At 41.9% G+C, this 72,089-nt stretch overlaps 1 protein-coding gene across 1 annotated transcript; it reads left to right on the forward strand.

Annotated features, from left to right (window-relative positions):
* Nucleotides 1-5,699: 5,699 nt before the first annotated feature.
* Nucleotides 5,700-42,526, forward strand: LOC147902075 (uncharacterized). The gene is made up of 13 exons (XM_087374613.1): nucleotides 5,700-6,168; nucleotides 6,552-6,644; nucleotides 6,746-6,806; nucleotides 11,769-11,837; nucleotides 28,819-29,032; nucleotides 34,253-34,329; nucleotides 38,308-38,357; nucleotides 38,463-38,527; nucleotides 38,667-38,718; nucleotides 41,473-41,543; nucleotides 41,624-41,690; nucleotides 41,787-41,858; nucleotides 41,982-42,526. The coding sequence occupies exons 1-13, from the start codon at nucleotides 5,917-5,919 to the stop codon at nucleotides 42,081-42,083; spliced, it is 1,245 nt and encodes a 414-aa protein (XP_087230739.1). The 5' UTR covers nucleotides 5,700-5,916; the 3' UTR covers nucleotides 42,084-42,526.
* Nucleotides 42,527-72,089: the final 29,563 nt, after the last annotated feature.

Raw genomic sequence — 72,089 nt, forward strand, 5'->3', positions numbered from 1 at the left:
ATTAAATGGTAGAGTGTCTCCCTCCTTTGTTCTCAGGAGATCAATTAGACAAGGATGCCCCTTAGTTCCTCTGCTCTTTGCCATTGTGGTAGAGTGTCTTGGATGGCTCACTTAGAAGGAAGTTGACAGGGGAATGATAGAAGGCATCTGGGTAGAAGGAGGAGAATAAATTGTTTGCCAGTAATTCAAGGACGACACCAACCTCACTCCATGAAACGACAAATAATCAGTTGGTAATGTGATAAAATGTTTGAAGATCTTTTGCAGCACCTTTGGCTCCAAAGTTAACCATGAAAAGACATGTATCTTCGGAACTAGGATTCCTCCCCTCCAGTCTTGACTAGCAAAGGGTGTACAAAAAGGGGAAATATTTAGGCTTCTTAGAATTCCTATGGGTTTCAAATGCGGAAATAAGGATAGATGGGAATGGGTGCTAGATAGAATTAGGGCAAAAGTTCAAAGATGGCAAAGACTCCAATCATCTATTGCTAGAAGAAAGTTGTACTTAACCACTACATCTATCCTTCTCTAATCTAGTTTATCTCCTTCTAGTTCCCATCAAAGAAGGGCTTTGACCAGGTAAACATTCTTTTTCGAACCTTCCTTTGGGGCAGGGATCTAGGTCAAAGGAAGATGGCCAAAGTAAGGTGGCAAGTTATACCCTCCCAAGGGCAATTGGAGGCATAGGCATTGTAGATGTAGAAATTATATGGCTAGATTTATGGCCTAATGGATCTTGAAAGGTTATCTGAACCCAAGATTAGTTTGGGCTACTGATCATAAAATATATCTCCAGGGTAAAAACAACAAGATACAAACATTGGAAAAATATGTCGATAGGAGCAGCCCTCTTTGGGAAAGAACCTTGCATGGCAAAAGGATCAGAACTTTGGAAGGGCATGTGGAAGGCTTGGGAATCTTTGAAACCATTCATAACTTGGAAAGGGTTCACTAGGAAGACGGGAAATTTTTGTAGCCACGACTCCATTTGGTTCTCCTTTGTTAGGAGTGACAGCCCAGGCGCTCTTAGACACTACACTCAAAGGCACTTTAAGGCTCAATAAAAAAGGTCTAAGAAAGTGAGATGACCTTTGGAACCGTGGTCAGGGCCGATGGACAGAAGACAAGATCCTCCAAGAAAGACATAGATCAAACAGGTTCGACCTACTCTTGCTCCAAGAAAGAAAGAACCTATGGAACAGAGACAACCTACCATGGATGGGTGGTAGACTCCAACCCTCCTTATGAGAATTTATATGGGCAAGGCGAAATAATATCTTCCCAATCCCAATCTTCAGGGAATTTGATGTTGTGAAAAGATGTGTCAGGAGGACAATGTCGACAAAAACAAGGAAAGATCTAGTGTTTTGATAGAATGTTAAGCCAACATTAAGGAATTTGAAGTTACTTCTCATATATTAATGAATTTAATGTCAAAATTGCCCCTGAGCCTCATATGCAAGCTGAGATCAAGTGATAACTTCCATGAGCTCTTCCAAAGTGCTGTGTCCACTTGCAAAGCATGAACTTTAATTCCTTGAATGGATTTTGCTAGACAACAAAATAAAGAAAAGCATTTGTAGGACAATTGGGCAGTGAGGAACTACTTACAGAATTGTATAATTTGTATAGAGATACAAAAACAAAGATGAAAAGGCAAAATTTTTGAGATTAACAATCAAGGTTAATCTAGGTCCTTGCAAAATAAAAAATATTTTTTTTTTGAGTCGCTTCAACAAGAAGCATGGACATGCACTGCCATAATAGCCGAGATTCACAAGTACTCTGCAAGCTAACACTAAAAAGAAGGTGTATAGTAGGAGCACAAATTTAAGATCTCAATCAAGACCCATCCACACTGCTCACCCAAATGGATGAGCTCTATCCCCAAGTCCTATGAATGGATGTTGAGGTACGCAACCCTCCACACCACTGCCACCCATTGGAGGGAACAAATCTCAAGACCTCATCACAGAAGTGCCTATGAAGGAACTCAAGGTGACGACCTTGAGCAAGCAAAGGAAAACCAAGGCTCACCAAAAGCCTTACAAGAGGAAGAGTAACCAGGAAACTGAGATGAACAGCTTCAAATAAGAATGTGCAGCCTAGAAAGCATGTGTGAGATGAAAAAGGATCGAGGGTTAGGAATCTCTAGGTAAATTTTGTGCAAAATGACAGGAGTAGTCAATTGAAGCCCCATTTACCTTTCTTATTTTAGTTAAGGAAAGCACAAACAAAGCAAATCTTAATGGAACTACCAAAACAACATATAAACATCTCGTTAAAAAGTAAAATGGCACCAGAACGTGTACTAGCATTGATAACAAGTTTGAGGACATCACGGTATTGCAAGATGATAGGTACAAGACCTTGGCCCACTGTGTTCCACTTTCCAAGTTGTTTAAACATAGGCTTGATTGTCGGATGATCTCTACATAGAAATCACTGCAAATACTTCAAGTTCTCTATTCCACAATGGAAACACAACCTTTGTGAACTACGACGAAGGAGGATACAATCATAAGAAATCAGACACAGATTCCCTAGGAGCCAAATGTTGATGATCAATAGCTGGAGCAATACATCTGCATGATAAAAGCTGTCCAGATGGAAGAACCCCCAACAAAACACGCCATAAAAAGACCTATTGTCGAGAGGGACCTTGGAGTGCCAAATGTATTTTAATCTTTTCCTTCATGATGATTTGAATGGACAATGCAAACCCCAAATTTGATTGGCCCTATCTAATGCCCAAGGTGGAGATTGCATAATTTTATGCAAAGATGACATTGTAATATGAGACAGCTTCAAAGGATGAATGGACGAGTGTGCTGGAAAGAGAGCCAATCCTGAATTCTGTTTTGAAGTTCTAAAGGCCGCTAAAAAGGTTGAAGCATTTGAGTAATTTGTGGGTAAACATATATGTATTCTAGCAGCCAACAAAGTACAAGAGGTATAGCTACCAAAGATAGTTGTAGCAAATCTGCTTGATGATCTATTCACTAAATTGCCAAACAGAATTCAAGAAAAATCTTGTATAAGAAGCAAAAAAACAATTGGAACTCAAAGCACAAGCAAGGGAAAGGCAAGTAGCCACAAGCACTGAATGCAATGGGGAAGCAACCCATCCAAGTCCACGTGATAGTTACCTCTATGATTGAACACGTTGATCCTCTATAATGAAGATGGGCTATTTACCATTCCATGGATCAACCTAAGCATGGCCATGGTGGAGGACCTTAAGCAATATAGCTATACATACAATTAGATGTTTTGGCATGCTATGACTGCCATGTAATGGAGAACTTCCACCACATGGGGTTAATGGAGTTTGTGCTAGGAACTATGAAGGTTGATATGAAAAATCTAAAGGCCAAGTTTAGTGCAAAATTGAGAAAGAACAATGCGAAATATTCAAGAAGCAACAAAGGAGGCAACTTCAAGGGCACAACAAAGAGAAGAGGAGAATTGAGAAATCGAATTGCTAAAAGAAATATTGTCAAAATCCAAACAAGTTAGCTAGAGATGAAAGCATAAAGCAAGGAAACAATGAGGAACTTGGATGAAGCAAGCAAAGAAAACATAGAGTTGAAGGTGAGAGTAGAAATGCTAGGGACTTAAGTAAATCCAAGAATGAATCAATGCTTGTGTCTTCTAGGAGTAAATTCTATGAGGAGCAAGCAAAAATAAAGCCCCAGAATCCTTCAATGAAGTCTCACAATAAATGAATGAGTTGCAAATAGTGATAGAAGATCTACTAGTGCAACTAGCAACGGCATCAGAGCCAATAAGGTCACCCTCTCTTGAAGAAAAATGATGAGAAAGAAGGAATTGAGAGATAAAGCAACAATACCGATCATCTAGCATGACCAAAACACAACCTTAGCTAGGTATCCCTAGCTAAACCACACAAAGTATCCTCTAGAGCCCCCATCATATCTGGAGTAGTTTCATGGAGTATGTCTCCATAGTCTCTAAGACCTAGATAAATTAATGCTAGAAATATAACTTTTGTAATGTTCACCTTGATGAGGCTATAATTAACCTCAATTGCATGTTTGATCATAGAAACTAATAAGATGTATACGATTTGCAATCTCTACAACATAAGGAAAAAATAAAGGGTATTAAGGGAAGCATCAAGGCTAAGAAACTAATGTATGCATTTGCATTCATCGATTGTTCGGTCTTTCATAAAAATTTTGAGGGTTGTGGGTAGGGTGAATCCATCCTACAATGAGCAATTGCTTCTAGTAGGTCATCTAGAAATAGGCACACTTTCTTTGCAAAAGTGTGGGAAACCTAAATGCATGGTAAAATGAATCATAGCATTGAGTGCAATTTGTAGCCAACATATCGCATATGGAATTTTATAATGAAGATACAATATTTTGGCAAAGGTTGATGGAAAATTATTATATGCACATTGATATAGCTAATTGAAGATGTTAAGAGAATTGAAGAGTAGGATATAAAGTATGGACAAGCAATGTCCATCCTCACTGCAAATATTAGATTTCCTCAGTAATCATATAATGAGTTTGAAGACTTCCTGAGGGCGAGTTCACACTTGAGCATGAAGTGAGATGACTGGAAAGTTGTCCAAGGGAAAGGCCGCTAATAAACCCCCCACCCAAGCGAGGGTCACCCTATGGCACAACCAATTACAAGAGACATGCGCTCTGAAACCAACTAACTACAACTGTTTCCATAGGTTTGTCTCTGCCCCATCTGAACGATGCACAGGTTCATAAATGATTTAAAGTGAGGGACCGGGCGGTCTAAGTCCACCAGAGGATCTTTACACACTGAGGCCTCGCCCGCCATACACACTCATGAGAGCCTATGGGAATAAATGAAACCAATGGTGGGCAATGAGGGCTTTACACACCGCTCATCACACACTTCTACTTGCGTCCTACGTCTGCCTTGTGAAGCCCAAAGTTTGCCCATCCACAAATGGGTAGCCATTATTCCAACCAATGGCTTGCTTTCCTGATAAAAGAATCCAATAAATGTGCTATCAAAATTTTTAATGCATGTTAGGGCGAGCATTGTATCTATAAAGGCTCTGCCCATGACAACTCATTTGTCCCATTTTTTGAGTGCCTCAACAATGAGCACTCTTTATGCAGCTTCTAGTCATCCTGACATTCCCATGTGAGGTATATGTTTCTCCCCAAGTAGATATTAAAGGAATAGGTAGAGGCCATGGGAAGAAGCTGCTCACCACTTTGACCTAACATTAGAGTTGTTTGTTTGAGGATAGTAGATAATGATACATTTTACCTCCATGTAACTTGTATGGTTTGAACTCTTTACACACTGAGGCTTCGCCGGCCATACACACTCCTCACAGCCAATGGGACAAAAGAACACCAATGGCGAGTGCCAAAGGCTTCACACATTGCACTTGGCTTGGTTGCCATGTCATGCCCAAAATCTCCTCATGGATGGGCACCCAACTTTGCTTGCCATTCTTCTAGCCAATGGCTTGCTTTCTTGCTAAATGAGTTCAATAAATGGAATGTTCAAATTTTTGGTCTGCCATGGGTAGGCCTTAGTTGTGGAAAAATAAAATCATTGTTATTATTTATGCTCTCTTATGTGTTAATTTGTGGTTAGAGTATTGTTGATTTGAGGTCCCTCCGTTGTATGACTTTTGGACCATTCTCATTTACTTTCAGCACACTTTCATCTCCTTCTTCCTTTTCACCTTGGGGCCTCCAATTTTATGCTCTCTCTCGATATTTCACCCACGCACCCCTACGGAGGCCTAATGAATGATAGATGTACACTCTTCCCATGACGATGGGCACCCTTTAGGACTCAAATTTTGTTTGAAGTATTTTTTTCGTAAACATGGAAATGTAGGATGCATGAAGTACGTAGCATACTGGATGATTGCGTGACGATATGTTGGTGAACAATTGCTCTTGCTCTGTCTCCACGAGCAAAGCTATGGGGACCTGCACCTCAAGAGTTACCAATGTACGCTCTCCCCATGGACTTACACAGCTCACCTTCTCTCCCCTTCGAGTATCCTCTCTCATGCAGCAGCCCTCGAAGAGACCCCAGTCGGAATCCCGATTTGATTTCCTCCAAGGGAACCCTTATCAAGGTGGTTCTGGTTCTGGATCGGAAGCCTCTAAGGGATCGCTTATCAAGGTGGGTTTTCGCTCTCTCCCGTAGTGGGGTTGATTGAGAAACGAAGTTGTTGTGTGTATGACCTTGAAAACTCTTTGCTTCTACAGTGCTGCGCTCTCATTTGTCCATTATTTAGTGGCATGCTACATTAAAGGTCTTGGCAAATTTTGCTTTTTGAATCACATGCTGTCACGGTGGCATTATGATTTGTTGTTGTATATATTTTTGCTTTCTCAATGGCCGAGGTTCGTCTTCGTCGTCATTGCAGATTGTACGGAGACAAGGACAGTGTTTGTAATGCCGTAGTTTTATTTTTTTTAGAGCCTAAACTTTAGGATTTGACATACAGTTGTTCTCGTTGTTTGGAATCTTAAATGGCCAAATGATGCTGGTTTTGGGTTCAGGCCAACTACATGGGTAAGTTAGAAAACGGACAGGTGTTTGACAGCAGTTACAACCGAGGCAAACCAATTACATTTCGTATAAGTGTTGGCGAGGTACGCTTTTGTTGAGACTTTCAGTCCAGTGCTTTTAACATTCGTTTAAAGTACAAGGTGTGAGAGATCAGAGTGACTTTTTGCCGCGTTTGAATGTATAGGTCATCAAGGGATGGGATCAAGGAATTTTGGGTGGAGAAGGTGTTCCACAAATGCTAGCAGGTTAGGTTTGATCTGGCTTAAGCTGTAACATAGTGGACACTCTGCATTTCCTCTTTTTCCAGAATATAGTCAGAATAGAAAGAGAGGCTTCCAAGAGTTATTATGCGGAGTATATTTGCCTCAGCAGCGATTTGTTCATATGACCTAAGTTTGTGACTCGAATGACATTGGATGGGCTTGGATTGGGATACCTTCTGCAACCCCAACCTGAACTGGGTGTGGAAATTATTGATTTTCAAAATCACTTGAAAAAGACTCTGAAATGGTCACATGCTTCGCACTTTTTGGAGCCCTTAAGATGAGCTTAAAAATGCCTCAAAGTTGTAAAACTTAAGTTACAATGTTACGTAAGATGTGCCAGAGAATAAGGGCCAACCCCTCCGTTGTAAGCCCCCAAATGAGGAGAGCATGGCGGTGGACACCTGTAGAGAAATAGGGGAAGGGAGAGCGATGAAGAGGCTGCCACGTGAGCAGCACACAGGCTGCCACATGAACAGCAGATGATTATCCTTCTTAGGTTTATTTATGAGCCACCTTACTGGGCAGATTAGTCCATTGTTAGACTGTTGTGGTGCTGCCAATATATGGGGCTGCAGACAAGCCATGTGGAGGGTATAGGGGCTGTGCAGAAGGGTCCATTGTGTGGACTCCAGAACTGGGAGGTGTTTATATTAAGTCTTGGAGATTTTAGAATACTCTCATGGTAAATTAATCTCATGCATGGTACTTAACTATATAAATATAAATAAATAAATAAATTATATATATATATATATACTTTCATAGTTTTTTGTATATTTAAATTATTAATAAGTTAAGAAAATTTAGTTCTTAAAAATTGGATTTCTTTAAAATAAATATTTATTCTAGGATTTTTGCAATATAGAGTAAGGTACAAATTATGTTTCCTAGTTTTTGCATTATTAGTTAAAAATAATAGTGTGAATAACTATAATGAAGGCAGCCTGTAGGGGTTTAATAGGCCCTTGGAGGGTGGTCTGGTGTGCAAGTCCTCAGACTGGGTCAGCCAGCCAGCAGACTGGTTGGAAGATCCCAGGGTTGGGCTGACAGAGGAAGGGCCAGTCTGCCTTTTTCAAGGGGCTTACTGCCTTAAAGAAGTTCCGCATTGGGGGGGCACAGAGGTATTCAGAAGAGTCCATTGCAGGCTGCTGGGAAGGCCCTCAGAAGTGCAGAGATAGCCTAATCCAGCTTTGGTTCCAGCCCTCACATGTGCGTGTGGGCACTAGAGAAGGTGGAGACAGAGGCAGCAGAAGCAACAGCAGCAACAGACGTTAGCATAGGTGTAGGGCTCATCCAGTCAGCAGAACAAACAGTGAATGAGTGTTGGGCTCCTCTTACTGACGACCTCATTGAGAGGCACGCTTCTGAATGAGTTAGCAGCAATTAGGGGCAACAATTTGTGGCCTCAGTTCCAGTGCTACTGGGCAGTCCATGTAGTGTGGTTTACATTTTCAATCCTTCACTTATCGGCTGCCATATCTTGCTGTTTATTTCAGGTTTGAGTGTGGTTTACATTATCTGTATGTGTGCACATCCCGAGTAGGATCTATAGCTCTCAGGGTGATCTTGTGGCTGTGTGTCTAACATGGTACCAGAAGCTAGGACTTGAGCTAGAAGTATATGTTGTAGATATTACTCTAATATGTTATCAGAGCCAGTTCATGATTCAGAGGTGTAAGAGCCAAGGAAGCCAATTGAGCTCAGGAATGGATCAGAAGGTCAAATCGGAGGTGTGTTTTAGGAAAAGGAAAGTGTATTATCTGTCAGTTTACTTCCCCATTTCTTTTAGGATCCGATGGCTTGAAAGATGCCGTTAGCCAACTCATAAGCTGACCTAGATGATGTGGAAGAATGGAGAAGGATGCTGAGGCATTATCTGTGATCATTACCATGACGTCAGATGCAAGGATTCGCACATTGAATTGGCGAATACTTCAGAAGCGGCTTGGACCATACTGAAAGATTTGTACAAGACAAACAACACTGGCCCCTGGACTTGAGAATCATTTGTTTACAATGAAGATGAAGGAAGGAGATCTGGTCAGGGAGCATTTGATAAAAGTCAAGGTCAGCTATTAGCTGCAGGTCAGAAGATTGATACAAAACAACTAGAGTTGTTAGTGCTGAATGTGCTTCCCAAGAGCTTCAGGGATTTAAATGGTCACGACACTAATAGTGTAGAGCAATCCAAGCCACTCAGTTTTGAGGAGCTGGGCCTGCAAGAGGAAGACAGGGAGAAGAAGTATGGGGACATTGCACAGGACAAGGCCTTTCTTCCATTAAGCCAAGGAAAGGCGAACAAGGGCAACCTAGACAAGGTAAGCCCAAGATTGATAGTGAAAATTCAAAAGAGGCGAGGGACTCTTTAGGGAGTGGGAGCAAGACAAAACAAAAAAAAAAGCTTCTACCGTGACAAGCCTAGATACATAGCAAATGATTGCAGATTGAAGAAGGCTGATCAATAGAAGGAGGAGGACTAGGGAAGGAAGAACCAACAGAGAATTTTGTGAAAGAGGAGTTGTTTTTGGAGGCTGCCCCAAACACCCTAGAGACAATATTTGCAGCAGGGGGTTGATTATCAGAATGTCAGGCATTGAGTGCTGGTGCACCGACTTAGATTCCCGTGTGAAGGACGACGTCTGTCGCGTAGAGACAGAGACATAGACCAAAGACGTGGTCGTCGATACTGAGGGGGAAGATACATGTGTATACAGCAGAATGACCAAGACTGTGCATAGCGCTATAATCACAAGAGGATGGCCCATCACTCCTGGTGTGTCGTGCTTGCTGCAATAGCAGGCAGCAACATGAGGATATTCATCTAGGCTACGTATTCTCAATATTCTTTTATGAGTTCAGCAAGATGGACGGGGTTTTGGTTGTGTAGGGGCACTGATATGCCTTGAGAGGAGTGAGAAGCTACAAGGTCACACAATGGCCTTTGAGATAATTTCAGAGCAGAGGCTTGCGACGCCTTCTGCATGGTGACAGAGAGTTGGCAAACATTGTCAAAGCCTTTGTGTCGGAGACCGCCGGAGAGTACAAAGAGATATGGATGTGGCATTAAAAGACTCAGGATCCGAATTTAAGGATTGTTCACAGAGATTATGATCTGGAGATAGTCAGAGTCCTGGAATGGAGATTTCCACAAAGAGATTTGTCAGATGGTCGCTACCACTTGGAGGCCGCCATCATGGACGAGTTACCGAATATGAAACTTTGGTGGAGTGTGGATGATGCAGAGCGGTTTCCAGATGGCATGGATCGGAGAGCGTGGGGGAGTGACACTTGTGGAGAAATAAAGGGAAGGGAGTGGGATAAAGAGGCTGCCATGTGGGCAGCTCATAGGCTGCCACATGTACATCAGGTGATTACCCTTCCCAGGTTTATTTATGACCCACTCTACAGGACAGATCAGTCCATTGTGGGACTGTTGTAGTGCTGCCCACATATGGGGGCTGCAGACAGCCATGTGGAGGGGCATAGGGGCTGCACAGAAGGGCTCATTGTGTGGGCTCCAGAACTGTGCAAAGATGCAGCAAAGAAGGCAGCTAGGAGGGGGCTTTACTGACCTGGTTGGCCAGTCGACAGACTGGGCCGGCTAGCGAGCAGACTGGTCGGCAGATCAAAGGGTTGGGTTGGTTGAGGAAGGGCCATTTGGCCTGTTTCAAGGGGCTTGCTGCCCTATAAAAGCCCTCCAGTGGGGGGCATACAGATATTCAGAAAGCCCATTGCAGGCTGCAGGCAAGGCCCTCAGAATTGCACCCAAGGCAGTCGAGAGAGCCAGCAGAATTGCAGCAGCAAGGGGCAGTGAATTCAACTCTGTTCCAGCCCTCAAATGTGCATCTGGGGACTAGAGAAGGTGGAGACGCAGCAGAAGCACCACCACCAGCAGCAGACCTTAGCATAGGCTCATCCAGTAAGCAGAACACACAGTTGCAGAAAGGGAGCTGACAGTGACAGAGTTTTGGGCTGAAGACCTCATTGAGAGGCCTGCAGCAGGAGGCGTGAGCAGTTTAGGGCAACAGTTTGTGGCCTCAGTTTCAGCACTCATGGGCAACAACCTGCTAAACCTCACATAGACTTTCCGATTGAATTAGGAAGCCAAGAGAACAGTCCACATAGTGTGGTGTGTGAGTGCACTGTTTGTAATACATTTGGGTCCTCTCTTTGGACATTCTTATTCATTTATTGGTTGCCATATCTTGCTGTCAATTCCAGGTCTGAGTGTGGTTTACATTTATATGTATGTGTGCACATCCTGAGCAGGATCTAGAGCTCTCAGGTGTGATCTCGTGGACAGTTCATTTTCGGCTTCACATGGTACCAGAAGCCAGGACTTGAGCTAGAAGGTTCAAGTCTCTGTGCAAGAATTGCAAGAGCGGGAATTGTATTCCTTAGTTTGATACCTTGTCAGGCACATGGTTTCAATAGCAAAGAATTTTGATACAGCACAAAACTTGAATTCTGGATCTGACTTCACAGTTGGAGAGGGCCTCTTTCAGGAAGTGCCTCTTTCGCAGGAAGTGGTGAGGGACAGTGCCCGTTTAGTTTAGTTCTGGTGGCTGCTCCCTTTGTCTCTAATCCACCTTAATATCACCTCAATTTTGTATAGTGCATTCATACTTCTCAATGGTACAAGGGCATAAGTCATATTGGAATGCCAATAAAATTGACTTCAGTCAGGGATTCTCTTAATTTTGGTTTTTACTTAAAAAAGATTCCTGAATCCTTTCTGTGGAAGACATCTTTCTGCATTCTTCAAATGTTCTGGCATTTTGAATGGATATATGGACATTTTATTGTTTGCTTCGTGTCTGCTTGGAATTTTTCTTACCTTCGTTTATGTGGTTGCTTTCTCGAACTTGGAATCAAAGATATAACCTGAGACCTAATTTATGGCTCTAAGTCTAACTGCAAAATATATGTTTGTTCAAACAGGTGGAAAGCGCACACTCAGGATTCCACCTGCATTTGGCTATGCTGAAAGTGATGCAGTCAGCAGTGGAGGTGTGGTTCCTGGATAGGACTGTTTTGCTAAGTTGTTCTTCCATTCACCTTAAATTATTTGTGAAATGTGTAGTTGGATTTCCGAACTCCTAGAAGGTATGAATTTGGTGTCAAAATCCATGAGAATTTTGCCCAACTATTGCAGAGCATATTCTAGATGCCGTAAGAGCAGATCCACAAGAAGGTGATCCATGTGCTTAGGTCCACAAACATCACTATGAACCAGATAAAGCTTACGTGAAGCACCAACTCTCCCATCCTTGGGAACAGAGCATGGTGCATCTTACCAAGTAAGCATGGTTCACAAACATGTTTGGTAGGCATATGCATTTTGGGAAGATATCTTCCTTATATAACTTCACCAGGGCTCCAAAATTGAGGTGTCCAAACCTCTCATGCCACAAATGAGAATCTGCCATGGTAGAATCAATAGCAAAGGCATGTACATCGGCAAGTGCAGCATCATCATCTGAACATCTGTCATAAGCATCAAGTCTGCAAAGACCACTAGACAATGTGCCAGTCAAAACCAGGGTAGAGGCATGTGTAACATCATACACTGCACGCCTCACAGCAGGCAGCGAGGGCAAGAAGGGTCAGCTCCGAACTTGGACCTCCAATGGTTCATTGCTATCCCACCATGAATAAAAAGCCAAAAGAAGAGAGTGATTTTTCTATTCCGGTGGGATTTCCAGAGCCTCTGCCAAAAAATTCTATGCAAGTCAGCAGAAATCTGAAAGTTCTCCCAATGAGGAGCTCTGGTAGACTTCCAACCCCTAGAGCTGAGCTGGAATTTCCTAGCATTACTGACCATGTAACGAAAGAAGGGGATGCCCTTCTCTCAGTGCCCTTCATCTATCCATTCCCATTCCCCAGGGTCCCACCGCAAAAACTTAATTGGAACACCTCCATAGAGCCACAGCCTCCATGAGCCAAGGGCGAGGAGAAGCGGGTCAGGATCCAAGTACCACTGTGAAAGAGAGCCATGCTCCATGAAGCCCACTATCCTGACTGGCTGAAACGGTACCTCCAACAAGATATCGTCTGTGGATCTGGACAGCCTGCCCCCCGAAGAAACATCAAATACTAAGGCATCCTCATGCGGGTCAAGAAAAGCAATCACCTGTAAAGGAACTCCCAATCTGGAAAATGCCCCCATCCAGGTGGAGCAAGTAATAGGCATGTCATCTGTGTCCACCCAATCCAAGGGCAAGGCTGCATCAATCTGCTGGACTCTCCCTGCACTCCCTCTGAGATTATGCACATAAATTCTCAATATATCTAACCCTAAAATATTTGGGATATATCATTCCACCCATCTGTCTGTCGGTGAACTGATGTGTAAAACTCAAGTCGGCCACTCACTAGCACATTAGAGGGCATCCACAAGGATTGTGAGGCAATACATAGGGGTTATTGTGCCCCTACCCTTAAGCCACTGAGGCTCATTATGTAGCAAGGAGGGCGTGCCTATTCGGTTCTGTACTTGCAGTTCAGTCGTCCATGAGGGTTGCAGCTCTTGGGGGGTTCTACTATTTTGTTACTTTTATTGATGATTTCACCACAGGTACACTTGGATTTTCGCATTGAAATCCAAGTGTGATGTTTCTTCATGCTTCAAGCACTTTATTGCCTTGGTTGAGAATGAGAGTGGGTTGCATATTGCTCACATTAATACAAACAGGGGAGGTGAATACATGTCGAAGGAGTTTGCTGTTTTTTTGGATTCTTGTGGCATTCATCATCGATGCACGGTGCCTTATACTCCTCAACAGAATCCCGTGGCTGAGTGGAAGAATAGATCAACGATGGAAATGAACAGATGCATGTTGAAAGGCAAACATTTGCCTAATAAGTTGTGGTTGGATGCAGTCATGTGTGCAAATTACATCTTGAATAGATGTCCTACAAAGGCATCGTAGACTATTACACCTTATGAGGCTTGGACGGCCCGTAAGCCTCGCATTTCCCATGTGAGGACTTTTGGATGCTTAGCTTATGCTCATGTGCCTTCATAGAGACGCACTAAGTTGGATGATAAATCTGTTAAATGCATTTTTCTTGGGTATAGTTTAGAGAGCAGCGGCTATAAGCTATATCAGCCCCGCATGGGCAAGTGTTTTGTCAGTCGGGATGTTGTGTTTGAGGAATCTTTCACTATGCCTTTGCTGGACTGTCAAAAACAGCTCGGTGTTGATGCCCCAGACATATTTGATAGCTTGATGCCTTTGTTTTCATCCGATGCACGGGATGATGTTCCATCTGCGGTTGTCCCTCCTCCATCTATTGGTCATTTACAGCCCCATGTGCATGCAGAAATTCAGCCTGATATGCCTATCATTGATCAGGATCATTTGCATCGGGCTCTTGACCAGGAAAGAGCAGAAATTCAGGAGCCTAAAAAGGTATCCCGTTGGCTCCTTGACACATGAAAAGACAGCAAACAAGACACTCCTCTGCCAACCCATATGAGAGTAGCTGTCCGGAAAGAGCATGCTAGTTTTGTTGCTTATGCTTTGGTTGCTACAGCATGCAATGAAGAGCCATTATGTCATCAAGATGCCTTTCAGAATGATTGTTGGATGAAGGCCATGCAAGCTGAATTGGATTCTATCCATCAGAATGACACTTGGGAGTTGTGTGATTTGCCTTATGGCAAGAATGCCATTGGAACTAAGTGGCTTTACAAGATCAAACGGAAAGCTGATGGTTCAGTGGACCGTTACAAAGCCCGTCTTGTTGCTAAGGGCTGTGCTCAGCAGCATGGCATCGACTTTGAGGAGACTTTTGCTCCCACTTCCAGGATCACTACCACATTGTTATTGCCTTTGCTGCCCACTTTCATTGGCAGATACATAAGCTTGATATTAAGACAGCTTTCCTTCATGGGCATTTGCAGGAACAGGTCTATGTTTCCCAACCTCCTGGCTTTGAGGTTGAAGGTTCTGAAAGCAAGGTATGTCGCTTGAAAAAGGTCCTCTATGGATTGAAGCAGGCACCTCGGGCTTGGTATTCGAGAATTCATTCTCATTTGCTCACACTTGGCTTTCAGAACAGCCCTACGGAGGCTACCCTTTACAGCCGCAAGTGTGGGACAGATTTGCTGATTTTAGTCCTTTATGTGTGTGAGGTGGGAGTGAGAGAGAAAGAGAGAGCACACCGACACACAAGTATACACAAGAGTGTGGGGATAATGAAGAAGTGTGTACCTCCCCTAGCACACAGTCAACCTTTTATACCAATGGATAAGGTTACAACACTAAGTACACCGTACTTAGTGTACTTAACAATAAAAGTACTAACTATACTGGGGTGGCCATAGTGCCTTTACCCCAACAACCTCCCACTTAAAGGCAATATGCCCTCAAGTAAAAATAAATGTGAGAAATACAGCATATACACAATGGAGTACGAGGCCAAAATGAGGCTCAACCTATACCCATCAATTGTCGGCAATGTGCAAACCGCTCTGCAGGCAAGCCTTTTGTCAACAGATCTGCTGGATTGTCATCCGTGTGAATCTTGACAAGCTGAATCAGCTTATCATCTATTACCTCCCTGGTGAAGTGATACTTCACATCAATGTGCTTTGTCTTTGCATGAAAAACAGGATTGTGTGCCAACTGAATAGCACTCTGACTGTCACAATGCAACAATGGAATATCACCTGTAATGCCCAAATCTCCCACTAGCCGAGATAGCCATAAGGCCTCCTTGCATGCCTCTGTGGCTGCAATATATTCAGCTTCCGTGGTAGACAAGGCTATGCGCTGCTGCATCCTTGACATCCATGACACTGCACCTCCAGTGAATGTATAAACGTAACCGGTAGTAGACTTCCGGTTATCTGGATGACCAGCAAAATCTGAATCCACATAACCATGCACCTTTGCATCCCGCTTGCCAAAGCATATGCACAACTCCTGTGTGCCCTTCAGGTATCTCATGATACCTTTCACTGCATTCCAATGCTTCTTGCCTGGATTTGCCATATATCTGCTAACCACTCCCACTGCAAACGCAATATCAGGTCTGGTAGCAACCATGGCATACATGACACTGCCACAAGCTGAAGCATACGGAATCTTGGCCATTTCAGCCCTACCAGCATCTGACTGTGGGCTATCCATTGCACTGAGTTTCACATATGGAGGCAATGGAGAACTAAGGGTCTTATGAAACCTATGCAATACTTTGCCAATATATTCGGTCTGAGACAAATACAACAAACGCTGTCCCCTGTCTCTCCGTATCCGCATTCCCAGTATGTGATTTGCATCACCAAGGTCCTTCATATCAAAGGCCTCATGCAATCTTTTCTTAAGGTCATCAAGCTCCTTACGAGCTTTACCAGCAATAAGCATGTCATCCACATATAAAATGAGAATGATTAATCTGCCATTTGCAGCCCTTTTGGTATATAAGCAGTGATCGACATCACTTCTCCTGAAACCTTGGGACTTCATGAAGGTATCAAATTTCTTATACCATTCCCTTGGTGCCTGTTTCAGCCCATAAAGGCTCTTCTTAAGCTTGCATACAAGTGACTCCTTGCCCTTGACTGCAAATCCCTCTGGCTGCTGCATGTAGATCTCCTCATGAAGATCACCGTGAAGAAAGGCTGTCTTCACATCCATTTGGCATAACTCCAAATTCTCACATGCAACCAAAGCAAGTACAATCCTGAGTGTGGTCATCTTAACCACTGGAGAAAAGATCTCATCAAAATCGACACCATACTCCTGCTTAAAGCCCTTGGCAACCAACCTGGCTTTATACCTTGGCTTAGCTCCAAGTGTGACTTTCAATCTATACACCCACTTGCATGGCAGTACTTTCATGCCCTTAGGCAACTGCACCAATTCCCAAGTACCATTTTTATGGGGACTGTCCATTTCAGACTTCATAGCTAGTTCCCATAGCCTTTTATTATGCATTTGCACGGCTTCCTTGTAACAGGAAGGTTCTCCACAGTCTGTAAGCATAATAAAATCTGCCCCTCGAACAAATCTGTCTGGCTGCCTCATTTGTCGAGTGGACCTTCGGACCCATTGGTCTTGCTGTCCAGCTTGCTGCTCACCTAAAACAGGTGGCTGTTCCAGTAGATCAGGCTGCAGAATTATGCCTGGGAGATCTTCCAAAGGTGGCATATCCTGTAGGACATCTTCCGCCACTGCGGGCTGTCCATTTGGACCTGCTGCAGCATCATGCATTGGCTGATTACGCTGCTGTTGTGGCTGATTTGCAGCCTGCTTGAATTGTACAGGATGTCCCGAGTCATCAATGTCAACCTCTGAAGCATCAGAAGGCTTATCTGCTGCCTTAAACATACATGACTCATCAAATAAGACATCATTGCTGCGTATCAGCTTCTTATTCACAGGATCCCATAGGTGGTAACCCATCTCACCACTGTCACCATATCCAAGAAAAATGCATTTAAGAGACTTAGGATCAAGCTTGTTGCGATCTTCTCTGCGTATATGCACGTACGCAGTGCAGCCAAAGACCCTCAAGTGCTTATAGGAAGGAGGTTTTCCTGTCCAAAGCTCCTCTGGCACTCTGCCATCTAGTCTTTTATTTGGTGACCTATTGATGAGGTGTACTGCTGTTTTTACAGCCTCAGCCCAAAATCCATGAGGTAAAGCAGCATGTGACATCATAGAGCGGGACTTTTCTTGTATGGTTCTATTCATACGCTCTGCAGTGCCATTCTGCGCTGCAAAACCTTCAGTGTTTTGCCTGTTTGGTCCTCAACCAAAGCAAGCCATTTCTAGAACACTGGAAAGACATCACTCTTCAATCGAAGAGGATACACCCACACCTTCCTTGTGGAATCATCTATAAATGTGACAAAGTACCGTGCACCTCCAAGTGAAGGACTAGGCATCTCACACACATCTATATGCACAAGCTCAAGTTGAGCATCTTTATGTCCTAATCTCCTCTTATGAGGACACTGTAATTGTCTACCATATATGCAGTGCTCACAAAAATTTAAATCAGAAAATTTCAAAAACGGTAAGTAGCCAAGGCGAGCCAATTGCTCCATTCCACTTATGCTCATATGTCCCATCCGGCTATGCCACATAGAAATATTCGGCAGCTCGGTGGATGAATATCAGTATGATTACATACTTTAGCATGAAGAGTATACATCGTGTCAACCTTAGAACCTCTGGCAACAACCAGGGCACCTTTGGTGACCTTCCAGAAACCATGACCAAAGCTGGTCACAAAACCTTCGTCATCCAACATGCCAGTAGAAATCAAATTTTTCTTGACTTCGGGTACATGCCTGACATTGTGAAGCATAAGTTGAGTACCATCAGCAAATACAAGCCTAACATCTCCAACACCGACAATACTGCATGCATGATTATCCCCTAGAAACACGACTCCATTATTGCCTGCTGCATACCTGACAAACAACTCTCTGTAAGGTGTAACATGGAATGAGGCACCTGAGTCAATGATCCAAGAGTGCATGTCTGCAAAATCTCCTGCATGGAGAGAATGAGCATCCAAAGTAGAGAGAAATAGAACCTCTCCCTCACTGTCATAACCGTGTGTAGAATGAAGCTCTTCAATCTTCACACTGCTCTTGCCCTTGCTTACTGGTACAATTGCCTTTGCATCTGACGCATCAGTGTCCTTGGCTTTGTCTCTCTTATCATTTTTCAGTTTAAAGCACTGCTTTTTGGTATGTCCCTTTTTGCCACAGTAGTAGCACTCAACAACTTTGTTGGAGCGGGACTTGCTCCTGCCTTTTCCCCTTTCCTGGGATTTGCCTCTTTGCTGACTTCTCCCCCTTGCATTCAAGGCATTGTTAGGCTTTACTGCATCTTGAGCTTTCAGCTTCTGCTCTTCTTGCAAAATCAGCCCTGTGATATCTGAAAAACTTATGAAAGTGTTTGCATTTGTTACAGCTGTGGTGAATGTATCCCAACTTTCAGGAAGAGAGATCAAGAGTGCCATACCCTTGGTTTCCTCATCCACCACATACTTCTGATTCGCAAGTTGAGTAACAATTGAATTAAACTCATTGAGATGTGCATCCATGGAAGTCCCTTCCTTCATCTTCAGATTGAAGAACTTGCGCAACCAATATATCTTTGTGGCTACACTTTGCTGCTCATATGTGTCCTGTAGCTTTTTCCACACACCCCAGGCTGTTTTTTCACCGTCCACATTCCAAACAACACTCTCATGGAGTGACAATTCAATTATGGACTTTGCTGACAGATCGGCCAGTGCCCAAGCATCATTAGATGTGCCAGTGGGCTTCACACCTTTGTGTACAATGGGAGCATGAAACTGCCTGAGGATTAGCACATTCAGGACCATCTTTTTCCACATCGGGTAGTTAGCAGCACCCCTGCAACTTCTTAATATTAAGAAGAGAGGACTTCGAGGATGAAGCCATTACAATCAGCAAGAAAATATAACCCACACTTGGGTGCCTGACTCCCTGCAAACCAAGTGCACACAGGCACTTGAACTGTACCTGCAAATGTTTCTCCCAATTAAACAGAGAATTATAACTGTTTACTGCTTGCTGCAGTATCCGAACAGCAACTGTGTTTGCATCATTAAATGCACTGTTGTACAATCAGAAGTACTCTGATATTAAAGCAGCATCTGCCCTGCAATTACAGTGAAAAACAGCAGTGTATTTTGCACTCTGTACTTTTGTACAGTGACTGTAATCAGCCCCACAGTTGACACAGAACAGTACCTGACTGTACCAGAAGGTACAGAATCAGTAAATGACTGTTTGACTGTTCAAACCTGTCAACTTCAAGCTTCAAGATACCACTAAAACTGTATAACACAGTTTAGAGTAGGATTTAGGCAAAAGCCCCTTGACTGGAAGAAAAATTCTCAGAATTTGAGTGCATTTACCGCTTCACTGACCACTGTAAGGCATTTAATTGCTTCCCCCAGCACTGATATGCATCCAATTGCAAAACCCCCAATTTGACTGGCACATTCAATGCTCAAGTCTACAATGTAGTGCTCAATGCATCTTCCACTGTCCCGTAGGTCAGCAAATGCATACGAATCCTGCAAGAATCAACTCCAAATAGGAGGATAAATGCAATGCGTGCATATACAAGCCAATACTTGGCACTGGCTACAAAAGCCCCTTGATTCTGCAATTCGATGTTGAGGATTTCCTCACACAATAGGCATGGACTGTTATCTGCTTCCCCCAATACCAGTAATGCTCACAATGAGCTCAAAGGCTGCACCTGTACCTGTAACACTGCCAGAGCAGTTGGCGAACTCCTGGCGGGAGCTCGTAGGCCCGGAGGGCTGCTGGCGGGTTGCTCGCCTGCGTGGTGAGCTGACGGCGGACTGCTGAAGGTGTCGCCTGTGAGGCGACTTGGTGGCGCTGCTGAAAGCGTCCCCTGTGTGGCAACTTGGCGGCCCGCTGAAGGCGTCGCCTATGTGGCGACTTGGCAGCCCGCTAAAGGCGTCGCCTGGTTGGGCGACGTTGGCCGCGTTAGCTGGCGCCGCTGCTGCTGGCGTCGTCGCTGCTAGCGTCGCTGGTGGCCTGCTGGCGCTGGCAGCGTTGGATGCTGCCAGCCTCGCTGAAGCAACAGATCACTGCTGCTGGCGGCGAAATGCAGCAGCTTAGGCTGCTGCTGCTAGCGTTTGAAGGCGCTGATGCTGGCGAGCTCCTTGACGATGCTGCTGTACGAATGGGAGGGAGATGTGCAGGCTCAAGCTCTGATACCACTTGTGAGGTGGGAGTGAGAGAGAAAGAGAGGGCACACCGACACACAAGTATACACAAGAGTGTGGGGATAATGAAGAAGTGTGTACCTCCCCTAGCACACAGTCAACCTTTTATACCAATGGATAAGGTTACAACACTAAGTACACCGTACTTAGTGTACTTAACAATAAAAGTACTAACTGTACTTAAGTGTACTAACTGTACTGGGGTGGCCATAGTGCCTTTACCCCAACAATGTGGATGACATGCTTGTAACTGGGACACATGCTTAGCAAATGGCAGATTTTAAAGTTGATTTGCAGCAGACATTTGCTATGTGTGATCTTGGTTTTTCGCACTACTATTTGGGCATTCAATTTGCTAGCAGTGAGGGGGGCATTTTAATGTCACAATCCAAGTACATTGGACAGCTTTTGCAGCGTTTTCAGTTTGAGGATTGCAAGCCAGTATCCACACCATTAGAGACTGGTTTTCACTTCTCTTTTGACGATGGCAGCGGTACATGTGATGTCACTCTCTATCAGCAGGTAGTGGGTTGTTTGATTTATCCATGCCATACGAGACCTGATCTATAGTATGCTGTCTTACAGTTGAGCAGATATATGCACAGTCCATCTGTGCACCATTGGCATGCCGTGAAGTGTGTTTTCAGATATCTTAAAGGCACTCAGCATTTAGGCCTTCTTTATGGGGTTGATACTTAACTTATCATGCATGGGTTCACTGATAGTGATTGGGCTAGTTGTTCTGACACTCATGTGTCACATAGTGGCAACTGTTTTATGCTCGGTACTTCATGTGTTTCTTGGTTCAGCAAGAAGCAGAGTACAGTTGCTACTTCTAGCTGTGAAGCTAAGTACAGAGTGGCTTTTACAGCTACAGTGGAGTGTGTTTGACTTCAGAAGCTACTTGCAGATCTTTGTGCATGTCAGACTGCTCCTACCGTCATCTTTACTGATAGTCAGAGTGCTTTGGCTATCGCACGGAATCCAATTTTCCATGCTCGCACAAAGCACATTGAGGTTCACTATCTTTATGTCAGAGAGCGATTATCAGCAGGTGATATTGAGTTGTCTTATGTTCCCAACTTGGCAGATCTTTTTACGAAGGCTCTACCTCGACCTAAGTTTGAGGCGTTTCGGCAAGCTTTAAACTTAGTACCTTTTGTAACTTGATCTGTTGTACTCTGTATAGTCATAGGTTGCTATATCCTACGGGACGAACATGTGCAACCATGACACTAGATATTTAGGTATCCTAAGCCATGTCCAGGATACTTCAGCCCATACCATGGAGAGGGGTTTGTAGGCTATCTCATGGGCTATCCATAGATGCCACTTATACCTTGGTATGAGCCTTGTAGGCCTAGTTATAGTCAGTTGGGACTATTGGTACAGTTAGTTTATGTACCATCTAGGTTAGTTAGGACACTTAGTCCAGTTAGGACAGTTAGCCCTAGGGTTTTGTTATTTTGGCTCTCCCTTGAGCCTCCACACTTCAGTTTTGCAGCAATCTATTATAGCATCTCGTTTTTCTCCATCGTGCTTTCGTTTTTGAGCTTCCATTGCTTCCAACACCCAACAAATAGTAGAATCTTTGTCCTCCATCCTTGTTGTAACAAAAAACAGTAAACTGAATTTACAGCGGAGAACTTGAACATGCAGCAAACCTGAGTGTCGAATGGAGTCGCCTTCTAGCAGAGGTACTCTGATCTAGAGCTGTGAACCAGCTCTGATACCATGTTGGAACACACCTCACTTCCTATCTAGCTCATACAACACTCAAAAAAACTGAAAGAGAGATAGGACAAAACTCAAATATCTTCCTCTACAGTCATGGGCAACAAAAGCTCAAGAGTGAGCATGTACAAACAGCCCGTGAGCTGTCAATGATGCTGAAGCTCTTCCTCTCCCTATGCGCTTGCCTGTGTGCAAGGCTGTAAGTGCAGGTGATGAGGAATGAGGGGGGAAGGGGGGGATTTTTATAGGAGGGGCTAGGTTCCCCCATTTTGGCCGACCAGAGAGTTGGCACCCTGCCCAAGGCACCGACCTGATTGGTCGGCCTTTGCTGGCTGGTCAGGCCGGCTCAGGCCAGCCCTATTTAAGGGCCCATAAGCCCTACTTATGGGCTGCTGTTGCAACTGCCAACTCTGCCCGTGTGTAGGTCCAGGAGCGCCTAGGATGTCGCGCCATCTTCACGCTGCAGAACGGGTTCCCTGAGAGGGAGGTCTTCTGCCTTTTCACCTTCCCTACCCCTTATAGTCTCCTCCCCCCTTGTCCCCTCAAATCAGGGGCTCACAGGTGGGGCAGTGACCTTCTAACAAGATGGCCTTGTACTCCCTCGGGAGCCCCGAGAAGCGGAGCGTCACCGAGAAGCTTGGCACATGGTGGATCGTGTCCATATCCTTAATTGTAAAATCATGGTACCATTGAAGGAGATACACCAAATGAGGGCCAAGGAAGATTGGGCCCATTTCCGCAAGTTCTAGGGTAGTGTCAGGTGGGTTCAACTAGGGAAGAAAAACTCCTCTCCCATAAATGGTGACCTCTTGGATGTGGTAAAGCAAGCTTGCTTGCAACCAATCCGGAATCTGGCTCCTCGAGGGCATGAGTCCAATAATTCTGCCCACCACGTGTCACGGGGACGTGATTTCTATGTGCAAATATAGTGCCTCCAAAAGTGACGAAAATGTGCAGCCAATGTGTGTAGATAGACAGCTCTGCTGCAGCGGCCTGAAAACTAAAAATGGGAAGGAAACAGCTCCGAACCAGCTCGCATGCAGGCGCCACTTGAAGATGCCGACCAGCAGCACGTGTGCACACGCCTCTTGAAAAACGAGCAGAAATAGTCACAAAAAGATGCAAAACAGAGGCAAAATGAGGGCAGCAAGGATGGCGGCTATGCGGAAACCCTAAACAGTTAGAAGACAGCTGGAAGGAGATCAAAATGAAGCTGAACTGTGGCGGAATGAGCAGAAGAAAAGGCTCCAGCTGAGGCAGCTAAGAGAAGGGCTTGAGCAGAATTAGGGTTAGGTCTGGGATGACGTGGTAGGACAGCTATGGCAAGGTGAACCTTCTCTGATACCATGTTAGAAACATGGTGTGAGGGAGAGAGAGAGAGGCTAGGGAAATGATACTCAACTGAAGACATAATGAAGGTTTTCATTCATTCATCAAGTATGACATGGCAAGTGAAGTACAAGCCTTGTATAGGCTACACACTCACACACTTGCACCAAGTGCATATGGGATAAGTCCCATAGTGACACGTGGCACTCACACATGACTCACACAATCAATAGTACTAGACCTCCTAGTACTACACACCAACACATCACATCAACACCCTCTTTGGCTATGATATCTCCAACAAGGTAAAATGGTAGATTCACCTGGGTTATTGCAGCTCTACTTGCGGAGGCTCGTTCAGGCTCAGCAAAGCAGAGTTCTGGAGCATTGCTTGATGCTCAAGAGGGGGGGTCGCACCTTCACACCCTCAGGATAGACAGGCTCACGTATCTAGAGATCGCTTGGTGACACTACAGGTCTCACCGGAGGTACTGATTGCTGACAATATTTCTGCCATGGGACCTCTATGATGAGTGTACTAGTCACTCCACACAGATGATGCATTGATATGTGGATGGACTCGCGCACTCTCCTAGACCATATGACCATTGCCGGTTGTATTGGCAGATAATGCACATTTTAGTATGGGCTATTCATGCCTATTTTATTGTTGTTTATTTGCTATAATTTTCAAATGAGCCATGTGACAGTTCCTTCTTTGTATGTGATGGCATGTGTGGTTTTCTCTTCCTACCTTTGACTTTGGAGGCTGCTCATTTTGACGTACAGAACCCATCATGCATTTGGAGGCTGTCATGTGACTGTACGGCGATACGCATTCCAAGGTGCATCAATTGCTGTACGGGCTGTATGGCTCCCTGCTGTGTACACAAACCAAGGTCTTTGGCTAATCATACGGACCTGTTGCATGCCAATCGAGGCTGTTTGCTGACCATACGGCCTGTTTGCACATATCCCAAGGTTCCTTGGACAGATCATTTGGTACACAATTCAAGGCAGTATACTTGCCTCAGGCCTGTATGGATTTGCTGCACGCTTCCCAAGGCTAACAGTTGGCTGCATGGATTTCGCTCTCTTGCCCATGATCATTTTGCCCTCTGATTCCAGCACACTCTCTCTCTCTCTCTCTCTCTCTCTCTCAATTGCCCATTCCTTGTTGCTGCCTCTTGCTTTGTGGATCTGTTGTCTCCTGCAAGTGTTCTAGCCTGGATTAGGGCACCTGGGAGCTGTTTTGATGCCATCTAGAGCTGGCTTTAGTCCATTTGCTGCTATTTTTCGAGTCCAGTGTGATTGAAGGTCTTCTGTGCACTAGTGGGGCCTTGGACAAAGGATAGGTGCGAGGCTAGAGCTCGTCCCTCTTCCATGGACAACGGGTACAGCTGTTTTGACCTTCATTTGGTTTCCATTTGTCATTTTTGAAGCTTGTTGTTGCTCTTTTGTTGTTCTATCGCTCCTAGCCATTTAGGCTATGGACAAATACCTAGACATAGAGGGTGTGTCTAGATTGGTGCCAGAGAGACAATGTTGTGAATTTCTTCTTGCCTTGAGGTCACCTATGCAGTTTGGGATCATTGTTGTTGCATTGTCGCCTTGAGAGGCTGGACATTGGTTTGTGGGACTGCCAAACACCCTTTAGCTAACTGGATGCCTTGTTGAATGCATCGACAACTTCCAGCTGGACATAGACATTGGGGAAATGCCTTAGCCTTGCGTTGGCAGTTGGGCGCTAGTGTGTGCTTGGGATTGGATGTCTATTGAAGCCAGGGATGCGCTTGGACAATGGAATTGCTAGTGAAGCAAAGTGCAAGGGGTGAGCCCTTGTTGTAAAAGAAAATTCCATTGACAGAAGCAACAAATAAATACCAAAAAGGGCGCCACAGCATTTGGGGCCAATCTGCGTCTCTTGTGTATGGTTTATGAGCAGAGCCATTCTAGCCTCCATTTCAGTGTTTTAAAGTTTGTTTCTCAGTGGTATTTAACTAATGGATGTGGCTGGAAATGATGCATTGTGGCTGTGATTAGCATGGATGTAAAGTTAGTTATGGTTTACTGCCCTTTAGCTTGCTAGAGGCCGGTTTCACCACGGCTTGATTGTGTAAAGGCTGAATTGCTAACTGCAACTGCTGTTTATCCCGAGGAGAAAGTAGAACCTTGATGGCAAGGGAATCAAAGGTGCTGCCATGAGAGCCCTTCTTGGCAGACAAAAGTCACCACTAAACCTGTTTTCTCCAAGGATCCTGCGCTGTTGAAAAGGAAGGGGAGGAGGTGGGAAAAGGAGAAAAGAATAGGAAAAAGGGCGAGGAGAAGACCCCGCAAAAAAAGCTAACTCGCAGCTCAAACTAGAGGCTGCTCTAAGCGTTAGAGGGGCTGGTACAATGCTTTAGAAAAGCCCTAGCAAAAGGCTTCAGAAATGTGCCAAAAAGGAACCGAGAAAGTGATGGACAACTCGAGGTCTAGGCAGAAGCAAACTCGCTGCTTCCAGGCCTAACAGTAATACATTTATTGCTCCTATTGTCTGCTGATTTTATTTCATTTAATTTGGTCATAAGAAGTTTTTGGAAGGTGTGATAGACAGCCCGAGTTCCCTCCCATGGGGAGTGTATAAATCTATTAGTCTTGTATGTTTTTTGGGGCCTTTAGTAGAAATCTGTGTGTGTGTGTGTGTGTCCCATGGTCTCTCATCTGTTATTGGATTGGAAGCATGTCCTCTCTCATTTGGAATGGCATGGTCGGGATTATCTGCAAGGAAATTCTCTCAGAGTAGAAAGCATACATTGGTCAAAGGCTGTTGCCCCTCCCTTGGCAGTGCAAGAGCCTCGACGCCGCGCATATTTCCTAAGCTTGAAAGGGATCGACTCAGTTGCAGATATTGTTCATGATGATGGGATTCCCTTTCTTTTCCTATGGCTACTGCAAAATTTGGTCTTGGTATGCATTACAGATTCATGTGGCAAACTATTATTGGAATGCTTCAGCCTTTTCAGCCCATTCCGCCTTTAGAGCTTGAGGACCGCCTTGAGGATTGGACACTTTCTTCTCCAGGGTCATCTTGTCGCCCTTTGAAACCGTCACATATTACTGTCTCTTCTTTATATAAAGTGCTTTTGCCTCCACCATGGGTTTCTCATAAGGCGAATCAGCTTTGGCGAATGAATTGCACTGTTAAGTGGTGGCGGAACAGATTGAGACGATTTGGAATTCCAAAATTCCACTCCGACAACAGGTCTTCTTGTGGCGAGTTTTGTTTGGAGTTCTTCCATCTGGGCAACTTTTGGCACGCAGGAATATTGCTACGGCTTTTGGTCACAGATGTTTGGCTCCACGAGAGACTGTGCCTCATCTCCTTTGGCATTGCTCCCATACAAGTGATTTTTTGAGTTTCCTTGGGCAGCGTTTACGAGCTCGCTTTCCAAATGCTACCTTTGGAAAGTTTTTTAGGATCTTTGGGATACACCCACCTAGATAGGGATTTGATTTGTTTTTTGTTAGGATTCGCTACTAGGCAGTCTGGACTCTATGGAAGGATCGAAATCATAGAGTCCTTGGTGATCCAATCTTTTCACTTTTTTCTTTCTTTGAGATCTTCTCGTGATGTGTTTTTCCACATCCCTTTTTTGGGATAGTGCTTTTGTAATATAACACTACAAAATTTTCACCCAAAAAAAAAAAGTGTGTGTGACATGTAGTTTTGGCTTTTTGTATGGGTGTTGATGCTCGGTTAGTAGCTCCACCCTTTCAGCTGGCTTGTATCAGGTTTTCTCACAGTCTCATAGACCCATTGGTTTTCCGAAGACTCTAATAAACTTTCTTTCTTTCTTTCTTTCTCACCCTTTTTGATTCGCTTCACCTTTCCTAAGCTCCCCTTTTGCTACACGATCCTATCTCTTCTCTTTTGCTTGGATCCCTCTTTTATGAAGTTCTAGGTGGGGTCTAAAATGCCGGGATCTTATGGTATTCAAGCAAGCCCTTGACATTAGTGTGTATAGGATAAAATCTTGACATCGGTAGGTTTCTTGCACCGATTTTTATAGCTAGAACTACCCTAAATGTTAAGCTACACATTTACCAATTGCACTAAATTCAAGCCACACTTTTTTTTTTTTTTGCAAAAAGAGACTTCTATTAAGTATTAAAGAAAAATCGTTAGAGCAAGCTCCATAGGGGATACATCATGCAATGCACGAAAAGCTCAAGAGCCAAAAAGAAAGGATTGAGGCTGATAGTGCCATCTCAATCCAATAGAAACCTCCGAGAAAAAGGGAGAACCCCTCCAAACTCGAAGAAATATAGTCCTTCTAGAAGAGGCTGCCCGTGAGGGGCCCTGCATGCTAGCCCATATGGCTATCAGAGTATGAACCGTGTCGGTCCAAATACCCGTGAACACCTGTGATGGGTGTATTTGGGTGCCATCGAAGGCCTCAGTACATCTGGCTCTCCAAATGTGCCAAGAGAAAATGCTAGCCAAAATCTCCCAAATTTACCTTCAAGCCACACATTTACCTTCAATTTTTTGTAGGCTCCAAAGACTCTGATCAACAATTACGGCATGAGCGTTGAGTCATTTCTCTCCAAGATTTATCTGAACTTTCAAACCCCTTGTTCAATGCATGCAATAACTTTGTGTGTCTCAATTAGAGTCATTCCAATTTTAGGAATTAGGTATAGCTGAAGCTTTAATATTTGTTTGAAAAAACCATGACACACTCTTCAATATGGTTATGTAAATATAAATATAGTTCAGTTACTCCTCCACTTGTATTGTTTGGGTGGCATGATGAAACACGAATTCGAATGATAGTTTTTGTTTGTGCTGTTTGGATGTCTCTTAGAGCGTCCTTCACTATCCAAACAAATACAAATTCTCAAGATATGCTATGAATTAAACTTCATTGTAATATTGCTTGATATAAAGTTTGAGCCTTTGGATGTGTGCATGGTAGGTAGTATGTCTCTCACAAGACCTTCCATGAGAGATAGGCCTCAGGAACCTTGCTTGAATGTGAGAAATCCCAAAATCTTCAGTTTTAGACAATGTGGTGTATTGTTGATCATAAATATGGCACCGTACTTATTTGGATGTTTGTTTCAATGCAAGATTAGCTACAATTTGAAAACTTACTTTGACATTTTCTGTGGGTGGCAACAGTTGAACAACTTGGGTTAGAAGAAGGTTCAATGCAACTTCAGAAATGGCCTAAAGGAGGAGGTTGGGTTCATAGGCTTGCAAATATAGATTCAACAGTCATTGTTGAGGTTGGAGCCGTGGTTCATGAACACGTGCAAGTGGGTCCTCATTCATGCATCGGTTCAGGCTCAATTTTGGGACCTCACATCATCATTGGATCCCATTCCACACTTTGGTCTCTTGTTAAACACTCTTTGCTACTCGTTTATGCTGACATCCTTAATTGAGTTGTCATTCTTTTTGTTGATCCTTCAAAGCTGTCTCATTGGTGCTAGTAAGATGTGTGTCATGTCTGAGAACCAAGGGTAGATATTTTCACAATATTTATTTTTTCGTGCTTGTGTTATATCTGACCATATATGTTTGATTGCCACTTCATTAATTTATTGTCTTCTTTTCCCAAGAAAAAGAACCTTTTTATTAGATGCTTAAGAACAATACAAACAATACCTTTCCAAGATGGCCTTGTACTCTTTAACAGGGGTGCTTGGGAAGTAGTGCAATTAAAAACCTAGGGATGTAATGTGTCAAGTCCATCTTATTCTCATCCATTTGGGCTTACCAAATGCTTCGGCTACATTAGTTATGCCTTATGAATGACTTTACATGTCCATATGTCAAGAAGTTCGTCATAGACTTTATTGGTGATATTCTTATTTACTGTGAACGTATTACTGACCATCAAGAACACTGAAGGAAAGTGTTCAATAGTAAGAGAACCGTGTTGTGCATGGTTAGACTTGAGTATCCGGGGTTCATTATTACTCATGGGAATTGAAATGGATTCGACGAAGGTGGCTAAGATATTAGTGTGGTCAATTCCTCATAATGTGAGCGCGTTGCAATCATTCTTAGGATTTGTTCAATTTTATTGAAGGCATATCAAAGGATATTCCAAGATATTGTCGCCTTTGCATGAGCTGACCTAGGATAAAGTACTTTTGTAAACATGTGACTTGAGTGGCTGCCAAGCTAGGTGGCTAGAGCTCATACATGACTTTAACATGAAGATTTGGTACCAAAGAGGGTTGCTGATGCGTTGTCACGCATAATGCAAAATATGAGTTTCACCGTATTGGAGAGTGCTCCAATGACCGAGATAAAGGTAACTTAGAAGGTAGACGAGATTGTCCAGAGCCTTTGGCCTAAGGTTGCTGTTTTTTTTTTTCAAGAGATAGTGGGTAATGCAACGTGCAAACCAACAAGGATCCTACACTGAGGAACAATGGAAGCACGCAATGGAAAGATACCCATGGTGTTGGTTGCATGGCATGGTTTACCTCTACTTTAGGCGACTTGGAAATTTGTTCAATAGATGCTGAGAGCATTCTGAGATTTTATAATTGAGGACACTTATGCCTGAAGAGGGGAGGAATGTTATGCTCAGTTGAGATAACATGACCTTGTAAGGGTTAGTTGGCATTATCTCCTAGGGGACAAGCATTTATATTGTATTTATTATGCAGTTTATGTATATGGTCAAGGGGTTTAATGCCAAGGTCATCCGTGAGGGTGGATGGCGCGGACTAGATGAATCTAAGGCCAAAGGACTAGGTGCACCTAAATGCGTAATGTGCCTAGGGACAAGTGGATTTAATTGTATCCCAATGTGGGGTAAAGAGAGTGCACCAAGTAAGGCTCTAATAATTCACCATGTGGCATTTGGGTCCATCTAGGGACCTGGGGCCTTATTGAAAAACCAGAGAATGCGTTTCATGAATCTATGTGACGTGAGTTTGATTGCAAGGGTTGTCCAGGTGGAAATTTGATGTGCCATCGCTTGGTTATGGGGGGAGAGAAAGAAAGAAAGTTTATTAAAGTCTTCGGAAGACCGATGGGTCTATGAAACTTGATACAACAAGCTAAAAGATTGGAGCTACTAAATGAGCATCAACACCCATGCTACATACTATATGCTACATAGCCATAAGAACATCAATACATAGTCATAACATAACATTAGTGTGACCCTCCCACTATCATCATATGTCATCAAAGTACAAAGGAGGATTTGGTCCAATATCACAAAAAGAAAGAAAGAAAGAAAGAAAGAAGGAAATATTAATGTCCTCAGGAAGGCCTCGCTGGCCTATGGGACAAAGTACAGCAATAGAAAATACCTGATACAAGCCTTAGTGGGCTGAAGCAAAGGGGGTGCTAGGGCCCTCGCTGAGTGCTATGGTAATCTAAAGAGCTCAAGATCTCAAACAAAACTTAAATCTCAAATGAGAATTGCAAGCTGAAATCTGAGGCTCTAAAGCTGAAACTTGCCACCGTGGTGGCTCTCTAGTGAGCTGCACAAATATCTCGAATCTGCATCTGCCAATCTATCTCTCGTTGTGGTGGTGGTGATGGTCTCCTCGATCTTTGTATCTGATGGGCTATGTCAAGCGTGACGCCTCGTTTCTGGCGGTCCGCTCTTAGGAGAGCTGTGATAGGCTAGACCTCAATCGTGCGTGCTCTAGTCACATGTCGTGTCGTGTGTGGTCTCTGCATCCCTCGCTCGGCAACATCACGTCATCTTCCTCCGTTGATCCATCTGCCCTCATATTTGCCAGCTCCTCCTCCACTGAACTATGTTGTGGTGCTGATTTAAATGTATAGAAGTCAATGACATGCCGCTCTGCTCGATCTACCTTAGCATCTTGCGGCGCAGTCACCTCCTTCTGCCCTCTGATGTGTCAGAATAGGGTCTTTTTGTGTCGTCGCACAGAGCTCAATGTAGACCTGGTCATGGAAGTAGATCAATTGTGTGAATGGACCACAACCGTGCCCCTCTTGAAAGAGGCAGCGGTATTGTCTATGGATCTCATAGTAAGATGGACAAACACATAAGAAATGCTCCTCTGTTGTGATCTCCTCCAGCATGCATAACATGTAGATCCACTGCTCTTGGGTATGCTTGCAGCTCTCCGTGCCTCAATCCTCAGTTGATCAGGTGAGACTCGCATTTGTCCAATGGCAATCCTTAGTGCATGTGGGACTCCTCTATCCTCGAGGTATTGGGGTCTGATGAGAGTCCATCCTCTGATACACTCTCAAGAAGTGGTCGTGATAGAAATGGATCTTGGTGGGGAACTCCTGGTCACCCCCAAGGCTGAGATTCATGGAGTTGGGAATCAGCTCGGGTGGTGCATCTGTGCTGTAATGAAAGGGGGGAAGTCGGTCCATATGAATACCATGACTGGCAAACCATGTGGATACATGTGCATACCATATTGTGTCAACCCTTCTCTTTGCTAGCCATGTGGATGACTCTAGTGTTAGCCTCGGTAGTCTCCACTAGGGTAAAGCCCAAACTCTGTCACTATCTGAAAAATGGCATTAACGTGGAGAGGTATCACGGTGAACTCTGCTTGTACTCTCTGATGGGGGATTGAGGGATTACTTCGAAACATCCTAGACCCCATAATCACCTGTAGCTACTCAAATCTCTTCCACTCCGTCGCTGAGAGATCATTCTCCCAAAAGGGTACTGCATACATGGTAGTCAGCCTCACGAGGGTGTTGAAAAGCTAGCCTTTGTCAGCGGATCTTGAAAGTGCGCCTGAAAGCATTGTCTCTCTAGTCAAGCCAAAGCTCCTTGTTCTCGTGTGAGTCCTACTGTGGCTGCATGGGTCATCGTGAAAACTGCCCTTGTAAAGATTGCTCCCAAGTGTATGTACTATCACTATTTGCTCACCTTGGTAAGTGAAGCTATGTTGGTGAAGCATTGCACGTGAGGTATTGAAGATCATAACCTTGGTCTTCCCAAGGTTAAGTGTCAAGTCTCTCTTTCTCTCTCTCTCTCTGCAAAACACCTCTAGAGCCTCCAGAGATCTCTGCAGTCCCTCTGCTGAAGATGATATGAGGACTATATTATCCGTATATAGTAGTATCTATATTATCCCCATATAGCAGTATCTATATCATCAAATCAGCTAGCAATGATCCTTGGCCTCCTAGGCGGTCAATAAAGGATGTGATCTCATCAATGTAGAGTTCGAAGAGAGTCAGTGAGAGGGGGCATCCTTGCTTCACTCCGGTCATGCTGTCAACCAAATCTGATAGGCCTTCTAGGGCATGAACTCTCCCTCTGATAGACTCGTATAGGCTCTTCACCCCCCAAATCATAACCTCTGGAATCAGCTTCTCCTGAAGCCTCCTGATCATACATACAGGATTGTGGGATAGTGTCGAAAGCCTTCTGGAAGTCTACAAAGAAGCATAGACTTTTTGGTGCCTTGATTTTGCCTTCTCACTGATAGCCTTGAGGGTGAAGGTGTGATCTAGGGTGGAGTGCTGCTCCGAAATCCTGCTGCCCTACAGCCCGCTGCCCATGTTCCTCTGTGCAGCCGCTGATCTCCCTCTCTAATACTCACCCGTAAATCTTGGCCAAAGTGTGACCAATCATAAGGGTGCGGTAGTTCCTAGTGTCCATGGGGTTCCTTGCTTTATGTATTGGCACAATGGTGGTGTACTCCAAGGAGGTTGGAAGCCATGGCATACGGCATGGTTGAACATCTGCGCTAAGATCGGCGGAGCCAGAATCTCATGCCCATGTGCGAAATGCTCAGTCCATAGCCCCTCATGATCTTGAGCTCTCCGGTTACGGACTTGACAGAGTGCAGCCTGTATATTTTGTGGAACGAACAAATGACAAGTAGTGGGCTTGGGCATAGATGACATATCAAGTGGTGCCTGCATCGGGATGTTGGGAATAGGTGGCTTCCCCTCAGATAGAAGTTCCCATTTAATGGTGGGATGTCCCCTCGGAATGATTGGATCACCTCCTCCATCTTGTGTGAGGAAGGCCCGCCTCTTGTGGTGTATCAGTCGTCGTGAAATCTGTTGCGCCTCATGCGTCATTAGGTAGCGCAAGGCTCGCTCACGTGTAAGGTGAGATTCAACACTCTGTACTCGTCATCGAACCAAGAATTCTCCCTTTTGAGACATCCAGTTGTAGAAATATGAAGCCTTGAGATGAAGATATGCATAATCCACTTAGGTCATCAATCTGCAGCACTAGTGGAGTAATTCACATTGTAGGCAAAGACTTCTCACAAATTACATGCTCAAGCGTTCCCAACTTCCAAGGTGTTAAACCTTTTTCGTCTATTAAGCCTCTCTACGTCCAAAGGAATGCTCTGTCTTTCAACAGTGAGGCATTGCCATTTGACTTGAATTTGCAATCTGAAGCATGCAAAAATCCATTCATTTAGAGCGTGAAACTTTTAAACTGTGTGGTGACATGCATTAAACATGTAAGAAAATGTGCACGAGTCTATGTTAAGCATAGCAACTACATCCTTCTAAAAGTTGTGCAGAGTCGCAGACTTGTTAGAGTTTTTTCAAACAAGGGTCAAAATGTGGTTCAAGTGGACATTCACTGACTAATTGTAGTTAAATTGTGCAGGTACAATGTTTCTCTTCAGAATTGCTGTGTTGGTGATCATTGCATAATTCACAATGGTGTCTGTATTGGTCAAGACGGTAAGTACAAATTTTGCTCCTGTGCAACTCTGCGATCTTCAATCTTGTCCTTTCTTTCAATCTGGGAAACTTTAAATAAAGCAAAAGGAAAAAAAGAGAAATGAGTTCAGGAAGTCTCAATAAAACAAAGGTATAGCATAACTGTATAGTTCACACCAGGGCATATAGATGGGTTTACGGTTCATAAATTCGTGTACATTTTTCTGTAAGCGTATAATTCTAATTACACATGTCAGAGTCTAGAACGTGCCTTGCAGTTTGGGTTGAGTTCATGGGAAGTCTAACAAGAAAGGCTTGCATTAGCCAAGGTATACTTGCATTAGCCAGGGTATACTTTGACATTCAGAGTCTAGAACCAGTTTGGGTCGAGTTCACGGGCAAAGGCTTGCATTAACCAGGGTAGACAAATTAAATTTGGGTATCCTTGCAAATGATGCAGTTATTAAACAAAACTACAAGTTGTTTTCTTGTCCAAGAGATTGTGGAATCTTTTGAAACCTAAATGGCAGGTTATGCTTGGGTACTGATGATGAGAACAAAAGTGTAGCTTTGCTTATTATGCTATTTTTCTTCTTTTTCATTTTCACTCGTGGATTTTTCGTCTCTTTTAAATCCGATTCTTTCTTGGTCTCGTCTTTCCTTTTAAATCCCCTCTCTCTTGCATTCTTTTGCCATTTGTCTTACAAAAATTTTGATTTGTAAGATTGGATATATTCTAGTCCTATGAAGATATAAATTCAATAATTTGGATGTATTCTAGTCTTATGAAAGTAAAATTTCAATAATCATGCTAAAAAATCTCCCCTGGTAATGGTTGAGATGTCAACTATGTCGTTTTCTGGAAACCAGCAATTAGTTAATCTCAATCAGTTCGAGAAATTTCCAATTTTCCCATAGATCAAAGTGGAGGAATAGATGCTCCCTTTCCAGTCGAAGATGTTATTTCTAAATCATGAACTGGATTTGTGAAAGATTGCTAAAACTGTAGTTGTGAGAATAACTTTGCTTGCCGATAATTTTGAGATTGAGTATATTTCAATATTTAAGGGGAAGAGCCTTGTGACGTTGCTGCGCTTCTTCCTCTGGGTAATAGTTTTTGGAAATTTGCAAAGAGTGCATCACCATGGATTGAGAAAGAGTTCATCTTTTAATCAAAGCTGAGAAGCAGAGATTTGTTTCGGGTGAGATAAATTAACTTTGCATCTGTACACTGCTCAAATGGTCTCATCCTAATTGATGTGTGTGGTGGGCATGTAGCAAAATTCAGTAAGTCGAAGCCATTTATTCCAGGATCTCTGAGTGTCATGGCAGAAGTTTTCTCAGATACTCCACCCATTTGCTCATCCTCTCGGATTGGCTGTCAGTACTGGGGGTGAGTATTTTTCCCATACTGTACATCATCCTTGCAAAAAATGACTCATATAATCTGCATCCGTGTCACTGACAAGGAAACCCATGATGCTTAAACAGATGAAGTGCTATGCAACTTGAGTAGCTGAATACTTTATCTTGTTAGACTGTAGTGGTGAAGTGGGCTTCTTTGGTAAGCTTGTTGACTGCGACATAAGTGTTGTCCAACCCCTTTTCCATAGAAGGAAGCCAAGTAATAAATTCATGCAATATTTGTCCACTTGATTTATGGAATCAGCAATGGCTGCAACAAACAAGCTGGCAATTTACAGTCTACTCTTACAGTCTACTTTGGTCTGTCAGCGTGGCAAGCATTTTGAGACACATTTCACCACATCTCTTCAAGGACCTTCCCAATAGAAACTCAGCTTAACTTGTTCAAAGGTCTGGTGAAACTGGTATATGTCTTGCCATATAGGAGTTGTATGCATCTTTCTCAGCACCAGTGTTCTATATTTTTAGTTTGGAACGGGGAAAATCTTTAAGCAAGCTTTTCCTTGTAACTTTTTAGGGATTCCCCAAATTTTGGTGATCTTTTCCTATCACTAATTTTTCCTGATAATAAACCATGATTGACTATATTCCAAACTTATTGGTAGTTCCAAGTAGAGGGTGCACTCTCAAGACTGGTCAATGATCCTGGAACCATGCTAGATGAGTAATCAGTATATAGTTACACTTTGTTTCTCCCAAATAAATCAAACCATTCCAAGTCTTCATAAACCTCGTAAAATGATGCCACGAAATGATTCAAAGCATGAAGAGGGAGAGAGGGACTATGGAAAGTATGCTTATTTTCAAAGTGTAAAATTTTGTACTTTTGGATCTCATATTCCTGTTTTTTTAAGGCTCATAGACCCTTTGGTCTTCTGAAGACTTTTAATAAACTTTCTTTGATTTCTTGGGGGCCACTAGCACCTGTGGATGTGCTTTTGGGACAGCCATGGCATTACGCAGTGCAGCCCTCGTGTGACTGTAGGAAGAAGACAATTATTCTCCCAAATTGACCAGGACATCACCTTGTGGACGTGCTTTTGGGACAGCCATGGCATTACCCAGTGCAGCCCTTGGTGACTATAGGAAGAAGACAATAATTCTCCATCAAATTGACCAGGACATCACCTTGTGAGCTGCAGTATTTGGTACCTACGTTTTAGTGTCACATTAAGTTTGAAAAGGATTTTAAGGAGGCATTGTGTTCTTGTTTGATTTATGTTGTGGCAGTCTGATAAGATTGGGAATTATGATACTTTGACCACAGATAGGCAGCCGTCCTTAGGTGGGTTTAAGGAGTGTTTTCTTCAGGAGTTGCCAAAAGAACTATACAGGACGCAGTAGCTTATGAGAACTACGGACTCAAGATGCTGTTCTGAATTATGATGTTAATGAGGAGGAGTTACTTACAAATATTATCGTATTACGTGAAGCATTACCTGCTTAGTGTTGAATTTTTGATTGGCATAGAGCACCAATGTGTAGCATACTTTCTTACACAACCATTGGTAAGGGAGAGGCACATGAGATGGGCAAACTCTCTTCCTGCCTCAATTTTCAGATTCAGCATACGCCAAGAAAGGAGAATGCAGGTGTAGATGCCTTGTTACCTTGTCTAGGAGGCTATAGGTCAATGCCATCGCTAAAGCGCATCATGAAGAAACTTACTATGCACATGCACACTGGTTTGGTCAATCATCTGCTTGGGTTTGGATTCTTATTTGATTGGTTATTTTTTTTGGAGATAGATCTCAGTTTTGGTTTTAATATACTGATGTCCTAACTGTGAAGTGATGTGTGGCAGTGTCTTTGGGGAAGAGCTCTAGCAGTTCCTTGAGCATCTGTCTTCCAGCCACTCTCTTGGGCTGAGTTTTTGATATTGGGCACAATTCCTGCTCCTTTGATTACCAAGACTTTATTTGAGAGTATCTTTTATTATTTTCCTTCCTGATACAAGGAGATGGTTGTAATAATAAATATGATTAGTAACTTCTAGGTTATTGGTTCTGTGTGTAATTCTGAGGTTATTATTGTAATCATACTTTCAAGCATCACTGAATTGAGAAATATTCCAGAAATTTATCTCTGGAAGGGGGTGATCCTCATTCACCCGCCACACAGTGTCCTTAGTTTTTGTATTCTTCTCTGAACTTTAAATATCTGGAAACACGCTGCCACATATGCAAGCTTCTGAGAAAAAAAATGTTGTCCAGACAAAAAGTGCTCAGTGTGCTGATTGTTAATAGTTTAACTCCTGTGCATATCCTTATTTCCCAACTGGAGGTATACAAGTGCTATCTAGAGTAAATTCTCTGAAATTATTTTGTCTTAGCAACAGTCCATCAAATCATTCTGTATATGAGTGGAGGCGGGTTACACTTGTAAGAATCTATCCTCTTCAGGGTCTACTGAAAGATAAATGGTTGTTTATTACATAGTTGAACCTGTGATTGAGTGCTGCATGTACCCATGGAAGTATGCATAGTGGTCTATGATTTTATGGCTAATGATTGGCTTTTTGAATGAAACTTAAACATGAAAGAGAGAGATTGATCTAGTTGCTTGTTGGAACAGGATTTGGTTTCTCTGTGGATGAAGAAGGGCAGATGGTTAAGAAACCTCAGGTGTGTGCATTTGATAGATGCTCTGTTTATTAAGTGCTGGGGCTTTCCATTGCTCATCAATGGCCAAAACTATAATTTGATTCTGACTAGCTGTGATGAGTGTAGATGCTACAAGTAAAGATAGGAGATCATGTGGAAATAGGCGCCAATACGTGTATCGATAGGGGAAGGTACTTTTCTGCTGGCAGGATGCTGGTGTCAGAAAATGGAGTCTTCAACATGGATGGAGCTTTTTGGCATGACTATTGTGATCTAAAAGATGCTATGAAAGGGATATGTGATAGGGAGCTGGGTTTGGTCCTTTTGCAGTTGGCGAGACACAATCATTGGGAACCATACAAAAATTGACAATCAAGTTCAGGTGCAGTAATACACGGTTTTATGGATGGATTTCACTAGGAATACTAATTGTCTTTGAAGGGTTTTTTTGGCATTAAGGGCTCTGTCTTTCCCAATTGAATATCATAATTCTCCCATTTGTTCATGTACAGTCCTTTCATCTTTCTGCTTGTGGGACCTCTTCCTCCCCCGCCCCCTTCCATTGCCACTGCAGCGAAGCAGGAGTCGATCCCCCCCCAGTTGTTGCAAATCCTCCCATTTCTCTCCCGTAGTCTCCGCTTCTCCCGTCCCCCCACCTCGCCAACCACTTAGCGCCCGCCTATGCTTACACCGTCAGGTTAGAGCACGGCTATGTCAATCTCAGTGGTCATCCATGGGATTAAGCAGCACGGAGTTAAGAGAGTTTTTGAATAGGACTGATTGAGGCAAAGCAATTGTTTGGCAAACAGCAATAGGACCAAGTGGAGGCAAAGCAATTTTTTGAATAGGACTGAGTTGAGGCAAAGCAACTGTTTGGACTAAAAGGGCACAACAATGCAAGAAATGGGTCAACAATACCTGGTAGGTACCCACAACCTTTGAAAAATGGGCATCAGAATTTTTAGTGAGAGTGGCATCACAAAAATCAAGGTAAGATGCAAAAATTAAGGTAAGAGGGGTGGGAAATATTAAGGCATTCCAAAAAATTCACCGTTCGAGACGTTCCAAAAAATTCCACGTTTGAAAGGTTCGAGAATGTTACTAGAAGCTTCTGCCCCCAGAGTGGACGGTATCTTCCTATTACCTGATCAGTGAGACAAGAATATTCATTGTCATCCTTTCTAGTTTTACTTTGTGCTGATGGGTAACACTATCTGCGATCTTACTTTGTGCTGATGGGTAACACTATCTGATCAGTGAGACTGCAAAAGTCACGTTTCTCATGGTCCATTATGCTAGCGTAGAGGGATTTATGGAGGTTATGACAGCGTTTACCCAGCATTCTGGGGGATGCATTATATAAAACTCAATTGTTTTGGTGGTGGATGAAGGCAAGTAGAAGCTGCCAACGTTTTGACAATGCTAAAGAGGCCAGAGATTGTGCTAGACGGAGATACGAAACACCTAAGCAACTCCATGGTTAAGTCAGATAACAGAGAGGCTGCCAACGTTTTGACAATGCTAAATAGGCCAGAGATTGCGCTTGACGGAGATACGAATGACCTAAGCAACTCCATGGTTAAGTCAGATAACAGATTCAGGTTGGGCTGCATTTGATTCATCAATCGTAAGGGGGGAGAAAGGTTCATGGACCCTAATAACAATCTGAATATTATATGGCTAAACATTCAACACAAAGCTCAGATTGTTTCAAGCTGGCTAACGATTCTTTGAATTTCAGTCTGCGAACAGGAACATGACTGTTGCCCTAGGTAACAGGGTCGGGTTGTTAAAGTTTGCTAGTGACCAGCTGGTGGAACAGTTTAGGATGCTGTGCAAGTTGCAGTCTTGTGTTCACGGGACTTGCCTGTTTGGCTGGGGGAGTTGGTTGTCTGTCCCTTGGGCTGACCTTTTCTCTGTGATCTAACCCACAATGGGATTATCACAGTAAGCCTGAGAGTGGGCAAGGCAACGGAGGAAAGAGGGCTAATGCGGTGGATGTTGAATATACCTCAGAAGGGTCAGATAAAGGAGATGCCTGACACAAGATGTGTTGTGCAGTGGCAAGAGGGCCAATTGATCCAGAAAGGCCATGCAGGTGTTGGAGATCTTAGAAACATCAGGTTATGTATAGCTTTCCAGAAAAGGATTACAACATATAGATATTGGATTTAAAGTGCTTCGCAGCGCATGTGTTGTTGAAAAGATTGGTTCAAGACAACTTGATATAGTTAGAGATGTTCATTGCTGACATACGAATCTAGGAAGTTCTTGCCTCACTGCATATACAATGTAGAAAGTGATTCACAGTATATTTGCTGTAGAAAGGATTGGTTGGAGACACACAATATAGTTAGAGGTGCTCCAAATGTTCATGTAGGAGACAACCATCCACTTTCACCCAAAGGGATTGCTGACATATGAATCTAGAAAGTGCATACCTTGGTCACTGACAAACTTAATGTGGGACGTCAAAGTAGTGAATGAAGCTGTACTACATGCCAAGTTATCTCAAGGGGCCTTTGGGTTTTGTTTTTGTTGTGACAGAGTTGAGGAGCTACCTTTTTTTGGTCTCCTTCATTTGGTTGCAGTTGGTAACCTTTTGGTGCAGTACCTGTTGTAGTTGTGGGTTTTTTCGGCCACGGTTCCCCCTTGGGGGATTTATGCTTATTGTAGTGTGGGTTGCTAGGCCTACCGAGCAATTTTCATCTGAACTATATTCACTTCCACATTTGTTTTTTCCATTGAAAGTTTCATAGCTTAAATGAAAGAATGTGTGTTCAATCTTTATTAGCCTTCTCCATAAGGGCAAAACATTTCATGATTGATTTTCCCTTCTTCTCTAAGCTCTATGTGTGGGTGTGTGCATGTACTTGCAGTTTGTGAAGGGGAGTATGTGCACGCATGTGAATATGCTGGCGCATTTCGTTCTCTGCTCACATGTTTATTCAATGCTCTGCATGTATTCTTAAGTGCTGATGGAAGTGGGGTGTCTGGGGTTGACAACAATACTTATTTAGTACATGATTTTTGGCCCAGCACGCTTCTTCTTAGTATACTGTTATGATATTTTTTGTCTGTAAGATACCATTTGACTGATTCACTTTGACCCTTGGGACTTTACCCTTTACTGCAGATTGGTCACAATGTGGTCATTGGACATTCATGCATGGTTTGCGGACAAGCTGGACTTGGAGGCTCTTCTACGTTAGTAACTGTTTATGAGTTCTAGTTTTCTGCTGGCAAATCATTTCTAGTGAAAGTGAACGGTGGACGTGTATATGCAGGCTTGGTGATTTTGTGGTCTTGGGAGGAAAAGCAGGTGTAGCTGATCACGTGTCTATTGCTTCCAAGGTAGAGCATGGTTTTTGAGTGGGTAGATGTGTCCATGCTGATTACCTTAGTATCCTGAGGTGGCTCTGTTTTTTTTTGGGTTATGTTTTCCTTCAGGTTCGCATTGCTGCAAAGAGTGGTGTTACACGAAATATCACTGAACAGGGAGATTATGCAGGGTTCCCAGCTGTATGTGGCATTTCACAATTATAGTTTTTTTTGTTATACCAGTCAATTTTGTCATTCCTAACAGCTTTGCAGGTATTCCATATATTGACTGCTTGGAACCTGACCAACTTTGAAATACTATAGGTACCTGCAAAAGAATGGCGCAAAAGCATGGTTAACCTCCGCAAGCTTAGCCGTACATCCTTTCTAAATCTTTCAAGTGTGGCGGATAGCAGCGAGGATTAAGCTATGACATGGACTGCTAAAGTTCTGTTACTTCTTTAAAGTGTAAAACGCTCGATGGTCATCTAGATGAGTGTTCTGTCAAGAAAGTGGAGTACTTTTTTGGATCATCTTCTCCCATATGTGATGCCCAAATTATGATTGCATTCAGGGCTATGATGCCATGAGGTTTTGTGATGTAAATTAATACACGTCATTTCTGCAGTAACAACAGGAGATTTCGGGATGTAATCTTAATGAAGTTGAAGCGCTTCACAGAAGAAAACGAGTTTTACATCAGGTGGAATTGGCAATACTAGTTGCTAAAGCTGGGCAGGCTAGATATTCATCTGAGAGCTGCTAGGACACTGGACTTGATATATGCATGCTAGTTTTGTTGGATTCAATGTTCATATACAAATTTAAGGCTGAATATAATAGCTTGAGGGGCACTTGAGACGCAAGTAATGAGGACTCTTAACATATCTCATCATGAACGTGTAGTAACCATACTCCAAAGAAATTGAACAATAGCATTTAGGGTGCCAGCTAAGTGAGCATGAGGTTCAAGTAAAATGATAGGGTGTTTTGATCCCTTGGTAGCATGAGCTTGAAGTAGAATGAGAGAGTGTTCTGATCCCCTTGCTAGGATGGTGAGGATGTTTTTTCCTCATAAAACTAGTATAGTGCATTATTATCTTTATCTTGCTAGGATGGTGAAGGTGCCTTCCTTCTCATAGATCAAAGCTATCACTTCCTCCTTGTGTGTGATGATATATAGGATGTAAAGGGTTTTAGATAGAATATCATGTCAGGGACTAAAATTGAACCCTCTACAATTGTTCCATGAAAAGAAGGATAGAGCACAAGAGAGGTATTATGAAAGGTCATATTGTTGGTTTCAAAAGACCAAAAAGGTCTACAATTGAGGATTCAACATTCTTTTATGGATAGGCACATGGCCTTGGATCCTACAAATAAAGCTCATATTCCTTCCCATTCGACCTCTTAATGTCCTTCACTTTGGCATTTTCTTTCTTGCTAGTGTCTCTTTGTTGCAATTTGCATGTTTTGTCATTGCTTAGCTATTTTTAATATGTATTTTCTTTGTGAAGTGAAACACCAAGCCTTGGAAAGCCTTAGAGGAACATTCCAAGATCTTCATGGGGATATCGGTGAGTTAATGTTATCAAGTTGGAGTAGTGTCTCCTTAGCATGTGCGATCAACTTTTATAAGGCGAGTTAATGTTATCAGGTTGGAGTAGTGCCTCCTTAGCATGTGCAATTGACTTTTATAAGGTGCGCCTCAAAGAGAAGATGCTTATGGGAATCTTCATCCTTTCCCTCGTTCTAACTTCGATAGTCGAGAGTGGCCTTGTCTTGGTCCATTTACGTTGAAGGATCTAGGATGAAGATGTGGTCGAACATTTGAATACAATTTTGGTTCAGAATCCATAGTGTGAATTGCTTCATGCCCTATTGTACATTACCAAAAGTTTAGATGGAGAAGGGGCTATGTAGTGAAGTGTCAAAATAATGGACAGCTAGATGAGGTAGTTATGAAGCTCCAATGAGATACATGTGGTAATAGAGGCTCATTAGTTCTAGGGGACATTAGGTGTTCAAAAATTCCCTAAAATTCCTCCGATAGGCTCATCCTTAGCTTGTCAGACCTCCCCATTTTCTTCACACCCAATTCATGTACAAACTAGAAACATGGTTATGTTTTCCTTCTAGTTGGACCATTTGGTTGAAAACTTTAAATCCAACCAAATCTCCAAGTTTTCATCTAGTTCAAAACGTCTTTATCTCTCACATACACCAAAGTGTGTTTTCTCGCCTCCCCAATGTAACCTCTTTTGAAATCATCTCACTTAATTGGTGATTCATGTATTTTTATCTACTTTCTTTACATTTGCAACCCTTACATAGACCAAATGTGACCCTCTTTGGAATCGCCTCACTCTACTTTTGATACATGCATTCTCCTCTTCTTTCTTTTGGGGTCATAGATGGTCATAATTGGGGGAAAAGAGAAAAAAGGACAACAAAAAAAGAAAAGGTAGGTTTTACACATGGGGAACATTTTTCAAAAAATTTGAGGCTCTTTTGTCTATTTTTGATCCATCTATGGCCACCTATGACCAAAAAATGAAAATTTAAAGCCTAAAATTGAAAGAATTATACAGAACTTATGTATTTTGGCAAGCTATAAAACTTAAGGGTTTGGGAGGGTAAATAGTGTTTATCAAATATATTGAATGTACATCCACGTAAGGCTTCATGTTGGTGGTCCATGAGGGATTTTTCCTTGTACTCTCAAAAAGGTTTCTTGTGCGATCTCAAGTATGAGTTCTCGTTACGTCAAATGGATAACAACTATAGTAAAAATAAGAATGAAAGCTTAAACATGATGAATTTCAATTCTTGAATTAAATTGCCTATGAGAAATATGACTAAGAAAGTACCAATAAAGTAAACTCTCAAGTTGAAATCTGAATGGTACTAGGGCCCTTGGCCAAATGATCATATATATAGCATCATTATCTCAACTCTAAACTACTAAAGAATGCTGAGTATTGAAGATAATAGTTTTGTTAATTGCTCTATCGTCTTGATTTCTTGATCATGTGTGGAATCACTATCTCTCACTCTCGTGTAGGTTTGGATGAAAAAAAAACTTGAACCTGGACTTGGCACCAAATTAGGTAATTTGCAATTTGTAGATTGATGTTAATTTTGACATTTGAGTAAGGTGGTAGCCATCCCATGCGCACATCTTAGCCTTGTGAAAATTGTCATCTTCAATTTAACCTTTGACCACTGTTTTTGCCAATACCTGGAGAAATCCACATTACATCAAATGTCACCTATTCCATGAATGCATGTTTGTCTCTTATATACATGAAAAAACTCATTGTGATGTGATGAGATCCCTCTAATTCCACCTACCTGAATTGTGCTTCTGAATATCATTCTTTTTTATCCTAAACATTGCAAGTTTTTAGATGTTATTTTGATGTGTGAGATGATAAGGTGGAGGAGCATAAGAAGACATTTGTAATAAAGGCGTACCCACATATCTTGATAACATTCCTTAGAAAGTTAGTAGTAGGCTATAATAGAATAAGCTCACTATATATACTTCTTGTACACTTTGAGATAACAATATATGGTGGTTATTGACCAGCCATCTTCTTAATGTGATTGCATTTTTGATAATATTAATTATTTTACTTTTGTCAAGTTATATCTCTACACAATAGCCTTAGAGCCCCCCTAACAACACGAGAATGAAATTGAGCCAAGCAATGAGGTGGCAATCCTCACCCGGTATAATCTAAGCAACCAAATTTGCGGCCTATCAAACGGCGTATACCTTTGTCATTGACCTTCAACAAAATTCGAGAAATCTGAGGAAGCACATCACTTGTCTTGGTAGGTTAACCTAGTCAAGAGAGATCAATTCTTGAATCAATGATCCACCCATGTAAGTGGAAAGGTCACCATATCACATTGCTTGTAGACTAATCTGACCTAAGTCGAGCAAACATGGCAGTAATAAATCTGGTGTCCCTGTGAGTCAACATCCCACATATCAGGAGAATTCTAAACTCTTGACTATTCCAGCAACCTCTCTAAACCAGGCCATGATAGATCTTGTGGCTAGTCTCCTATAGTCTCGCAAACCTCCTCACATAGTCTCATCACCGCCTTCTTACAATCTCCCGCCTCCTTATAGGGGCACAATAACTCCTCCTTGTGCTCCTTGCTTTCCTCATCTTTGCCTTCTTTGTCAATACACCTTCGAGCTTGTGCCATGTCCTGCACAAAAACTTAATCATAAGCCAGCTTATGGCTGGTTGACATGATTCATAAAACTAGGAAAAGGGGTAGAATATTTACCCTCCCCATGATGTTCATATCAAACAACTAGGCATGTAACATGTTCGCCTTGTAGTCCCTCTCCATTGGATCAAGTTATTGCCTTTGCTCGACTAGAAGGCACCTTAAACAAGAAAATAAATGTTGAAAGGTTATTGGGTACTAGGCCATGATCTCTAGGAAGAAGAAGTTACTAGGAAAAGAGAGCCTAGCAAAAGAGTAAAGAAGGGGGGATGAGAGCAAAGTAACTAAATCATGTTCAGGACCATGGTTAAATACACCTTAAAGCTATCAAAATTTGAGCCACCACGGTGTCTGGAGGCTTGGTTGTGCCATCCAAATAATCATGAGCCATCTTAATAAGCTAGCTTAAATTAATCAAAATTCAAGCCATTGCAGTGACTACAGGCCTGGTTGTGCCATCTAAATAATCATGAGCCATCTTAATAAGCTACCTTAAATTAATCAAAATCCGAGCCAGTGTTGTGACTGGTAATTAACTGCATTGAAAAGATTTTGCCCCAAAAAATAATTGCATGCAAGCCTGGCATGCAATCACATGCCCACGCAGTGGCTGGTGATTAACTACAGTAGGATCTAAATAATCATGAAGAAGCCACCATGCTGGGATGTCCAAATACTCATGCAGGTTCGTATGGATGGGCAAGATTTCCCGCGACATGGGCAACCTTGGGCAAGATTGCCCACGTTGCAGATGCATCTAATGCACCCTTAGATCGCATGGCGAGCATCGTGGTGCCGTCCAAATAATCAGGAAGGAGACGCCATGCCAGTGACTAGTAATTAAGTGGTAATTAAATCGTATGCAAGACACCATTGAGTGCACTCTCCCTTGGCTATTCGTTCTCTCTTTGCTTGCTTCTTTTCAGCCACCTCTTTCGTCTTTCTTCCTACCACTCATAGCCATCTTGCTTTAGTCATTCACTGGGTTTGGTGATGGAAAGCCATGAATGAAACAAGAATTTTTCTAACTATTGTCTTGTGAAAGATAAAGTCCTTTTGAAATGGGTTCCTCGGTGACCCAAGATTGTCATTCATGAGATGGATAGCTTGGAGGAGGAACTTTGTGTTCCACAATGTTGACTCGGTCGAGATTGTCATTCACAAGATGGATTGCTTGTAGGAGGAACTTTGGGAAGGCCTTCAATATTATAAAAACCCATAGCTTACGACGTATGTTGCTGAAGGCTCCCACTATGCTCTGCATCAATCCTTTGTCCTGGAAGCCTTACGTACATCACAATTTCTTACTAAATATAAGAGATCTCAGACTTGATCTGTTGGAATCTCGGCTACTCTATTTTTTGTATTCACTTGTTTTTTTTTTTGGTTTCGACTCAACCTCTGAATCACTTTTTAATTCTGAGTGAAACCAATTCGAAATGTATAAGAGTAAAACTTGGATATATATTACCCAGGTCTTTTTTGGGGATGGCCACCCCTCTAATACATTCAGCTTTTCTATATAACATGAGTTTTAGGTAATAAATTGTTCTCTCTTTTCAAAAGTTAGAAGAGCACAACTTGGATGTATATTACCTGGGTCTTTTTCAGGGGCTGACTACCCCTCTAATACGTTTGGCTTTTTTGTATAACTTTAGTTTTAAAGTTATAAACTGTCTTTGTATTTATCCATCCTTGGATATGATGGTTCTCTATTCTATGACTGCTTCATTAAGTTGGACTTTATAAGTTAATGGAAATTTTCAAATTATACAATATGATTCTCCATATCATCGCATCTAAATTATAAGTACAAAGATATGATCTAACACAAATGCTCACTGAAGGGGCCAGGTTTACCCCATTAAACCTCTACCGCCCCACAAGTAGTTAAACAAATATCACTATGAACATCCCCTCCCAAACGTGTCACCTTGGTCCTCCACCTTTGCATAGTCCGAGAGCTACTCACACAAAATTTCCTCCCCTAGCCTTGAAGAGAGCTCCTCACATAATCCTTTTAATTTTTTAAAAATTAAATTAAATTAAATTAAATTTATTTTAATTTTTTAAATTTAATTAATTTATTTTATTTTAATTATTTATATTTTTTAAAAATTTAATTTAGTTTTTTTTAATTTAAAATTTTTAGTCCTCTTTTTAAATTTATTATTATTATGTTTTTGGGAGCCCGAAAGGGCCCCCACTTCCTTAAGGGAGGGTTAATCCCCTCCCCTAAGCCCCCAAAGGGGGGGCCTGTTGCGCGCATAATAGGCCCCCCTTTTGGGGGGCTTAGGGAGGGGATTAACCCCCCCTGAAGCTGTTGCATGCGTAATAGCTTCAGGGGGGGTTAATAATCCCCCCCTCCTCTCCTCCGTCTCCCTTCTCTTTTCTGCCTCCTCGCCTCCTCTTCTCCGCCTCCCACCTCCTGCCTCTCCTTCGCCTCTTGCCTCCCTCCTCTCCTCTGCTTCCTCCACCTCCCCACCTCCTCGCCTCCCGCCTCTCCCTCTACCTCTCCTCCACCTACCCACTCCCCGCCTCCCCGCTCCCCCCAAAAAAAAAAGACATATCGAAGGGGAAGGGGAGGGAGGGAGAGGATTTGTCATTGGAGGTGTCAGATCGGGGGATCGAGCTCTCCTAGTCACTGAGAAAACATCCTAATACAACACTAATCTAAGGAGGATGCAGCCTAAGTGCAAACATGATGAAGAGAGTGCTCATGACATGTACCTCAAGTCAATTAGGTTCCAAGATAGATTAGCTTGGACTCATAAAGAGAATCTTGAGATAGTGCAAAGTGCTTGATTGATATTACTTTAAATGAACCTCCCTTTTATAGGTGAGGGTACTTACATCCATTTGCTTGCTCACATGTGGGATATGTCCTCCATGCCATGTGGCAGCTTACCCTTTGCTCATACCTTCGCTCTACATGTGCTCATGGCACCACAACTCTCAACACCTCCCCTTGGTGCCATGATCCTTTGGCTACTGCAAGGTGGTCAGATATGAGTTATATTCCATCACCTCCCCTTAGTGCATGCATTGCTACTTAAGGTGGTAAAGTGTGGTTTACATGTCAATACCTCCCTGGGTGCTTTCATAGCTACTCTCAGGTGGTCAGGCTTGATTTACAAAAGATAGGCAAGGTTGGCAAGGTATTTGTTTCTCAATACATTCCATTGATGTCACCTTCTGGCTCATGGCTTGATGATGACTCGTTTGCTTCTTTGTTTGGTGTAGCCACCTGCATGATGCTTTGTTCTTCCATGTGCCTTGATGCTTTGTGTGTGGATGCCATGTTTCGGGCTATGGTCATCTCATGCACTTGTACTTTTGGCATGCTTTCTGCATTCATGCGTTGCTTTTTCATTTGTTGCAAAGGTCTTACCAATTGATTTCTTTCAATATTGGCAGTGTCTAATTGCATACAATGATTCTGATCTGATAGGTGTGTAGAGCTCAAAAAGACGATCACTTTTCCTTTTTGGAGCATGTGCAAATTCTTCCTGGATTGCAAGTTATGGTTTGTTGAAGCTTTTGTAAAGAAGAGGAGCCTTTGATGATGTGGCACAGGGATTCACATGCTAAATTCCATACTGTGCTTAGCAAGGGACTCTGTGCTTAGGTGGCACTTGGTGATGTGGCACTTTTAACTAACCCCAGTTTAGTTAACCCACAGTTACTCAAACTGTACCAAGATTCAACTGACCCAAACAGTTAACTTAACCACAGTTAAATCCTATCTTGACAGGTGTCAAACTCCTAACCATAGATTAACCTAAGGTCATCCAGGCTTAGCTGAGTGGCTTATCTTCCACGTGGTCTAAGGTTGGAACCTTAGCAAAGGAGAAAGAAAGATTTTGCTTCTCTGCACAGGGACGACGAATGCAAAGGTTTGCGAATTCGGGCTCGTGGAGTAGGAATCAAAGTCTTGTGGGATTTCGTAACTGGAGTAGTCGTTGCTCTTCATTGGAGGCATCAGCTCATTGGAGTCTTCCGTGTAGTCATTGTTGTAGAGGGTTGGAGCTGGTAGTCACAGGCAATGTTGGAGGGCTTGCTGTAAGGTCATATAGGAGCTACGGCCTTTGAAACCGGTGCTGGATGCACTGAGCGTAGGCTGCTGGAGCCTCTGTTGGGCATAGGCTACTGGTCGACGCTGGGCGTAGGTTGCTGGTTAGAATTCATGGTCGTCGGCACTGGAGTCTCTGAGTAGCTGCAGCCCGTTGTGAGCTCGGAGTTGTCTAGAGGCGTTGGCGCTCAGGTTGGCTGGTGGGAGGCTACTGAACCATGCATGCAGTTTGTTGGAGAAGGTCATAGATGGCGTGCTAGTCGGCGTGCATGAAGGTTAAAGCTACCTAGGCTTAGAGCCTTAGAGCTTGGAAGATGCAGGGAGCTCACGGTGAAGATCGCCAAGTCGATGTGCAGGGAGCTCACGGTGAAGATCGCCAAGTCGATGTGCTGCTACGAGCTAGGAGGCGTTTCAATCCGCTGTAGGATGCTAAATCCTGGCGTTGTATAGTGTGTTGCTACTTGCTTCTGTGTCACGACCGCGAAGCTACTACTACTGCTGGAGAGCCATTTACATGAAGGATTCGTCTATAGATTCTGCCTTAGACTGCTGTGAAGCCTTAGGAGCTCTTGCTATAGGTATAGGACTCACAAGAAACCGCACAAATCTCTCTTTCTCTCAAAACCAGTAGAGCTTCGGGCTCTCTCTCTCAAACAATAGGATCTCTCCCTATCTATCTCTCACAAGGACACACATGCAGATTCTCTCTTACTCACGGAATTTTCTAAGAACCTCTAAAGATATCTCTCTCTCACAAACTCAATTAATCATGAATGGAATGAACAAATGGAAAAGAGCGGAAATCTTTCAACAGGAGAATGAAAGAATGAACACTAAAAGAGAACACTCAACCTCAATCTAAAACTAATCTAGGAGAACTAGACCTAAGCTCTGATACCATGTCAAATTGGGGGATCGAGCTCTCCTAGTCACTGAGAAAACATCCTAATACAACACTAATCTAAGGAGGATGCAGCCTAAGTGCAAACATGATGAAGAGAGTGCTCATGACATGTACCTCAAGTCAATTAGGTTCCAAGATAGATTAGCTTGGACTCATAAAGAGAATCTTGAGATAGTGCAAAGTGCTTGATTGATATTACTTCAAATGAACCTCCCTTTATAGGTGAGGGTACTTACATCCATTTGCTTGCTCACATGTGGGATATGTCCTCCATGCCATGTGGCAGCTTACCCTTTGCTCATACCTTTGCTCTACATGTGCTCATGGCACCACAACTCTCAACAGGAGGGGGGAAGCAGAAGAAGAGGGGAGGGGGAAGCGGGAGGAGAGGGGAAGGGAGGGGAGGGAGGAAGGGAGGAGAGGGGAAGGGAGGGGAGGGGGAAGCGGGAGGAGAGGGGAAGGGAGGGGAGGGAGGAAGGGAGGAGAGGGGAAGGGAGGGAAAGGGGGAAGCAGGAGGAGGGAGGGGGGAAGCAGGAGGAGAGGGAAAGGGAGGGGAGAGAGGAAGCAGGAGGAGAGGGGATAGAAAGCAGGAGGAGAGGGGAAGGGAGGGGAGGGAGGACAGGGGATGGGAAGCGGGAGAAGTGAGGAAGGGAGGGGAGGGAGGAGAGGGGAAGGGAGGGAGGGAGGGAGTACCTGGGTTGGTGGGATGTGGTGGAGGAGCTCGAGGAAAGTTATGAGAGAGAATGAGGAGAAGTAGAGTCTTATAGGAAATGGATAGCTTTTAGGTCAAGTCAGCTTTTTTTAGTTTTTTAGGTTTTTTTAGTTCTTTTAGGTTCACTATAAGTAGAACGTTCTTCATTCTCTCTTTCATTCAAAGTTCATTCTTTCACACTCCATGCTTCTCTCCTCTCATCAACTTGTTGTGGGATTCTCAAAAATTTTAAAATGTTGTAAGGAGTGAGTTCATTTCCAATCTATTGCATATGCAAGAACTTCTAAGAATCAACTTTTTGTAAATTTGATTTTTTTTTTCAAATTCTTTTCTCAAAAACCTGTTATGTATGCAACAACTTCAAAAAACCATCTTTTGCATTGAATCTTTTTTCCCACAAATTTTCCTCTTTACCTCAAACTCTCACAACCTATTATCACAAATCAAACTCAAACTCTCCCAGCCTATTGGGCACGCAATAATTTTTCAAAAAAAAAAAAAAAGAAAACAATCTATTACAAATTTCTCTCTCAACCTCAAAGCCACTCAAACCTTCCTACCTATTGCATATGCAATAACTTCAAAACAAAATTTAACCATAAATATCTCCAAAAACTCTTCTCACGACACTTTATTAATATGAGAAATCTATTTATAATATTTTTACCCCATAATATATAAAAAAAAATATATATACATTAATTAAAAAAATATTACAATGAAAATATTTTTGAAAGGGAGGACTTTAGCATATGTGCTTTATATAATCTTATTCTTTAAACAATGAAGAATTAGTGAATGTATTTGTAAGATAGTTCTTAATATGAAAAATCTCTACAATATTCGTCCTGCTATTAACTAGATATTGAATTTTTGTTTTAATAAAAATATATGTTGTTAACTTAAAATCTAATATAAATATAATATAATTATTATATAAATTTAAATAAATATATAAATTATTAATATTATACATTAATAACATTTAAAATTATGTATATTATATACTAATAACCTTTAAAGTTTAAAAAGGTAGTCAATCAAAGAATTGAATTAATTTAAAAAAATAAGAAATATTAAAATTTACACATGTGCTTTTAGCATGTATGCTTTTCTTCCATGTGTATAATACTTGTTAGTCGATGAATGAAGAATTAGAGAATGTATTTGTAAGGTAGGTATTTAAAACCATAGAATCTGGAAGAGGTTTAGCATACTTGCTTATCTTTGTTATAATATGTAATACTTTGCAAAAGCCTTAAACTTTGCACAAAACTATAGTATCATTGAATCCATATCATTTTTCTACTTTAGCAAGCACCAGATATCCATGGTATGAATCCATGATATGGAATACATATTTCTTTTGAATATTTCTTATCACATACTTCTTCATTTCTTCTGATACACCATGTAGCATGAATGTAAGAAAATATGAATCGGTGTGCTTTTAGTCTATGTGCTTGTCCCTAATCTCAGTAGGATACTTCGACTAGGTAGACTTATAATTACTTAAAGTCAAGCCTTTGCAAAGGATCGTACCTAGTATTGGATATAAACAAAACACTTTGGAAAGCATATAATATATAGTATATATATATATCTAAAATAAATACTTTGGAATGCATATTTTATATAGTATATATACCTTAAATCTTACACCCTAAATCTTAAATCCTAAAGTTCCCTAAATCTTAGGTTATACAATCTAAGCTCTTAAACTTATATTAGTTCTAATCCCTAAACCCTAAACCCTAGACCTTAAACCCTAACCCCTATAACTTAAATTCTAAAACCTAATTTCTAGATTCTAAACCCTAAATTCTAGACTTTAAGCTCATGACCTTATATACTAAATCCTAAACCCTAAACCCTAAATCCTAAACCCTAAACCTTAAACCCTAAAACCTAAACTCTAAATCCTAAACTCTAAAATAATAATCATAAACCCTAAATCCTAAATGCGAAATCCTAAATCCTTAACCCTAAACTCTAAACCCTAGATCCTAAACCCTAAACCCTAAATCCTAAACCCTAAACCCTAAATCCTAAACCCTTAGTCCTAAACCCTAAATCCTAAAACCATAATCATAAACTCGAAATACTAAACACTAAATCTTAAATTCTAAGCCTTAAATCCTTAACCCTAGATACTAAACCCTAAACTGTAAACCCTAACCCTAAAATACAACCAAAATTTCATGATTTTTTTCAATTCTTGATTTGTGCAACAGGTTGGATATATCCCCCAACCCATTGCTCAAGCAACAGGTTGGGGGATATATCCAACCTATTGCACAAATCAAGAATTTTCATTAAATTTTGGTTGTATTTTAGGGTTAGGGTTAGGGTTTAGGGTTAAGGATTTAGGATTTAGGGTTTATGATTTAGAGTTTAGGGTTTAGGGTTTAGGATTTAGTGTTTAGGAGTTTAGGATTTAGGGTTTAGGGTTTAGGGATTAAATGTTTAAAGTTTAGGATTTATGGTGGTTAAGATGTTTTGGTATTAATTGTTTAAAGTTTAAGATGTAGGGTTTAGGTTTAATGCCTTCTCTGCTAGTTTTGATATAAAAGTTATTAAGTAATAATAAGCTCAATGATTATTTATTCTGTCTTTTTTTGAGTTGTTAATCCATTTTTGTACATAAAACAGGTATTCACCCTAACAGAGGGTATGGATGTCGTGTTATATAAGAAGAATGAACTGTTGGCTTTTGGACGAATTCATAGTCTTGATCCTATGAATGTGTGTCATTTCCAATGTTGTGGTGAGAGAAGATGTGTAGTGATAATCACCAACATTGTAAATCCTGAAGTACATTTAAAATATCCACATGGAGAATTTGAAACATTAGGAGATATCTTACAATGTGACATATTTAATGTGCAAGCACACAGAATGCTTTGGGACTAAGACAAAATTTTCCAAAGACATACTTTTAAGATATCAAGAAAACTTATTTTGAGGGGGAAAAAGTAGAGATGTTATCTTGCTCCAGAGAAGTTTTAGTAATTGGCAACTTTAAGGGCTATGCTCAAATTTTTCTCTGTATAGTGGAGATAATTAAGTTGACTAGTGCAGGTGTCATTCAAAATGCAATGGATAGTACTTCACATCTAGACGTCCATAATATTACATCTCATCTACAAGCTCATAGTACTTAAAAATGGGGTTTAGCTTTTTTGAAATCAAGTTTGCCCAAGACAGTAGTTTCCTTCAATGTCATGGAAGACACAACAGAATATCAGAAGAAAAGGACTATAACACAAATGAGATCCAAATTGATAAGGAGCTATAGTAGTGATCAAGAGTATCATAGTGGCATGCTCATAGGTATTGAGGACATTATAGTAACAGATGTTGATGCAAAAAAGATTTCTTACATTATAAGTGACTCAAATATACTCACTGGTATAGAAGATTTGTCTTGTGTTGCAAGTGACTCAAATAGGTTCACTGGTATAGAAGACTTGTCCTGTGTTGCAAGTGACTTGAACAAGCTCACTGGTATAGAAGACTTGTCCTGTGTTGCAAGTGACTCGAACAGGCTCATTGGTATACAAGACTTGTCTTGTGTTGCAAGTGACTCAAACATGCTTACTAATATAGAAGACTTGTCTTGTGTTGAGAAAATTAGATGGGATCACAAAGAAAAATACAGGCAAAGATCGATGGAATAAGTGATGCAATAATAGGAATTGATGATATTAGTGACAATGATCATGATGTTACCACTCAAATGCAAGGAAAAGGGGGCAAAGAATGTGAGACTTGTCATGTTGTTCATAAAATTGTTGCTAGCATGCCAGAGATTATAGATTGGAGAATCTTGAGTTACGAAGGAGAAAGAGTTCAACCACAAAAGTCAAGAGGCATTGGCAACAAATTGACATCAATGAACATGTCTACCAGATTGCCATTTCCAAGAAATTATAAGGCATCAAATAATTCTCAAGCCCACATAGCATTTAATTATAGAGATGAAGATTCAAGGGAAATGGATTCGAGGTTTGATGGTGTGACATGAAGTTGGGGGTAATAAACTTCACGCACCTCTTCACTTCACACTGCTTTCGAACTGACTAACAAAGATATTTATCAGTGAGAATGGGACATTATAAAGAAGCTTTTATGCCAAGATACCACACCATACTTTCCTTCCTCAGATGAGAATGAAGATGGTAACATTTCAAGTGATGTTGTAATCAAGCATAGGGAGAAGGAAAGGATCAGTAGAGGCCATAACCTCAGCGAGCCGGTCTGCGCCAAAGAGAAGAGCGATACGTTGTTGAAAGAAGATCTTGCAGCTCAACATGACATGAACTGATATATATCAAGGAGTTTGAAGGGGTTGATTAGGTCGGATGGGTAGATTCCGAGGAAACATTGCACCTCCTTCATAGACACCTTTACACTTGGCTCAAAACACTCTACAAACTGTCATTAGACACAAAAGCCTATAACTTTCAATAGAGACATGATATCAAAGATTCAAGCATTCCAAGAGATACCCTTAATATGCGCTTCACGCTAATATAAGTTTCATTAAAAATAGACAAACGGTTGAAGAGATATGGATAGTTTACTTGAAGGGGGTAAAAACTATCATGAAAATAGACTATCAGACATAGAGACTCATAACATTTTGCAGCAGTATTTGATTCAAGATCTAAGCACTAGATACATACATCTCAAAAAGAGCTTTGTGTTGATATATGTTTCATAAGAAACAGAGAAGCAGCCAAAAAGTTATGGACAGTTTACTAGACGGGGGTAAAAACTATCATGAAAATAGACTGTCAGACACAGAGAATCATAACTTTTTGCAACAGTGTTTGATTCAAGATTTGATCACATACAAACATGCATCTTAAAGAGAGCTTTGTGTTGATATAAATTTCATTAAAATTGGACTATCGAGCAGAAAGTTATGAGCAAAATACTAATAGGAGGTCAAACTATCATAAAAACTACCCTCCACCCATGCTAATTTCGCCTGAGCAGGATGCTCCCTCAAGACTTCACCTTCATCAACGATCCACACCTCATAGATTTTGTCTAGAAGAGGGGAAGAAGTTTGCATGGTGGCTCGAGAAATAGATGGACCATGTGTGCACAGTGAGCAGCCGAATAGAAAGAACTTTTAAGGCTTTGAAAGAAAGAAAAGGGAAGAGACACTCAAAAGAGAGAGAACCTGAAGTGACCTTCATTACAAATAGAGTGAGAATACACTCCAACACTATAAACACAAGGGAGAAGAAGAGTTTTCATACATACAAGAGGGAGCGGAAGCTCCAAGACTACTCATAGAGAGAGAACAAACTAGAGAGAGATGGACTCAAGAGTCTACATAAGAGAATATCTAGAAGAGGGAGAGAAGGCTCATGGAAGAGGCTTGGGGAGACTAGAGCTATAGCAACATGAGGCCTAATGGTGGAAGAGATTGATGAACAAGGGAGAGGAGGGCTCCTTTTATAGAGATTTTGTTACCCTCCTTCACCCATTTACAATTGCTGCCTGTAGATTCCTTTCCCCATCAATCACATAAGCACGTATGTCACCATTCATGTCCTTTTTGGCTACTCTTGCCATGTGTCCCATCACAAGATGCTCAAGACTCTAAAAATATTGAGGAAGTTAAGAGTCTCCTCACATGGAGCCCATAGGGACCCTCTCTTTTCCACATGTCCACATCCTCCTTATTCCACATAGGAGTTCTAGAAGGATTCCTCTTGACTTCACACTCCTCCACATGCCTTCCACACACTTGGCATGTGGCCTCTCTTATATTATTGGAACACATGGACATGAGCCCACCTCTTTATATGACTCACTCTTCCTATTTTCTAAAAAACTCCATAATATCCCATATACAAATAACTCTCACCCCATACCAAGGTATTTATAATTCATACCTATGGTATTTACAATGAGCCATTCCACTCATCCTCTCCATCCCATACAATATCATAGAAAATAAAAATAAGTGAGAGCTGCTAGGCTATCACTTGATACTCAAACTCTTATCAAACATAGAGAAAAACAATACAATGCCAAATTAAAAATATCAATTTTGGGCATCACATCTTTCCCCCCCCAGCAGATCCTCTCTAGTACAGAGAGAGTCTGCTAGCCCTCAAGGTGGTCGAGCATAGAAGAATTTAATGCGATACTCATTGGTGCATCTGAGTATCACCATGCCATCAACCTCTTGAAGCTGATAGGTTCCATTCATGAACTTCTTTTTGGCTCGATATGGTCCCTCCCATCGACCGATAAACTTTTTGTCTAGCCGCTTGTCCAGACAGCTATCAAATCTCATTATCAAATCTCCTTCTGCAATATCTTTCTTCTTGCATAATTTGGTGTCAAAATGGGCCTTGCGCCTTTTTTTGAGAAGATTCCAAGTTTTGTAAGGCCTGTAATCTGCATTCATCCAAGGCTTCTAGCTATACCAAGCATTGAGCATAGGCATCCTCCTATCTTCTATTCTTGCAACAACTGTGCGAAGACTATGTATCTCTAATTCAATGGGTAAAATGGCTTCTATTCCATACACTAGTTGGAATGGTGTAAATCCAATAGCTAGCTTGTGTGTGGTTCTATAAGCCCATAAAACTTCTGCCAAGTGCCTATCCCAATGCCTTTTCTTGGTGTCAACAAGCTTTCCCATTGAATTGCACAACAATCCATTTGCTTTCTCAACCAAGCCATTACATTGGGGATAGTATGGCATGGACATGCTATGATTTATCTTTAGCTTATGCACCACATCTTCAATTAGTCCATTTCTAAAAGAGGTTCCTCCATTAGTGAGAATTTCCAAAGGGCTGTTGGGATATCTCAAGGTGTATGCCTCAGGCACACCTTATGTTTCTATGTGTGAGTGCTAGAGGCACAGTTAGGTGCCCACAAGCACAGTTAGGTGGTGGAAAAGCCACATAGGATGATTGAGTGAATCTAGGAGCAGATTGAGGAGATGATTGAGGAGCTTTGAGGTCATTAGTGATGTCAGTGACCTTGTATGAGGTGCCTACTTAAGGACCTCTTTCTTCTTCATTCTATAAGCAAGTATTCTGAGTTTGTGTCCACTCTACTCTTTCTTTTCAGTATTCCAACATGGTATCAGAGCCCTTTGATCCCCCTTGAGCCCATTTCTGCCACATCATCATCTTCTTCTTCATCTTCTTCTTCTCCATTTTCCTCTTTCTTCCCAAAATCTTTGAGAGCTTGGTTCTCCATCTACAAACGACCATTGCCCAAACCCTCTGAGCTGGAAACTCCTCTAGTATGGGCAAACTTCCACCTGCAAGCAATTGAAGAAAAAACGTCTGTGGTGGCTGCCATTCTCCAAACAGCGAATTTCTTCTGTTGCTCAATACTCCCTGCATACTCCGCCATTGCCTGAGCCCTCTTAGGAGTAGATGGGCGACCTCAAGACGAAGATTTTGAGCCATTTTTCAAGTCATTTGGTTCAGTAATGAGGGAGAAATCGTCAAAACTCAGTTTCAGCCTGTAGCAACTCTCCCGGGCAAAAGTGCGCACCATTTCGTCCAACCTCTATGCTGGACCTTCTCTGGTATATGAGCTTTCTTTTGCTCCAGAAAGCCCTCTTTTCCTTGCTTTGAAGAGTGAGCTACAAGCCCTCCAAGTTCAGCTTTTCAGTTTTGACAGTTTTGGACAAGTTTTTGAAGATGATGCTACATAAAATGCTACTCTAGCATTTCTGGTTTTTTGAAGCTTTCAATAACTTCAGTACAAGTGTGGATTCAGTTTTGTTTTGACTTGCTAGACCTGGTTTTGATTGGAAAATGTTTATTTCATCCACTTCTATGAAGCATGTAAGAAGAAGCATCATTGTTTGAAAACTAGTCACTACTATTTGCTACAACAAGTGGCTATACTTTGGAAGTATTTCAGTTCTTTTTGCCTTGTAAGAGAGAAGACACTACTCAATACTTGGGTTAGAGCCTCTCATGGCTTGCTTATGCCAAATATGTGAAAAGCCAAAACATAAAGCAATGTCTTGTTATGCTACAAAGGATGAAAATGCCAACCTGACTTCCTTATTGAAGATTGCCAAAACAATGGTTGCCAAAAAGGAAGCAAATACAGAGATCTACACTCTCATGGCATTTTTATTTGACTCCAAGTACAAGAAAAAGATGAAGGTCAGACACCTAAGATATGCTTCTCTACACAACTATGGAGATGACAAGATAATTGTTCTCATGAAGGATATGACTTTCAGATCCACTTGTTCTATCATAGTACCATATTATAAGGCACTAGACACTGCCCATGTGGTAAGACCTTGCCTTGACATGGATATTTTGCCTCCACAAGATGAGGCATCCCATGAAGATTATGCATTTTAAACTCATCTCTATGTATGCTCCAGATCACTCTTTTTATGTCAAGGTACTCAGCCTGGATAGTCCTCCAAAATGAATGAAAATAAACTATTGTGTGTTGTGTGTTTTGTAAACACCTCTGGTCACCTTATGATGTAGGCCATGTGTATGGTTTGTTCCATGGTACCTCCTACAGACATTGTGTGCATGTACATGTAGGGGAGATCACCATTGGAAGGTCTGTTTGTATCCCTTTCTGTTTACCTTACACCCAAGGGAACCCTTGCTAGCATGAGAACCTAGCCATAGATTTATCCTTGACCACCATGAGATGGCATGAGAAACTATGAGACTAGATGTATCCTTGACATAGCCTGAGGCATCTCCTTGAGGGGGGGTTTGTTGGGATATCTCAAGGTGTATGCCTCAGGCACACCTTATGTTTCTATGTGTGAGTGCTAGAGGCACAGTTAGGTGCCCACAAGCACAGTTAGGTGGTGGAAAAGCCACATAGGATGATTGAGTGAATCTAGGAGCAGATTGAGGAGCTTTGAGGTCATTAGTGATGTCAGTGACCTTGTATGAGGTGCCTACTTAAGGACCTCTTTCTTCTTCATTCTATAAGCAAGTATTCTGAGTTTGTGTCCACTCTACTCTTTCTTTTCAGTATTCCAACAAGGACAACCAAAGAGTGAACAAATTTGATCAAAGAGAAATTTTGCAACTGTGCTTGCCTTGCTATTGACTGTGGCCTTGGCCTTTGCCCATCGAGTCACATAATCTGTGGCCACCAATAAATAATGCTTGCCTTGAGATGAGCGAGGGAGTGGTCCTAGAAAGTCTAACCCCCACCTCTCAAATGGTCCATATGCTAGAATAGGCTTCAAGGGCCTAGGAATCAATTGTCGCCTTCCAAACTTTTGGCATACTTTACAACTTCGACACCATTCATATACATCCTTATGGAGGCATGGCCAAAAGTATCATGCATTAAGAATTCTCCTAGCTGTTCTTGCTGAAGCAAAATGACCAGAGCATTCATGACACATTTCTAGGATTCTACCTGATGGAGCACCTTATGTTTTCCCAATTTATAAAGAATGTTATCAACAATAGTATAGGGACAAGCCTTCCTTACCAATCTTTACTTTTGTTGTGGAGTTAACCCTCGAGAACACATGCCTTCTTCCACATATTGCTGAACATCTTGCAGTTCTGGCCATCCAGTGTCTACCAAAGATACCACCGCCCGGTCTTGTACTACAATGGCTTGAGTAGCTAACTCATCTGCCCTTTAATTTTCTTTTCTGTTTATATGAACAAACTTGCAAAAATCAAACTGACTACATATTACCATAGCCTTTTGATTAAGCTCCTTCAAACGAGGACTTCTTGTCTTGTGATGCCCTTGCATTTGCTTTATAATAAGCTGAGAATCTCCTCTTACTTCCCTCCAAACCAAGAATCAAAGCATTATACTCAGCTACATTGTTAGTTGTGATACTTGGAAGCTCTTGTCCTCTTGCCCATACCTCTTGACCTTCAAGATTCATCAAGACTATCCCCCCGGCTCCTTGTTGGCATGAAGGACTAAAAGCCCCATCAAAAAACAAAACAAAAGCTGTTGGTGGTGTATCCCTTTCATCTTTAATGTTCTCCTTACATTTCTTTTCTTCTCCTAGATCCTCCCGTCCTGTGAGCAAATCTGCCATAGTGGACCTAGTGGTATTTTCAGTGACAAAAGAGAAAAAGAACTCTTGAAGCTCTGACAACCATTTTGCAAATCTCCCCCCAAGATTAGGCTTGCGAACTAGATATGCTAATACAGACTGAGAGGTAAGGAAGAAAAATGGTCGAGGTAATAAATAGGAGCGAAACTTTCTGACAGAAAACACCAAAGAGAGAGCTTGCTGCTCCATTTCTTCATACCTTGTTTCCACATCTGTAAGATGTCGGCTGGCATAATAGATGGGTTGCATTCTACGTGCCTCTCCTTTTTGTAGCCATACATCACCAACTAAATGCAAAGATACACTTGGATTTACATAAAAGTCTTGAGACCAATCAAGGGGCTTCAATATTGGGCCCTTACTCATGGCCTCCTTAAGTTGCTAGAAAGACTCTTGTTGCTCCACACCCCATTGGAAGGAAACTACTTTTCTTGTCAACAAGTTCATGGGATGCACTGTCTCTGAGAAATCATCACAAAAGCGTTGATAATCCTTGCTCTTTCCTATAATTCTACGAACACCAGTGACACTCTCAGGACTTGGCAATGCCATGATTGCTTGAACCTTGTCAGGATCCATTTGTAGGCCTTCTTGAGACACAATATGCCCCAACAAGACTACTTTTATTTGAGCCAAATGACACTTGCTAGGATTTAGACACCCTTTTGCTTCATCAATCCTAGCTAAGGCCAAAATGCAAAAATCATCCAAAAACACCCATATGAACTTTCCCAAGTAAGGTTCCAGGACTTGACTCATGAACCTTTGAAATGTAGCTGGTGCATTGGTCAACCCAAAAGGCATCACTCTATAAGAAAAAACTCCCCAACGTGTGATAAATGATGTTTTCTTTTGATCTTCCTCCCGAATACGAATTTGAAAGTACCCAGAATACCCATCACATATAGAATACATCTCATGCCTTGCTACTTGGCCTAGTATTTCATCTTGGAATGGCAAAGGAAAATGATCCCTCTTAGTGCATGCATTCAAAGGACAAAAGTACACAAAAACTCGCCACTTATTTCCTTTCTTTGGTGTGACAACTACAAGAGATATCCATTCTGAATCATCAATAGGAAAGATGAATATCTCACCTTAAGTAGTTGTGTTACCTCTTTCTTTAGTGCCTTAGCTTGGATCACTCCCAATTGCCTTAAGCATTGCACAACTGGCTTGCTTTCTGGCTTCAACTCAATCTTGTGCTCCACAAGAGAGACTGGTCGAACCTGTGAATAGCTTGCTACAAAGAGACATGGAAAATCATCTAGCATATCCAAGTACTAGAGCTTCTCACTACCTGATAGAGAATCACCAAGAAGCTCTTCATTGCGTTGGTGTCATTTAGTGTGCTCCACATCCTCCACATGAAGTGTCTCTACAAGATCTTCTTGCACCACCACCTTGTTCCTTCCTGACTCATCCCGATCAGCACCAAGACAAAGACCAAAGGCCACTCCTTCCACCTCACCCTCTGAGTTGGACTCCTCGGAGCTACCCCCTGTCTCTTCTTCTTCATCGATTAAGTCAGAGCTTGAACTCTATGATGTTGAAGACTCCTCCTTGACAACTTCCTTTTTGTGACTTCTGATGTTGTAGCACACCTTCTTATCATTTCCCTATAAAATCAATTCTCTAGTATCCCATTTTTGAATAGCCTTCACCTTGCGTAGCCAAGGCCTTCCCAAAATCAATGGATAGGCACGTGCATCTAGCTTGGTAGGGATCACCTGAAAAATAGTTGGCACAGAAATTCCACATACATCCACTTCTAGATTCTTCACAATTCCCAAGGTCTTAACCCTGGTGTTGTCAGCCAATTTGATGCGATAAGGAGAGGTAGTACTAGAGTATTTTAAATCAGCATCTATCATGGTCTTCTCACTCATGACATTAATTGATGCACCTCCATCAATGTACACATTAGAAATCACTTGACCATCAATGATCACATCAACCACAGGTACATCATCACCAACATCTATATCTAGCTTTTGAACAATAGGAATGGCACTTTTCTTCTTTTTCTTCTTTGACACTCTTGTGCTTGCTAGTTTTCCCCATTCCTTTTGTAGTTTTGGAGACAAAGCAAGTAATTGACCAAAGGTGATATGAGCTTCCTTTTTTTAAAGGTTGGACAACAAGTCATAGCTTCTGATTTCTTGTCCTAAAGGAAAGTTTGACTGGCTAATTCTCCTTCTAGATGCCTTCTTTTTCTTATTACGGTGTTCCTCTTCCTGATGTTCCTCATCTACTTCTTCCTTGCTTTCTTCTTGTTCTTTTGCTTTACCATGCCCTCGTTTAGCCATCATTACCTCTCTTTCCTCATCCCCTGAAGAAGCTTCTAACAAGGATACTTGTTTTTCTTCTTTCTTTCTCAATCTAGGACACTCGGGGCGATAGTGACCTTTTTCATTACATTCATAGCAAGTGACCCCACTCCTATCTTGAGGCCTATCTTCACTCTTTGGTGCTCTAGGTTGTCGTGCATTAACGAAATGCAATTTCAAATCAGCAAACTCTGCCATCAATTGGGAGATATTATGATCTAACTCAGAGGACTTTGGTACCTGAGGAGTGACCATTACCTCCACCTTAGAAGTTGAAGCTGTTGAAGACACAAAAGAGGATTCGATCTTTAGAGAAGCTTCTTTCTTGGTCACAATGCAAAGTGCCTCCACGTATGTTGTTGGATCTTTACTCATTACTTTTGAGTGAAGACGAGGCTCCAAAGCCATAACAAATTTGCTCATCTTTAAGTGCTCCATCCCTGAGAGACTTTGAGAGGCTGATGATGCAGATGCCACAGCTCGCAAAGCTGCCCTTTCATACTTTGTCCATAAAGTTTCATATCGGATTGCCAACGCAGAGACCAACTCACCCTCTCCTTGATAGAATGGGTCCAACTGCAACATCAAAGCATTTGGCAACTCCACTGCCCCAAATCTCTGCTTCATTACTGCCACCACTTGGTCCCAGTCCTCCTTGGTAGAGTCTGGCAAGGTTTCATGCCAACTCAAGGCTACACCTCCAAGAAAATCAGGCACAATCTCCGCCCGATCCTTCATGGACCATCCAGAAAGCCAGCATCGTCGAACAAAATCCCAAAGATAAGACTTCGGGTCTTCCCCTTGGGTCCCTCGAAACATTGGAATCTTCACCATGATGAAACACAAAAAGGAAACACCAAGATCCAAATAATATCCCAAACAAGATCCGAACAAGATCCCACAGAGCCTTAGTATACCAAGACCAACTTATTATGCATAACCACTTGTTGAAAACCCTCCACAATGTGATCCTCAACAAAATCTTCAAAAATAAGTGACCAACCAACACCATGAAAACATTGTGTATACATGCATTCTAGAATCACCCTTCTCACAATAGGAAGTGCACATAAAAGCTTCAAGATATTGTATTCTTCATCATTTGCATAGTAAAAGAAGTTGAAAACATTAGGAATCACCACTCCACTGTTATAGTCGAAAACTACCCAAAGACTCAACTCTTCTTTACACCAAGCTGCCAGTGCATGGAGTAATCCCCAATTTATCATTGTGCTTGCTACTGATGTTGTCGATTCACCAACATATTCAATAGTGCAAACATAAATGATATGATCATGGTGACTATGTGAATAGCTTGAGCATCACCTTCACAATCTTCAAGTTTTCTTAAATGGGTTGTAATCTCTTCTAACGGAGTTCTTCCAGGCATCTTCTTTATCTCATCAAAACACATGCCTCTTCTAGGCATAACATGCGATCAAGTACACCCAAGACTGTTTAGTAAGGTGGGATGAATCCAATACCAAACGTACCCGGTGTCTCCACCAAAAGATGTGACATGAAGTTGGGGGTAATAAACTTCATGCACCTCTTCACTTCCTACTGCTTTCGAATTGACTGACAAAGATATTTATCATTGAGAATGGGACATTAGAAAGAAGCTTTTATGCCAAGATACCACACCATACTTTCCTCCCTAAGATGACAATGAAGATGGTAACATCCCAAGTGATGTTGTAATCAAGCATAGGGAGAAGGAAAGGATCTGCAGAAGCCATAATCTTAGTGAGCCGGTCTGCACCAAAGAGAAGAGTGATAAGTTGTTGAAAGAAGATCTTACGGCTCAACATGACATGAATTGATATATATCGAGGAGTTTGAAGGGGCTGATTAGGTTGGATGGGTAGATTTCGAGGAAACATTGCACCTCCTTCATAGACACCTTTACACTTAGCTCAAAACACTCTACAAATTGTCATTAGACATAGAGGCCTATAACTTTCAATAGAGACATGATATCAGAGATTCAAGCACACCAAGAGATACGACTTAATATGGGCTTCGTGCTGATATAAGTTTCATTGAAAACAGACAGATGGTTGAAGAGATATGGACAGTTTACTAGAAAGGGGTAAAAACTATCATGAAAATAGACTGTCAGACACAGAGACTCATAACATTTTGCAGCAATATCTAATTCAAGATCTAAGAACCAGAGACATGCAAATTAAAGAGAGCTTCATGCTGATATATGTTTCATAAGAAACAGAGAAGCAGCCAAAAAGTTATGGACAGTTTACTAGACGGGAGTAAAAACTATCATGAAGACAGACTGTCAGACACAGAGAATCATAACTTTTTATAGCAATATCTGATTCAAGATCTGATTAATACAAACATGCACTTAAAAAGAGCTTTGTGCTGATATAACTTTCATTAAAATCGGACTACGAGCAGAAAGTTATGAGTAAAATACTAATAGGGGGTCAAACTGTCATGAAAACTGCCCTCCACCCATGCTAATTTCGCCTGAGTAGGATGCTCCCTCAAGACTTCACCTTCATCAATGATACACCACTCATAGATTTTGCCTAGAAGAGGGGAAGAAGTTTGCATGGTAACTCAGAAAACAGATGGACCATGTGTGCACAGTGAGCAGCCAAATAGAAAGAACTTTTAAGGCTTTGAAAGAAAGAAAAGGGAAGAGACACTCAAGAGAGAGAGAACCTGAAGTGACCTTCATTACAAATAGAGTGAGAATCCACTCCAACACTACAAACACAAGGGAGAAGAAGAGATTTCATACATACAAGAGGGAGCGGAAGCTCCAAGACTACTCATAGAGAGAGAATAAACTAGAGAGAGATGGACTCAAGAGTCTACATAAGAGAATATCTACAAGAGGGAGAGAAGGCTCATGGAAGAGGCTTGGGGAACTAGAGCTACAGCAACATGAGGCCTAATGGTGGAAGAGATTGATGAACAAGGGAGAGGAGGGCTCCTTTTATAGAGATTTTGTTACCCTCCTTCACCCATTTACAATTGCTGCCTGTAGATTCCTTTCCCCATCAATCACATAAGCACGTATGTCACCATGCATGTCCTTTTTGGCTACTCTTGCCATGTGTCCCATCACAAGATGCTCAAGACTCTAAAAATATTGAGAAAGTCAAGAGTCTCCTCACATGGAGCCCATAGGAACCCTCTCTTTCCCACATGTCCACATCCTTCTTATTTCACATAGGAGTTCTAGAAGGATTCCTCTTGACTTCACACTCCTCCACATGCCTTCCACATGCTTGGCATGTGGCCTCTCTTATATTATTGGAACACATGGACATGAGCCCACCTCTTTATATGACTCACTCTTCCTATTTTCTAAAAAACTCCATAATATCCCATATACAAATATCTCTCACCCCATACCAAGGTATTTATAATTCATACCTATGGTATTTACAATGAGCCATTCCACTCATCCTCTCCATCCCATACAATATCATAGAAAATAGAAATAAGTGAGAGCCGCTAGGCTATCACTTGATACTCAAACTCTTATCAAACATAGAGAAAAACAATACCAATGCCAAATTAAAAATATCAATTTCACAATGGTCTTACAACTGGAAAACGCAAGACACTATTTACAAAAAGAAAGTATGTGAGTGTGAAGAGGCGAAGAATCATGGCATCAATTCCAGAACTAAAGAGACATGTAATGTTATCCGAGGAGAATATGGAAAGGATGCTTGTGCGAGTTTGTTGCAAGAGACTTTGCATTAGAAAAGTTGGAAAAGATGGTTGTGCAGCCATATGCCTTGGTATTTGGAGTAAGACAATGCCTAACAAACATAACTATCTTCTTTAAGAGTTTTCATGCTTTCTTCATCAAGGCACTGATCAAGATTTGAGCACAAGACACTGTAAACCTAGATTGAAACCCATGGTTAATGGGAGACCCATTTGCCATTGAGGATATCAATGGTTAACTGGACTATCACATGGCACATATTGGGCCATCTGGGCAGAGGTGAAAGAAAAAGTGGTTCATACAATTCATGGAAACACCTACAAGCTTAAATGCCATGGAAGCACTATAAATGCAACCACAACATTAAAGCAAGTTCTCGAAGACCATGCATTACCACAACCTCATCTTCAACAAACAATGCTAGATGGATGTGTCGAATGTCAACAACATGTTTCTTTTGGAATAACAAAGAAGGTTGTCCTAGAAATTGTCAATAAAGCTTTACAAGAGAGAGACAAGAGCATTATTTCACTGTCAACCTTGTACAAAATTCGGCGTAGAGATTTTTGCCATGTCAAGACAACATCAAAGCAAAGGATGTCAAAATATAAGACATGTGATGAATTAAAAAATGCCATTGAACATAGTAAATGTGAGCAGTAGTAGCGAGGAAGATATATAAAATGGCAATCAATCCATTTACATCATGAGCAGGATGCTCAAAATTTGTATGCTTCTTGGAGAGAGGAAGCTATGTCACATGTCGATAAGTCCATGTGCATTGATGGCATGGACCAGAATACAACAACTTTGCCATGATATAGACGTATCCCACTGGCATTGGAGGGCAAACGTGGACTAAAAACACACTTGTGTGGAGTATTAGTACATGGATACCAAATCTTTTATGATGTATGGATTGATAGTTTGCATGACCATGATAGTAACCAGGTTGTTACATCAATCATGAAGGCAATAAGAAAGGTCAGAGATGTTCGCAGATGTTTACCTAACACATTGCAAATACAAGCTGATAATTGTTGGAGAGAGAATAAGAATAAATATATATTTGCTTTATGCTCTATGTTGGTTGGTTTGAAAATATTTGAAGAAGTGGAAGTTGGGTTTCTTCTTATTGGCCATACACATAAAGACATAGATCAAATCTTCAGTGTTATATCTGGTGAGTTGAAGTCAATGGATGTTTTAACAATGGAGGATATGCTATTTTGAATTGGAAAAAAAAATGGAGGAATTATAGCTTCGTTAAGCCATATTTTTTTTGATTAGAGGTCACCACTTGACTTTTTAGCTTAATAAGGCCATATTTGTATATAAGTGACCCATTTAGTGCTCTAAAAAACTCAATTTTTGAGAAGCTCACTAAGTGAAGTTGAGTGGACACAATATGCTCCCAAAAAAAGTCCAAACCAAGAGAGAAAGTTCAAAAATTTTGAATAGTGTGTTAGTTTATTTGTCCTACCTTGTTTAAATTTATTTGAAAATACTTCTTGCATCAAAACAATCATTTCCCTTAGCCTTATTTTGCCAACATTATGTAGGTGCGCTAGACCTCCAGATAGAGCAACCAGCCATTCATCTTGCCCCCTCCTGACATAATTGGATGGTTATATACATGGTAATTTGCCTATGGACGTAGGCATGGGATGGAAAATTGCATTTTTCCACATCTTGCTCTCTCTCGAGTAGCCATCTATTTGCACTATGGTAATTTGCAACATCATGCTCTATACACAAACGTCGGTATTTCACACATGCTAGTATAGTAGCTAGCGATGCTTACATCTATGTGACAGTCCTCTCATGCACAATGACTACTTTCCAACCATATGACAAGTATTTCAAAGGTTTAAAAGCATTTGATCACATTACAAATAGTCATATATTCGAACTCAATTCACATATCATCAAACAAGGTGTGAAAAGAGTGGGAGAGAAGTAAGGAGTCTCACTTGCAGCTTTCTCACATACGCAATGGGGGAATACACACAAAGGTGGAGGTTGAAAACAGTTTTCCTCCACCAAAATGGGCCTTGAAATGGCCTCGAATCAAAAAAATAATGTCATTTCAAAAAAATAGCATATACTGCCCTCTCGTCGCACCATGAAGGGTATCCCAATCTAAGATAGTGCACTCTTGCACTTTTCGGCCATGCTACCTGTAGAGATTTGCTCCCAAACTCGAAAAAGGAAGCAACACTGATCCTCTTACCAAGACACCGTGAACTTGGTTTGCTTTCTTGAGCTCCTTACCATGAACTGAGCTTTGATACCATGTGAAAAAGAGTGGGAGAGAAGTAAGGAGTCTCACTTGCAACTTTCTCACATACACAATGGGGGAATACACACAAAGGTGGAGGCTAAAAACAATTTTCCTCTTCTTAGTTATGAAAGCCAAAAGAATTCTCTAAGTACAAAAGGAATAGGTGAACCCTATATGTGGGTCTCAAACTAAACTTAGCTAACCTGGGTGGCATACTAACTGAGCCACTAACTAGAGTACATAAAGATAGCTGTCATCTAGCTATTATTCATGGGCAGTGTACCAACCGCATCTGCAGCTAACAAGTCAGTGACATAAATGCACAACGGTCACCCTGGCATATCACGAGTGGAGCTCGATATCTCAACACTCCCCCTCGAGCTTAATCCCAATTCTTGCACACCAAGCAGATCTCTGAACTTGCATAGCTTCTCTGTGCCCAATGCCTTCGTGAATATGTTAGCTACCTGATCCTCTATGCTAACATAAATTAGATCAATAAAACCTACTAGAACCTTCTCTCGCACATAGTGATATTGCACCTCAATGTGCTTTGTTCTAGCATGATAGACTGGGTTATTTGCTAAGTGTATACTGCTCATGTTGTCATAATAAATGACAGCTGGCCCATCTGTTGACTGATGCATATCATAAAGTAGCTTATGCAACCAAGCTACCTCACATGCAATGATCGCTGCACCCCTGTACTCAGCCTTTGTGCTCGACAAGGCAACTGTAGGTTGTTTCTTACTACTCCAAGTGACTACAGCAAGGAAAAATGCATATCCCTGTGTCGATCTCCTGGTCTCATGATCTCCGGCATAGTCACTGTCATAGTATCCATGCAACCGTGGATGACTTCCTTTGTATTCTATCCCAAACTGTCTTGTACCTCTGATGTATCTCAAGACTCTTTTGGCTGCATTCCAGTGAGATTGTTTTGGATTTGCCATAAACTGTGCTAGTGAGCTTACTGCATAACAAATATCTGGCCGTGTGATTGTCAGATATATAAGAGATCCAATGAGTTGCCTGTAGTATCTATCATTGACTGTAGGCTTTTTTGAATCTTTAGTAAGTTTCAAACTCTGTTCCATGGGAGTGGCTACAATCTTGCAATCTGCCATATGAAACTTCTTCAGGAGACTGTCAACATACTTGAGCTGACTCATGAATGTGCTGTCCGAATCTCTCCAGAACTCAATTCCAAGACAATAGTGCATAAGTCCAAGATCTTTCATGTGGAACTCTGCAGATAAGTCTTGTTTTAATTTTCTGATGAAGCTATCCTTGCTTCCTGTCACAATCAGATCATCTACGTACAAAAGTGCAATAGTAATGTCTTCCCCTTGAACTTTGTAGTAGAGAGTATGATCTGCATTGGACTTCATGTATCCCAGATCAGCAAAATACTTGTCAATTCTGCTGTACCAACTTCTGGGTGCTTGCTTTAAGCCATAGAGACTTTTCTTGAGATGGCAAACCTTGTTCTCCTTTCCTGGTTCAACATAACCTGCGGGTTGTTGCATGTAGACTTCCTCGTCTAGATAACCATTGAGAAATGCATTCTTGACATCGAGCTGATACACATTCCATTTACTGAGTGTCGCTAGTGATATCAAGAACCGTATGGAATCCATCTTTGCTATTGGAGCATAAGTCTCATCATAATCTTGGCCATATTGTTGTGCAAATCCTTTTGCAACTAATATGGCTTTGTATCTCTGAATACTGCCATTTTTGATGTTGTGGCAGTCGGTGACGTGGCTGATAAGATGACGTTGCCACGTGGCACAATTGTGATCAAACCACCTAACTGGGGGTTGACTGAACCTAACCCTGGTTAGGTCAAATCTGCCATGTGTCAAGTGACTGACCACTGGTGGGTAACCAAACCTAGGGTTGCTAACCAACCCTATCTGCCACGTGTTGCTTCATGGGCAATCGAAATCTTTCGAAGATTCATCAGAATCTATGTAGATTCCGTTGCTATCGGGGGTGTCTCTCTGTTGATGGCACAGCCTGTCATTCGAAGATCGTTGTAGATCGCTATGGCATATGGCGCTTTGGGAGCTAACTGTAG

This window comes from Dipteris shenzhenensis, chromosome 5 (genome assembly GCF_047967505.1).
Source record: "Dipteris shenzhenensis isolate YYH24624 ecotype China chromosome 5, Dip_SZ_1.0, whole genome shotgun sequence".
Lineage (NCBI taxonomy): Eukaryota > Viridiplantae > Streptophyta > Polypodiopsida > Gleicheniales > Dipteridaceae > Dipteris > Dipteris shenzhenensis.

Coding starts and splice junctions, on each gene's coding strand:
- LOC147902075 (XM_087374613.1), top strand. CDS start 5,917: ATGTTGGTGAACAATTGCTCTTGCTCTGTCTCCACGAGCAAAGCTATG. Junction 34,330..38,307: donor TGTCTGTATTGGTCAAGACG/GTAAGTACAAAT, acceptor TTGTTGGAACAG/GATTTGGTTTCTCTGTGGAT. Junction 38,719..41,472: donor AAATTGACAATCAAGTTCAG/GTGCAGTAATAC, acceptor CCTTTACTGCAG/ATTGGTCACAATGTGGTCAT.